The sequence below is a fragment of the Macaca mulatta genome, chromosome 2, assembly GCF_049350105.2.
Source record: "Macaca mulatta isolate MMU2019108-1 chromosome 2, T2T-MMU8v2.0, whole genome shotgun sequence".
Classification (NCBI taxonomy): domain Eukaryota; kingdom Metazoa; phylum Chordata; class Mammalia; order Primates; family Cercopithecidae; genus Macaca; species Macaca mulatta.
The window spans coordinates 103,787,320-103,857,883 of record NC_133407.1 but is presented as its reverse complement, the minus strand read 5'-3'; the positions used below and the strand labels follow the sequence as shown (position 1 = coordinate 103,857,883).

General features: G+C 43.7%; 4 protein-coding genes and 1 non-coding gene across 21 annotated transcripts in view; 2 read left to right on the top strand and 3 right to left on the bottom strand.

The window, feature by feature from the left end:
- ZNF620 (zinc finger protein 620) overlaps positions 1–7,721 on the bottom strand; it is an 11,621-nt gene extending 3,900 nt beyond the window's left edge. The window contains exons 1-4 of one of the 6 annotated variants that reach the window (XM_077992211.1): positions 7,624–7,721; positions 7,382–7,454; positions 2,154–2,280; positions 1,208–1,321 (exon numbers count right to left, since the gene is read on the bottom strand). In XM_077992211.1, coding sequence (XP_077848337.1) covers positions 1,208–1,321; positions 2,154–2,280; positions 7,382–7,405 — 265 coding nt within the window. In that variant the 5' untranslated portion in view covers positions 7,406–7,454; positions 7,624–7,721. The remainder of the gene's footprint in view (positions 1–1,207; positions 1,322–2,153; positions 2,281–7,381; positions 7,455–7,623) is intronic. The other 5 variants (XM_015131296.3, XM_077992213.1, XM_015131297.3 and 2 more) reach the window with 5 other exon arrangements.
- A 3,930-nt stretch (positions 7,722–11,651) lies between these two features.
- Positions 11,652–11,762, top strand: LOC114676470 (U5 spliceosomal RNA). Its single transcript, XR_003727542.2, has one exon. It is a non-coding gene; the product is annotated as a U5 spliceosomal RNA (small nuclear RNA).
- A 15,637-nt stretch (positions 11,763–27,399) lies between these two features.
- Positions 27,400–41,348, bottom strand: ZNF619 (zinc finger protein 619). Of its 11 annotated transcripts, XM_028843983.2 has the most exons (6): positions 41,137–41,348; positions 40,483–40,568; positions 36,435–36,588; positions 35,787–35,906; positions 35,435–35,551; positions 27,400–31,005 (listed from the first exon to the last, which is right to left on the bottom strand). In XM_028843983.2, the coding sequence occupies exons 2-6, from the start codon at positions 40,504–40,506 to the stop codon at positions 29,573–29,575; spliced, it is 1,848 nt and encodes a 615-aa protein (XP_028699816.2). In that variant the 5' UTR covers positions 40,507–40,568; positions 41,137–41,348; the 3' UTR covers positions 27,400–29,572. The 11 variants fall into 11 exon arrangements, with proteins under 11 accessions (XP_028699816.2, XP_014986772.2, XP_014986775.2 ...); XM_015131286.3 differs by lacking the exon at positions 35,787–35,906; XM_015131289.3 differs by lacking the exon at positions 35,787–35,906 and having other exon boundaries at positions 35,435–35,548.
- Positions 41,349–54,638: 13,290 nt separating this feature from the next.
- On the bottom strand, positions 54,639–59,285 carry RPL14 (ribosomal protein L14). 2 transcript variants are annotated; one of them, XM_015131300.3, is made up of 6 exons: positions 59,149–59,285; positions 58,638–58,739; positions 57,913–58,007; positions 55,398–55,497; positions 55,251–55,304; positions 54,639–54,980 (listed from the first exon to the last, which is right to left on the bottom strand). In XM_015131300.3, exons 1-6 carry the CDS (start codon positions 59,149–59,151, stop codon positions 54,687–54,689), a joined length of 648 nt encoding a protein of 215 aa, XP_014986786.3. In that variant the 5' UTR covers positions 59,152–59,285; the 3' UTR covers positions 54,639–54,686. The 2 variants fall into 2 exon arrangements, with proteins under 2 accessions (XP_014986786.3, XP_014986785.3); XM_015131299.3 differs by having other exon boundaries at positions 59,260–59,285.
- A 3,869-nt stretch (positions 59,286–63,154) lies between these two features.
- On the top strand, positions 63,155–70,137 carry LOC100423098 (uncharacterized). Its single transcript, XM_002802811.4, has 3 exons — positions 63,155–63,531; positions 64,837–64,914; positions 69,828–70,137. The coding sequence occupies exons 1-3, from the start codon at positions 63,170–63,172 to the stop codon at positions 69,880–69,882; spliced, it is 495 nt and encodes a 164-aa protein (XP_002802857.2). The 5' UTR covers positions 63,155–63,169; the 3' UTR covers positions 69,883–70,137.
- The last annotated feature ends 427 nt before the right edge of the window (positions 70,138–70,564 follow it).

Below are 70,564 nucleotides of genomic sequence, written 5' to 3'. Positions count from 1 at the left end.
CAGCTTGTGCCCTCGGTCTCTTGCCTTGGCACCTGGGTGGCTTGCCGCCCACAGGCTGGAGTGCAGTGGTGTGATCTCAGCTCACTGCAACCTCCACCCCCCAGATTCAACCGATTCTCCTGCCTCAGCCTCCTAAGTAGCTAGGATTATAGGCACGTGCTACCACATCCATGCTAACATTTTGTATTTTTAGTAGAGATGGAGTTTCACCATGTTGGCCAGGCTGGTCTTGAACTCCTGACCTCAGGTGATCCACCCACCTCAGCCTCCCAAAGTGCTGGGATTACAGGCATAAGCCACCAGGCCTGGCTATATATATACACACATATATACACACACACACACACACACAGACACATATATATACACACACAGACACACATATATATATATACATATATATATATATATTTTTTTTTAATTAGAGACGGGGTTTCACCATGTTGGTCAAGCAGGTCTTGAACTCCTGGCCTCAAGTGATCCACCTGCCTCGACCTCCCAAAGTGCTGAGATTACATGTATGAGCCATTATGCCCAGCCTATTGTTAATTCTTATATCAATAGCCATCAAAGTGAGGAATTTATTCACCTTTAATTTACAATAAATTTTGCTTCAGAAATTTTTTTAAGTATCTGTGGGGGAAAGATGAAATAAGAATCAAAGGATATTGGTGACTGTTGAGGCTGGATGAAGGATACATGGAGTACATTATGCTGGTGTTTGCATATATTTGAAAATTTCCATTATAAAAATAAACTTTTTATTATTTAAGTCAGTACTTAAACAATATAGCCTGTGATATGCAGATGGCCAGCAATGTTGCCAGAAGCCTATTTTCCTCCAAAGGTGGCTGACATTCTCATCTTTGCAAAAACAAACTGGCAGAAAAATAAAATGGTTTCATATGACAGAGAAGAAATGAGCTGGTTTAAGTGCTGCCCAATCAGACAGTCTCCCTTGGCAGGTTGTGAGGAGAAGAGGCAAAGATGAATATGCAAAGAAATCTTACAGTCATTCCTGTCTTAAAAGAGATTGGCACTTCCCCAGTTGAGGTAGGTTACCACCACGAACTAAGAGAATCTCATGTAATCATTCCACAGGAACAAAAACAGTCTTCCAAGAGAAGGAACACTTCTTGTGCAATGAAATGTGAAAACAAGAAAGCAAGCCAAGCCAAAAAGACATCTAGTGGGTTCTCATGCTCACCTGGACAGATACCTCTGAGAGCCTCCCTGCCCATAGGTTCCCAGGGATCGAGGCCCCATGGCAGTTCCCCTTGCTCCAGCTGGGAGACCAGAACAGGCGTGGTGAATGGAAATGCTGCCCAGGGAGAAAGAAACAGGAAAAGGTAAGGGGAATCAGGAACCAGGGTCCTCTTGCAGCCCCCCCTTTATCTTTATCTGCTGAGCCAGGTAGTGAGAGACGAGGTGAGTCAGGGAGAAACTTAATCTATGCTGCTGGAGGACAGCAATTTCCCACAAAGCGGCACAGAGTCCCAGAATAATCCCACGCTGACATAAGGGAATCTCAAGTTTTCTTCAGAGAACTTGGAAGACACAAGGGGCTTTGCTGTGCTCCCAAGAGCTCCTTTCCCCCATGTTTTGGGTACAGTCCCTCCTAGGGTTGGAGAGACAGCTGATTTCAAAACCTGGGAACACAGGCTCTCTCCACCCAGAAACCTCCAGGTAGCTCAGCCTTCAGGGCAACAGGGAGTTATGAGAAACCCCACGAAGTTCTCGGGCCAGAAGTGGTGGCTCACGCATGTAATCCCAGCACTTTGGGAGGCTAAGGCAGGAGGATCACTTGAAGCTGGGAGTTCGAGACCAGCCTGGCCAACATGGAGAAACCCCATCTCTACTAAAAATACAATAATTAGCCTGGTGTGGTGGCGCCCACCTGTAATCCCAGCTACTTGGGAGGCTGAGGCAGGAGAACCACTTGAACCTGGGAGGTGGAGGTTGCAGTGAGCCGAGATCACGCCACTGTACTCCAGCCTGGGCGACAGAGACTGTTGTCTCAAAAAAAAAAAAAAAAAAAAAAAGAAAGAAAAAAGAAAAAAAGAAAAAAAAGAAACCCTACAAAATTCTAAGGAATAAAGAAGCCAGGATGCTCAAAGGGCAGAGGCCAAAAACAAGAAGAAGAGATGTCTTACCCAGGGAAGCCACATTTGCATAATTCTCCAGCATCACCTCCCTGTACAGGGCCCTCTGCACAGAGTCCAGGCTGGCCCATTCATTCTGGGTGAAGTACACAGCCACATCCTCAAAGGTCACTGGTTCCTAAAACAACAGGTTCCTGCTCAAACCCTGCATGAGGGCAGAGGACCAGGCTAAGTAGTGGGGCAGAGACCTACTGGGTCTAGTGGTATTGCCAAGGACAGTTACCCAGCACTCCACCAGAGGCCAGCCCTCAGCCATCTTTGCCCGCACCAACAGGAGAGTCCAAGGGTCTCTGCACCCCTTTGTGGTCATCCCCAGCAAACAGTTCTATTTTCATCTGCTGATCTCTGCTTGCCTCCACTGTGCCCTGCTCTGTGTGCCCATCTGTTCCTCTGGACTCCTTTCCCCAGTGTGGGTTTTGTGTGCACATGCACAGGGGACATCTATATAAACACAGTGAATAACACTTTTGTACTGATCTCCACTCTCTCCCTAACCCTACTAAAGTGATAGTAACATAATAGCCCAAGAGAAGAGTCAAAGCTGGCCGGGCACAGTGGCTCATGCCTGTAATCCTAGCACTTTGGGAGGCTGAGGCGGGTGGATGGCTTGAGACCAGCCTGGCCATGTGGCCAATAGGGTGAAACCCTGTCTCTACAAAAGATAAAAAATTTGCCAGGTGTGGTGGTGCATGCCTGTAGTCCCAGCTACCTGGGAGGCTGAGATGGGAGGATCACCTGAGCTTGGGGAGGTCGATGCTGCAGTGAGCTGTGTTTGCACCACTGTATGCCAGCCTGGGTGACAGAGTGAGACCCTGTCTCAAAAAAAAAAAAAAAAAAAAAGAGAGAAGAGTCAAAGCCAGCTAGAGGCATAAACAGAATTTTAGAAGGCAGAGAAAGAATGAATGATAACTAGACTAGAAAAGCAGACAAAGACGAAACTCAACTTCCGGCAGAAGGGGAAGCAAACAAAAAGGGGCCCAATTCAAACCACAGAACTAAGGATGAGCTAAGGATTTTGTAAATGTGCACTGTTGTTTATAACTTGGTAAAATATTCTATCTCCTTAAAAGCAACACAGAGAAGGAAGGACCAACAAAGTATTTAGGACAATGAATGAAAAATATCTACACATAGGCATGTAACTGAGAAGTCTCAGAAAAATGAGAATACACAACAGATTCTACAGGCTTTCAGAGAAGGAAAAACAATACACACATGAAGACTGGGAAGTCGTGATGGCAACAGACTAAACAGCAAAAGTAAAAGGGTAATGTTTTTGAAAATGCAGGCCAGGTGCAGTGGCTCACACCTGTAATCCCAGCCCCTTGGGAGGCCAAGGCGGGAAGACTGCTTCAGCTCAGAAGTTTGAGACCAGTCTGGGCAACATGGTGAAACCCTGTCTCTACAAAATATACAAAAATTAGCCATGCAAGGTGATGCTCCCAGCTACTCGGGAGACTGAGGTGGGAGGATCACCTGAGCCTAGGGGAGGTCGAGGCTGCAGTGAGCCGTGATTGTGCTACTGTACTCTGGCCTGGGTGACAGTGGGACTGTCTCAAAAAAAAAATGCTAAGGGAAAACTTCCAGTTCTTATCTAGGTGGAATCATGGGGGCTGGATTTTCCCTCCTGCCTGAAACAAAATAACTGGACAAATTATATAAAAATAATTTTCAAGATATCATGCAAAAAACGACAACAGTCCCTGAGAAACAGGGAAAAAAAAAAGAGGTGAGCCCTGTAATTCCCTAAGCTACTACCCTGAGGAGTTTCCAGGCTGCAACACAGGAAGAGGGAACTGAGGCAGAACCTGGCATATTTCCTTGTAGAGTCTGAAGAGACCAAGGCAGCTTGAGTTTATAGGACAGAATGCTAGCGAGGAGAGGGCTGCATAGAGATGGAATCTCAATTATCAGAGTATTCAACAAAATACAGATCAGTACATGGATGTGGGAAAACTAACCAAGGCCAGAGAAAGGATCATTTGGAAAGACTGAAAAGAACAATGCCTGATATTTACATACCATTAATCCTATGGAAAATGGAAAAAAAAAAAAAAAAAAGAGCCAGGCACGGTGGCTCATGCATGTAATCCCAGCACTTTGAGAAGCTGAGGTGGGCAGATCACTTGAGGTCAGGAGTTCGAAACCAGCCTGGCCCATGTGATGAAACCCCATCTCTACTAAAAATACAAAAAATTTGCCGGGCATGGTGGTGTGTGCCTATAATCCCAGCTACGTGGGAGGCTGGGGCACAAGAATTGCTTGAACCCAGGAAGCAGAAATTGCAATAAGCCTAGATCGCACCATTGCACTCCAGCCTGGGTGACAGAGTGACTCTGTCTCAAACAAAAGAAAAAAAAAGAAAATAGAAAAAGAGGATAAAGGGAAACGAAGAACAGTTGGGACCATTAGAAAACAAGTAGAAAGATGCTGGCCCAACTCTAGCCATATCAATAATGGTATCAAATGTAAATAATCTAAACATCCCAAAAGGCAAACATTGTCATACTGGATTTTTAAAAAAATAAGAACCTACTATCTGCCACCTTTAATAAATGTACATTAAATATAAAGACAGGCATAAATTAAAATCAAAATAATAGACATACCAATAACAGATATACCAAAATAATAGATATATCAAAATAATAGATATACCAAAATAAAAGCTATACCATGACAACATTAGTCAAAGAAAAGTGTAAGGCCAGGCATGGTGGCTCATGCCTGTAATCCCAGCATTTTGGGAGGTGGAGGCGGGAGGATGGCTTGCATCTAGGAGTTTGAGACGAGCCTGGGCAACCTTGTCTCTAGGAAAAAGAAGTTAGCTAAGCACAGTGGTCCATACCTATAGTCTCAACTCCTTGGGAAGATCACTTAAGCCTGGGAGGTCGAGGCTGCAGTGAGCTGTGATTGCACCACTGCACTCAGCCTGGGAGACAGAGTAAGACTGTCTCAAAAGGGGAAAAAAAAAAAAAGCTGTAGTGGCCAAATTCATATAAGACAATGTAGATAGGTAGACAGTCCATAGTCTGCGCCATAAAAGAGAGCTCAATAAAAATCAAAATGATTCAAGTCATACAAAGTATGTTTTCTGACTGTAATGCAATTAAATCTGATATAACAGAAAGACTCCTGGAAAATCCCCAAATATTTGGAAAGTCAGTAACACACTTCTATAAGAGAATGTACAAAGTACTCTGAACTGAATAAAAATGAAAACACCATGTACTAGAATTTGCGGGATAATGCCAAAGCAGTACTTGGGAGGAAATTTATAGCACTAAATGCCTATTTTACAAAACAAAAAAGAAGAAAGATCTCAAATCTGTGACTTCAGCTTCCCCCTTAAAACTAAAAAAAGAATAGCAAATTTAACACAAAATAAGTGTAAAAAATACATTAAAGATCAAAGTGAAAACTAATGACATAAAACAGAAAAATAATGAAACCAGAAGCTAGTTCTTAAAGAAAAATTAATAAAATTTATAAACCGCTAGCCAGAGTGCCCAGAAAAAAAGAGAGAATACACAAATCACTAATATTAGTAATAAAAGAAGTGACACCACTGCAGATAATAAAAGATATGGACATATTATGAACAACTTTATGTGAGTAATTTCTACAACTTAGATAAAATGGATAAGTTCCTTGAAAGGCACAAGTTACCAAAACTCATTTAAGCTGCACATAGTGATGCATGCCTGTAGTCCCAGGTACCTGGGAGGCTGAGTGGGGAGGATCACTTCAGCCTAATTTGAGGTCAGCCTGGGCAACATAGAGAAAAACGTGTCAAAAAATAAAAATAAATAAACAAACAAATAAAAAGAGACAGATAACCAGAGTAGTCCCTATATCTACCAAAGGACTCAAAAATCTTACCAGAAAGAAAATTCCATGCCTATATACCTTCACTGGTGAATTCTACCAAACATTTAAAGAAGAAATGCAATCAACTCTACATAAATTATTCCAAAATATTAAAGAGGAGGGAGTATTTCTCATTCTATGGAACAAAGATATCACAAGAAAACTGCAAATCAATACCTCATAAACATAGACACAGAAATTTTAACAAATTAAATTCAATATATAGTACTAATAGAAGAATAATACATCATGACGAAGTCGGTTTTATCCCAATGCAGAGCTGGTTTAATATTTGAAAGAAAAATAATGTAATGTAATTCACCACATTAACGAACTAAGAGAGGCTGGGCACCGTGGCTCACACCTGTAATCCCAGCACTTTGGGAAGCCGAGGCTGGGGAATCACGAGGTCAAGCGATTGAGACCATCCTGGCCAACATGGTGAAACCTGGTCTCTACCAAAAATACAAAAATCAGCTGGGTGTGGTGGCACGTGCTTGTAGTCCCTGCTACTCAGGAGGCTGAGGCAGGAGAATCGCTTGAACCCCAGAGGTGGAGGTTGCAGTGAGCCAAGATCGCGCCACTGCACTCCAGCCTATCGATAGAGTGAGACTCCGTCTCTAAATTAATTAATTAATTAATTAATTAAGAGAAAAACCATATGATCATCTAAATAGACACAGAAAAAGCATTTGTCAAAATCCAACATCCATTCCTATAAAAACTCTCACCAAAGTAGGAATAGAAGAGAATGCCTGATAAAGGGCATTTACAAAACAAAACAAAAAAGCAAGAAACCTACAGTGAACATCAGTCTTCAGTGTGAAAGACTGAATGCTTTCACCTTAAAAGCATAAATAAGACAAAGATATCTGCTCTCACCACTTCTGTTCAATATTGAAATAATGTTTCTAGCCAGTACAGTGAGGCAAGACAAAATGAAATAAAAGGCATCCAGACTGGAAAGAAAGGAGTAAAACTATCTTTACTTATAGATGACCTATGTAGAAAATACAATGGAATCTACAAAACAGTTACTAGAATTGCTATACTGGAGAAGCAAATACTTCTCCAAGCCTGCGGATTGGGGTGAAAGGGGTCTTTATTGGATGTAATAAATGCAGATTTCCACATTTCAGAATTTTCAGTTTTAAGCTGGCTTCAACTGCCAAATCCCAACCAATCCCCCCACACTTAAATTGGGCATTCTTACCTCTCCATCCCTCTCATAGTGACAGATGTACAATGGAAGCCACTAGCCTACACAACTCAAGATCTGAATGCAGAAGTGACACCTGTTCTCTCTTGACATCAAAAGGGTGAGAGGGAGGGAGAGGATGCTCACTCACCTGGCGCCAAGCGGTCTGGAGCATGGCTGGCGTCCCAGCTTCACACACTGCCTCGGGGTTAGGAGAAGTGAAACTGAAGAGAAAATAAAGAAGCACGGGTGAGACTGATGCTGCCTCGCACCCCGCAAATGCCCTCTATGCGACTTGGGCTCCTCTCCGTTCCGCTACCCCCTCCCTCACCCCAAACAGCAAAGGGGTTGGAAAACCAGGCAGAACAAGCCCCAGGGAAACCAATCAGTCACCCGGACCGCGAACCTCTTCTGCTCTGACCGCGAACCCCGCGCGGCGCAGGCGCAGATAAAGCGTGGAAATACCACCTGCAGCCGACACCGAGAGAAGCGTGGGACCCTCCGCCGGAAGTGCGTTTTCCATGCCCCTCCTCTCTAGGAACCTGGGAAGTTGCCAGTCTCTGTGGTTCCCTGCCCCAGCCGCCATCGCCAGTGTCCCTACTGCCTGAGACAACTCGGGCCCGAGCGGGCAGCCCCAGACGGGGATCCTGCAGCGCCCACACCTGGTAGCTCCTTCGGGGCATGACGTCCGGCCAGCTCAGGCCACAGAATGGTTACTATCCTGGGTATTATTCATGGTTGTCTGGTATTTGCCACTGTGGGTGTCCTTCCAGATAATGAAGGGACCATCGCTCCCTCCACATGCGCCAAAACTGCCTGGATTGTGTGGGTGCGCTGCAGTGGGAAAAGTGGGCGTGGGGAAAGTCGAGCCCATCACTCAGAAGGCCGAATGTGTATGGACTACGTCGGTCCAGAAACCCAGCTGCACCGCTTACTAATTGTATGACCTGCAGCAAGTTTCCTTGCCCCGGTTTCCTTGTCTGTTAAATGGGTATTATGATGGTGGTACCAACCTCTTGAGGCTGTTCAGGGTTGATTCATTAAATTAGTTAATTGATAGGCAAATTATTTACAGCTGTGCCTGGCACACAGTAAGTGCTGGTGAGTTTGTATTGTTCTGTTTTCCAGTCGTGTCTTTTGAAGACACAAAATAGGTGCTGCTGGGACTCCAATATGTGGCGTGCTTTAGGGAAATAGATTTTTTTTTTTTAAGACAATTTGAGAAGTTTAGCGAAAGAGCTATTAACATTTGGCCTTAGAGCCCTTCCCTGCCCTGTACTGGGATGTGTGTCCTGGCCCACCTGGAGACAGATTTTAGTTATTCCTTCCACGGGAATTAGATGTATCCACCACCTCCAAAACAAGTCCTGCCATGGAGAGTACATTATGTATCTACTAGCTGCATAATAAACCACTGTAATACTTTGTGGCTGAAAACAATAAACATTGTTATCTTTCACAGTTTCTGTGGACCCAGAATTCAAGAGCAGCTTGGCTGGGTGGTACTGGGTGAGGGTCTCTGCTGAGGTTGCAGTCAGGTGTCATGTGGGGCTGAAGTTATCTGAAGCTTGACTGAGTTAGGAGGATCCACCTCCAAGGTAGTTTATTCACATGGCTGGCAAGTGGGTGCTGGTTGTTGGCAGGAAGCCTCAGTTCCTTCCCATGTGAGGGTTTTCACAACATGGCAGGTAGCTTTCTCCCAAAGTGAGGAATCCAAGAGGCCAAGGCCAAAGCTTTTATGACCTAGTATTGGAAATCATGCACTATGATTTCCTCAATACATTCTCCTCAGAGATTAGTCATGATTCAGTGTGGGATGAGATACAGAAGGGTTTGAATGCCAGGATATGAGAATCATTGGGAGCCACTGTGGGGCCACCTAGCACAGAGATTTTAACTGTCACAGAAACAGTTCATTTTATAAAATCTATAGTATTTTCACTGTAAAGTTTATGTACAGCAATTGTTTTAAATAGATTTCCAGAAACAATGGCATGACAAGGACATACATTTGAATACTGCCCCTTTGCTAAACCTATTAAAATGAACATTTACCATGAATGAACATGCATATGTGGGTGCACATAAACATACATACATATACACCACAAATTCTAAACAGTATTAGCCAGTGGAAAAAAAGCTGATAAACTGGACTTAATCAAAGTTAAATCTTCTGCTTTTCAGAAGATACTTTTAAGAGAATGAAAAGACAAGCCACAGACTGGGAGAAAACAATGAAAATATTTGATAAAAGACTTGTTTCCAAGATATATAAAGGACTCTCAAAAGTCACTCATAAGAAAATAAACCAATTTTTAAAAATAGGCAAAAGATTTGAACAGATCCTTCACCAAAGAAGATATATGGAAAGCAATTAAATATTTGAAAAGATGCTCAACATTGTTAGTCATTCGAGAAATGCAAATTAAAACCACAATGAAACAGTATTACACACTTATTAGAACAGCTAAAAGTAGGGAAGACATCAAGTGTAGGCAAAGATGTATCAGAAGTGGAACCCATACAGTACTGATGGAAATGTACAATGGCATGGTCTCTTTGGAAAAACTTTGTAGGTTCTTTAAAAATTAAATATACACCTACCTTATTATCTAGCCATTTCACTCTTGTTATTTACCCGAGAAATTAAAATGTATGTCCTTACATTACAAAGACTTGCATACAAATTTTCATAACAGCTTTATTTATAATAGCCAAAAACTGGAAACAATTCAAATGGCCATCATTTGAGTTAAATTGTGGCATATCCATACAGTGGAATACTACTCAGTAATAACAAGGAATGAACTACTGATATATATGCAACAACATGGGTGAATCTCAAAATAATTCTGTTGTGTGAAAGATATCACACCAAAAAAAAAAAAACAAAACAAAACAAAAAAACTTTAAAAACAGTAGATGCTGTGTGATAGCATTTATATAAAATTCTAGAAAAGGAAAACTGTAGTAAAAGAAAACAGATTGGTGGTTTCTTGGGGCTGGGGGCAGGAGAGGAGCAGGCTGGAATAGAGAGATTATAAAAGGGCATAAGGAAACTTTTTGGGGTATGATTATGTTATCTTGATTGTGTTATTTTTTTGAGAGGCATATACATATGGCAAAACTTACCAAATTATACACTTGATGCATGGCTTATTGTATGTCAGTGATACCTCAATTTAAAAAAAATACATACTAGAAAGACAACATAATCTTAAAATGGGTTGTGTCCTTAAATCTAACCCTAGTTCTAATCCTGGTAGGACAAACCTGAAGGAAAAAGCCATTCATCAGGGAGGAGAATCCGCAGGCTGAAAGTGCAGGCCAATCACTTGAGGCCAGGAGTTGGAGACCGGCCTGGCCAACATGGCAAAACCCCGTTTCTACTAAAAATACAAAAATTAGCCGGGTGTGGTGACATGTGCCTGTAATCCCAGCTACTCGGGAAGCTGAGGCAGGAGAATTGCTTGAACCTGGGAAGCAGAGGTTGCAGTGAGCCGAGATTGCACCACTGCACTTCAGCCTGGCGACAGCCCAAGTCTGCATCTCAAAAAAAAGAAGGTGGGTGTTCTGATTAAAAGTTTGTCCACTTCCTACGTGAGTTCAGTTTCTCCCCATTTGGATTTTCTGGTGCTGTGAAAGTTCTGACCTATATTTAAAGACTTTTCCACATTCTTTACAATTGTATGATATCTTCCCAGGGTAAATTATCTGATATTGGTGAAAGACTGACCTTAGTTTGAAACGTCGGCTTCACTCACCACATTGATTAAATCTGTTCTATATGAACTCTCAGATTTGTAACAAGATGCATGCTGTCACTAATGATGTTACCTAATCTCTTACACTTCTCTTCTTAACAGGCTGAAAATAAGAAAAGCCAAAATACTAATACCAGCACTTTGGGAGGCCGAGATGGGCGGATCACGAGGTCAGGAGATCGAGACCATCCTGGCTAACACGGTGAAACCCCGTCTCTACTAAAAATACATTTAAAAAAATGAGCCGAGCATGGTGGCGGGCACCTGTAGTCCCAGCTACACGGGAGGCTGAGGCAGGAGAATGGTGTGAACCCGGGAAGCGGAGCTTGCAGTGAGTGGAGGTCGTGCCACTGCACTCCAGCCTGGGTGACAAAGTAAGACTCCGTCTCAAAAAAAAAAAAAAAAAATACATGTTTCTGGATTTTTTTTATCTTGTTCAGTTAATTTATTTCAAATGAAGAAAGCCAGTTTCCATCCAATTACAATCATGAATTCCTCAGAGTTTATTTTTAGGTTAATATTTAGAAACATTACATTTTCTCATGGAAACAATGAACAATAATGATTATGTTTGCTTCCAGGCTAGCTCACAGAAGCCTATATTCCTCTAATTGTAATGAAAACACATCTTTGTATTGAAAACAGTAGAAAATTATACTCTGGTTTCTCTTCAGATCGTATAAATCTTTTGCCTTTTACTAAAGATTTCCATGGAGAGGAACAGCTCTGAATCTTAATATACCATCTCATGCCAGTTAGAATGGTGATCATTAAAAAGTCAGGAAACAACAGATGCTGGAGAGGTCATGGAAAAATAGGAATGCTTTACACTGTTGGTGGGAGTGTAATTTACTTCAACCATTGTGGAAGACAGTGTGGCGATTCTTCAAGTATCTAGAAGTAGAAATATCATTTGACTCAGCAATCCCATTACTGGGCATATACCCAAAGGATTATAAATCATTCTATGATAAAAACACCTGCACACGTATGTTTATTGCAGCACGATTCACAACAGCAAAGACTTGGAACCAACCCAAATGCCCATCAATGATAGGATTAAGAAAATGTGGCACATATACACAATGGAATATTGTGCAGCCATAAAAAAGGATGATTTCATGTCCTTTACTGGGACATGGATGAAGCTGGAAACCATCATTCTCAGCAAACTAACACAAGATCAGAAAACCAAACACTGCATGTTCTCATTCATAAGTGGGAGCTGAACAATGAGAACACATGGACACAGGGAGAGGAACATCACACACTGGGGCCTGCGGGAGGTGGGGGGCTAGGGGAGGGATAACATTAGGAGAAATACCTAATGTAGGCGACGGGTTGATGGGTGCAGCAAACCACCATGGCATGCATATACCCATGTAGCAAAACTGTACGTTCTGCACATGTAGCCCAGAACTTAAAATATAATAAAAAAAAATAGTAGAAAGTTTAATTATCCCATTAAGTAAAAAAAGGTGTGTAGGGGGTGCTCTGTAATATTTGTCTGTGTAAGAGTAACCACTTTCATCCTTCACAGCAGTCATATAAAAGAAGAAAAACGTTTTGCATGACAAATTATTAAAACAAAGGACTGGGCATGGTGGTTCATGCCTATAATCCCAGTGCTTTGCAAGGCAGAGGCTGGAGGATCACTTGAGACAAGGAGTTCGAGACCAGCCTGGCCAACATCGTAAGTCTATTTTATTTTATTTCACTTATTTTATTTCATTTATTTTATTTTATTTTATTTTATTATTTTATTTTATTTTATTTTGAGACAGAGTCTCACTCTCTCGTCCAGGCTGGAGTGCAGTGGCACGATCTCAGCTAACTGCAACCTCCGCCTCCTGGGTTCAAGCAATTCTTCTGCCTCAGCCTCCCTAGTAGCTGGGATTATAGGCACCTGCCACCACGCCCGGCTAATTTTTGTACTTTTAGTAGAGACAGGGTTTTACCATGTTGGCCAGGCTGGTCTCAAACTCCTGACCTCAAGTGGTGTGCCCGCCTCAGCCTCCCCGAGTGCTGGGATTACAGGTGTGAGCCACCGCATCCGTGACCCTATCTCTTAAAACAAGCAAACAGACAAAAACAACAACAAACGAAGAGGAAAAGCAGGAAGTGAAGCTCACAGGTTCTCTCACTCACCAGAACAGACACCTCTCAGGGCCTCTCTGCCGAGCAGCACCCAGGGATCTGGGCCGCACGGTATTCCCCCTTGCTCCAGCAGAGATATCAGAACTTGTTTAGGGAATAAAATGTTTCTCAAGGAGGAAAAAAAAGGAATAGGAAAATGTGGGGAGTCAACCATTGTTGATTCTGGAACTCTTTTCAGCCCATCTTTTGCCTTTAGCAAGTGGAGGAAGAATTGGAACACCCAGGAGAACAAGCGAGGCGGGATCTCAGGGAAAGGGGAGCACACGACAGAAGGAGCCCAACTCTCTTACTCAGGAAGGAGCATAACACATCTGGCCCTGTGAGGGGGTGGGCTGAAATAGTGGTAGTATCCCACCCACATGGTAGGAGGCTAAGATCTCAGGAAAACAGGGATGGTGTAGGGACAGAGGGCTCAATTAGGGCATCAAAAAAATTTTCATTTCACATTTTGTCCAAAGCAGAACCTCTACTAGGGAACTGGGGACATCTGTTTCAATACTACAGAGAACCTAGGGTTCTCCCTGGCCAGCAGTCCCTGAGGCGGGTGAGTTGGGAAACTCAGTTGATGGGATTCTGAAAATGAGCTTATGAGAGATACCTCAGCCTATAAGAGGAAAGAAGCCAGGAAGCTCCAAAGTACAAAGGCTGAGTCCTAGAGAGAGCCTCACCCAGAGGCTATATCTCCAATACCATCTCTGTACAGGGTCTTTTGAGCAGGCATCAGGCTGGCCCATTGCTTGTAGGTGAAATAGAAGGTCTTATCCTTGATGGTCACTGGTTCCTGAAACAAAAGATTCCTACTCAAGCCCTGGGGAACAGGGGAAGGGGGCAGATGTGCTGTAGATAATTAGATGGCCAGATGAAGACCAACATAGAAAATCAATAGTATACCCCAGAATTCAGTTGGAAAATGGACAAGACCTATAGCACACACATGCATGTGTGCATACATGCGCCTGTGCCCCTTCATAAAAGAACTGAATAAATGATAAGAGAGAACATGTTCATAAGTGGAAGGCATTATTTTTCTAAAACTGTCATTTCTCATTTAATCTATAAGTCATTGCAATCCCAAAGGAAATCATTTTTTATTCTAAAGTTCTAAAGAATCTGGATTGTGAAGCTTATATGGAGGGACAGATGGAAAGACTAGTAAGAATATTTTTGGGGGAAAAAGGAAATTTGCTCTACCCAGATATCAATCCATACTATAACATTACAGTAATCATTTCCTGGCTGTACTCCTGCAATAACCTCCTAACTCAAATCTCATTCATTTTTCTCTTACATACCCAATAATGTGTGGGTGTGTAATAAAGTAGATTTTGCAAACAGTCTGAATGATCTGATAAAAAGTTCATGAAACAGTCAAAAACTCTTTAATGGCTATCATTCTTCTTAGGGTGAAATCAAACTCTTTCCCATGACCTCTAAGATCCTACTGATCTGGCCCCTACGTCCCTCTACAACTTCAGCCCATGTAACTCTCTCCCTGGGCTCTGTCTAGTCCAGCACCCTGGCTTCCTTTTTTTTTCTTCAAACAAGTCAAACTCTTTCCTACCTCAAGGCCTTTGTATTTGTTCTTCTATCAGCCTAAAATTCTCTCCCCTTGTTCTTCCCTTTCTTTAGATCTCATTGAGGACATCGCCTGTTCAGTAAGTTGTAAAAACTCTGCGTGAAGAAGGCCTTGCCCAGTTATACAATATCAAAGCCACACAAAAAGTGGCCCACCTCTTTCTCTCTCTGACCTCATCTCTAACTACCAGGTCTGGCTCCTTTTCCTTCTGAAATACTTGCCTTCTTTCTGTTGCTTAAAAACTCAAACACTTTAAGATTGTTCACACTTTAGGACCTTGCTGTTCCCTCTGCCTGGTTTGGTCCCTCAATTCATTCTGTTCAAATATCACCTCCTTCAAGAGGTCCTCTCTGACCTTCTTCCACTCCAGGCACTATAGTCACTTTCCATCCCCTCACTTACCCTTCCATTTTGGCATGTATCATTCCCTGACAATGCAGTATACATTCACGGGTGTGTTGTGTGTGTCTCCCATTAGAGTTTACAGCTCCATGAAGGTACTGTCTTGGTCACCATTGGCACAAAGCAGAAACCCCATAAATATCTGTTAAATGAATGAATCTACAAAGTAAGAGCTCAGTAAGTTATGTAACTATTATTATTTCTCATTGTATCTGCAAAGCTTATTCCATGGCCTGGCATACAAAGGCTGCTCAGTATATACTTGCAGAATAACCAGGCCCCCAGGCGTAAGCTGTTCTACACACACTATTTGCAGAGCAAATGTATTTCTCCAAAGGACTTTTCCTACTTACCCTGGTGGACTTCATCTATAGAACGTGTGAATTTCCAGTTTCCAGAAAATTTTACTGGCAGTTGCCTCCCTCCACTTTACCAATTAAATGGATCTTCTCAAAATCATGTGCTGTCTCTAACCAAGACATGTCTTAGTCTGGACAATCTCATTTAGCCTCAAATCACTTCCCCCCCAAAACACACAGTTTCTTGTGTATAGACACACATATACACTTGCTACAGCCACCCTGCAATGGGTAAACCAGGTCAGGCCCCTGAGACCTGTACTGATTTCTCCGACAGCTGACTTAAGGCAGACTGTTAGGAAGCCCAACTCAGCTGGGACCATATTCTCTGCAGAAAGGGCTGCATTCCCCTGGTTTCCTGCACTGCTCTCTGATTTTGGAAAAGGAAGAGTCTCGGGAACTAAGTGAGGAGAAGAGAGCCACAAATAAGCCTGACCTTCTCTTGCAGCTCAATATGTGCACTACTCCCCCGTATCATCCTGCTTAAAAACCTTTAGAACTATGTCTTGTCCTCCCACTCCAGGGTTACCTGGCCCCACCTTCAGCTGCAGAGTTATAACTGCTCCTTCAGTTTATTGCTTCATCCAATTGCGGGCAAGACACAAGGTTTCTCAAAACATGCCACTACACTCCATAGTCCAGAACTGAATCTCAGCTACAGGAGAATCCTGGTCTCAGAGGAACTGCTTGGATTTGTAAAAGAAAATAAAATTTCAGGACCTTCTAAATTTATTATGTCAAGCGGAAAGTTAAGCCCTGGAGAGTCGCATATTATGTATGCTATTCTTCTTCTTATTGTTTAACTCTCTTCCTCATTGTTCTTATTCTGTAAATGACTAGGAGAAACCAGAGACCAGATCTTCCCCCTTCCAATCACTGATCTTCGTTATAGATTAACTGTCTCCTTTATTATCCTGTACCTAACTCAGACCAGATGGTGCCCAAGGCCCCATGACAGTTATATCTTCAGGGTGGAATGTTAAATATACTTTTCCTGGAAAAAAAGACCACCCAACTAATCAAATAATCGTAACTATGCATTAAACCTTACATAGAAATATGTTGAAATTCTATTACACTTCCCTGAACTTTGTCTATATAAACGATCTTAAACGTCTACCCTTTGGAAGACTGACTTCCATTCTTTGGAATCCGTGCTTCCTGGGCAACCCGTCCTTAACTTTGCACTTGAATAAAAACTATCTTTAAACCAGATTCTGACTTTTTGATTATTTTAGGTTGACAGGTTGGAGTAGAAAATAGTTTTTACTAAATGTGTTCAAAGACCCTGACCATGACCAAGAGAGGCCGCCTCTGGAAAGAAATCGGGCAGAGGACTGCTGAACCAATAAGGGTTTACAGGACAAAATGAAAGTGCAGGCTTGCCTACGGGTCAAAGCTGGAAAGAGTGCCCAGAAACAACAAGAAAAAGGCTCAAGTGCCCCGTGGGTAACGCTGGGCGCAGACCCGCTAGGATCACTGAGAAGACGGCCAGCCAATGTCATCAGCCACAACTAGGAAGGAGGCCACAAAGCCCGGCGCAGAAAGCCCTCCAGACGGAGAAGAACGAAATGGGCTCACGGGGTCTCCTCGCCCCGCCTGGGATCACCGAGGGCCACGTTTCGCTTCCAGGCTGCGGCTCTCTGGTCAGAGCGCCACCTTGCAGGTACACTCTCCCACGGGACCGCAGGGGCTCCACCTGGCGGCAGCGAGCCGGAAGTACGGCGGGAGCCTGGTTCTCTCTAGGAAGCCAAAGGGTTCGCGTCTCGGTGGTGCGTTGGTCCAGAACCCTCACGTGACAAGTCAGCACAGGCTGCTCTTCTTGCTGGTCAGTGTTGGAGATGCGCCCTGGTCCAGGCCCCTCCTTGCTCATTAGTGTTGATGATGCCGTGCTGCCTAGCGAATCTTGATGCAACCCTGCCTCCACAAGCCTCGTAGCTGGCTACAGATGGGGCCACAGTGGGGCCCAGGAGGGTGCACATATTTTGGGATTCGTCCTGCAATCCTGGTTGTCCACATGCAACTGGGATAGAAAAGCCAGACTTGCGGCCGGACGTGGTGGCTTCTGCTTGTAATCCTAGCATTTTGGGAGGCCGAGGCGGGCGAATCCCTTGAGCTCAGGAGTTCGAGACCAGCCTGGGCAACATGGTGAAACCCGTCTCTACAAAAATTACAAAAACTTAGGGGCCGGGCGCGGTGGCTCACGCCTGTAATCCCAGCACTTTGGGAGGCCGACGTGGGTGGATCACGAGATCAGGAGATCGAGACCATCCTGGCTAACACAGTGAAACCCTGTCTCTACTAAAAAATACAAAAAATTAGCCGGAAGTGGTGGCAGGTGCCTGTAGTCCCAGCTACTCGGGAGGCTGAGGCAGGAGAATGGTGTGAACCCGGGAGGCAGAGTTTGCACTCCAGCCTGGGCGACAGAGACTCCGTCTCAAAAAAAAAAAAAAAAAAAAAAAAAAAAAAAAAAAATTAGCCAAGCGTGGTGGCGTGCCTATAGTCCCAGCTACTTGGGGGACTGAGACAGGAGGATCGCTTGAGCCCAGGAGGTTAAGGTGGCTGCAGTGAGCCAAGATTTCCCCACGCCACTCCAGCCTTGGGGACAAAGTGAGACCCTGTAAAGAAAAAAGAAAAGAAAAGAAAAGAAAAAGGAGGAGAGGAGGATTTGACTTCCAGGGCATGGCATCATATAGGGAAATATTAATAGCTGTTTGTATCTCTTCATAAGCCTTCACCATTCCTAGGACCTTGTCCAGGGGGGGCTGGACTGGTAAAGATGAATCTAACCATCTCCAGTCTGTTCTCTATCGCTATTCCCTCTAAAGGCCTTGTTAACACAGCAAGCTTTGACATACTGAGTGTTAACCTCCCCCGAGGGGAAGCCTACAAACTAGATAAATAGCCCAATTTCATACTCTCAAGTGCAGAGGTGTATTGGCCAAGCTTATTATAATTTGGACTGAACTGTAAGAGGCAGAGTTCTTCCCTACAGCTTGTTAATTGCTGTTAAGACATAGAGAACAGGCCGGGCGTGGTGGCTCACACCTGTAATTCTAACACTTTGGGAGGCTGAGGTGGGGGTATCACGAGGTCAGGAGTTCGAGACCAGCCTGGCCAAATTGGCAAAACCCTGTCTCTACTAAAAATACAAAAATTAGTTGGGCATGGTGGCACATGCCTGTAATCCCAGCTACTCGGGAGGCTGAGGAAGGAGAATCGCTTGAACCTGGGAGGTGGAGGTTGCAGTGAGCTGAGATCATGTCACTGCACTCCAGCCAGTGATGGGAGCAAGGCTCCCTCTCGGAAAAAAAATAAAAAAAAAAAAAGATATAGAGAATAGGAAGTTTATGGAATGAGATGTGTCTGAAGGTGGTTCTAAGAAATCTTAGCTTGGGAAGATGACAGCTAGGGGCAGAGGCATTCAAGGAAAACCAGGGAACCCTACCGGAGACCTATTCTGGTAGAATAGGATATTCCAGAGACCTATTAGGAGGAATGGCAGTAGTGACCGAATTAAAGGAGAAATCATGCAGTCACACAGTTTTTGTTAACACCAAGACAGCTTCCATATTGGAGTGAATATGAAAATACAAAAAAAAAAAAAAAAAAAAAAAAAAGAAAAGAAAAGAAAAGAAAAGAAAGAAAGAAAGAAGGAAAGCCAGCCAGCCAGGCACGGTGGCTCGCGCTTGTAATCCCAGTACTTTGGGAGGCCAAGGTGGGCGGATCATGAGGTCAGGAGATCGAGACTATCCTGGCTAACAAGGTGAAACCCCGTCTCTACTAAAACTACAAAAAATTAGCCGGGCGTGGTGGCGGGTGCCTGTAGTCCCAGCTACTCGGGAGGCTGAGGCAGGAGAGTGGCGTGAACCCAGGAGGCGGAGCTTGCAGTGAGCTGAGATTGCGCCACTGCACTCCAGCCTGGGCAATAAAGCAAGACTCCGTCTAAAAGAAGAAAGGGAAGGGGAGGGAAGGGGAGGGGAGGGGAGGGGAGGGGAGGAGAGGGGAGGGGAGGGGAGCCAGGGAGAACTATAACCATAACTGAATCAAATGGATCAAATGGAGAGCTATAGCCTGAGAGCCAGCCTTGCTACTGTTGAGTTGGTTGCACACACATATCCCAAACAGAAAGACCCAACTCACTCAACTATGTGGCTGTTTACCCCAAAGACAGAGCCCCAAGGAAATCAGAGGAGACTATATCCCCATTTCCCTAACCCCACCAGCTATTCCACCCACTGACCAGTCACAAACCATCATCAGAGGAAGATGTGAATGCAGTCTGAGAGATCACTGAGAGCCAAAAAACGTTAATGGAGTATAACCAACACCAAGGCAGAATGAACTGTCAAAGATAAATTTATGAAAGCTTCCAAGCAGAAGAGAAAAAAAAAAAAAAAAAAAACCCTGAAGCTTCTCAGTTATCTTAGTTGTCAGGAGACATAGAGCAATAGAAATGAGGGAAAAGGTTGTGATCTAATTAGCAGCAGGCACCTTTTGGGTGTCTGATCAGCCCAGTTAACCACTGCCTCCCACAGGATAGGGCCCTGGAAGCCTCATTTACATTACATGACCTAGCCCCCCTGGGCCATAGGAGTAAACCAGAAGTGAACATCTAACCCAAACTGAGCAAATCCTATTGTCTCTCCCAAGAATTAGTAATTAAGTCTGAGAGAGTCTAACTCAATTTGGGCTGGTTTCTGGAATGGAGTTATACACTTGGGCCCTCTGGCAATTTCTGCCCTATGCCTAGGATTAGAGAAAGCAGGAAAGCAAAGAGCAAAAAAGGGATCAGAAGTGAGGAAAGAGCTGAGACTGAACCTGCGTGCGCTGCCCGTTGTTCCTGATTGCTTGGATTTTCCACGCTTCAGAACTTCTAGTTGCATTCTTGCCTTTAGGTGCCAGGGTACATGCAGAAATCCCCATAATAAATTAAGTGTATTTAAGTTAATTCAAGTAGGTTTCTGCTATTTTTAAACAGAATCCTAAATAACACACTTAGCTAAGTCACTGTTTTTTGTTTGTTTGTTTGTTTGTTTTGAGACGGAGTCTCGCTCTGTCGCCCAAGCTGGAGTGCAGTGGCCGGATCTCAGCTCACTGCAAGCTCCGCCTCCTGGGTTCACGCCATTCTCCTGCCTCAGCCTCCCGAGTAGCTGGGACTACAGGCGCCCGCCACCTCGCCCGGCTAGTTTTTTGTATTTTTTTTAGTAGAGACGGGGTTTCACCATGTTAGCCAGGATGGTCTCGATCTCCTGATCTCGTGATCCGCCCGTCTCGGCCTCCCAAAGTACTGGGATTACAGGCTTGAGCCACCGCGCCCGGCGCTAAGTCACTGTTAAAGGCCAAAGTCTGAAAACGACACAACTTAGTTAACAGACATCCGTCTTTCCTGAAGAAAGTGGACATTCCTTATGCAAATCTTGAACTAGCAAGTAGACAGGTGTATGAGCTGTTTTTGTTCAAATTCTCACATAAATAGTTGGATTTCTTCCCACACCAACAACCAATTCTTCAGCTCTCTGGACACCAGCTAGGTGTCTAACAATTCAACTCTGGCACTAACTACCCAGAGTTAGCATCAAACCATACAGGTTAAAGGCTCAGTCCCACAAGACTGTCCTCACTTTAGATGCCAATCACGGGGCCACTGTACTTCTGTTCCCATAACCCTCTTCTCATGTTTAATAATGTGCTAGAATGGCTCACAGAAATCAGGAAGGCACTTTACTTCCTCTTACTGATTTATTGTAAAGGAAACAACTCATGAACAGCCAAATGGAAGAGACGCAAAGGGCAATGTATGGAGGGAGGGGCATGGACCTTCCATGCACCACCCTCCAAGCACCTGCATGTGTTCACAAACCTGGAAGCTCTCTGAACTCCCTTGTTTAGGGTTCATATGGAGGTTTCATTACATAGGGATAATTGATTACATTATTAGCCATTGATAATTAGCTCAGCCTTCAGCCCCTCTCCCCTTCCCAGAGGTTGGAGGTTGGGGTTGAATGTTCCAGCCCTCTAATTATTCCTTGATCTTTCTGCCATCAGACCCCATCCCTAAGCTATCTCAGGGACCTCAGCTACCAGTCATCTCATTAGCATACAAAAGACACATTACTCTGGAAGTTGTAAGGGTCTCAGAAGCTCACGTGCCAAGAACTAAGACTGCATATTATAAAAAAAAATTAAAAAAAAAAAAAAAAAAGATGCTCTTATCACTAGGAAATTACAAGGATTTTAGCAGCTTTATGCCAGAAACTGGGGAAAAGGACAAATATGTCTTTCTTATTGTATTACAGTATCACAGGGGGAAAAGTCAGTATGTTTAGATACAACCATTTCAGTTTCCGAAGAAATAGAAGGCCAGGTGCAGTGGCTCATGCCTGTAATCCCAGCACTTTGGGAGGCCGAGGCAGACGGATCACCTGAGGTCAGGAGTTCAAGACCAGCCTGGCAAACGTGGTGAAACCCCGTCTCTAGTAAAAATACAAAAATTACCCAGACGTGGTGGCTCATGCCTGTAATCCCAGCCACTCAGGAGACTGAGGCAGGAGAATTGCTTGAACCCATGAGGCAGAGGTTGCAGTGAGCCAAGATCGCGCCATTGCACTCCAGCCTGGGTAACAGAGTGAAATTCCATCTCAAAAAGAAAAAAAAAAAAAAGAAGAAGAAATAGAAACTCCTTGGAAGAACACTATGTTGGAATCTAAGTGATAATGAGTTTATTTTTACACATCTATTCCCACTGTGAAACTCTATCAGAAGTTTCACAGTGATGGCCCCTATCAGAAAACACCTGAGTATCTATTAAGTACCAGAAAACTGGGCATCATTAATACCTGAATTAAAAAGAATGACACATTATTCATCTATTTTCAGCACCTACTATAAGTACTGTAGAAGCTTTGTAATAACGTTTGTGTAACAATGCAGTGGTGGGGGGGGGAACCCCTCTAAATATCTGTTCAACGAATAAAGAAAAAAATAAATGAGAAAATAAACTTCACCAGTCAAATCCATAAATCTCTTGGCTATGAAAACTAGGGCAGATCCATTTATTTTTCCCTACACTCCTTGCTTTCTTCTCCTCTTACAATTTCCTATCCTCCAAACCATACTTAGAAGCTCCTCTTTTGTGAAGCCTGGCTAGTTGAGAAGTCTCTCATTCCCTCTTCCTTGCTATAATCCTCCCAGAACCCCTAAGGCCCTTTCTGTTTAATGGTGCTTTGGAGAAGTAAATAGAACTAAAATTTTGTATATGTGTCTGTGTCCATTTTGACTGCTTTACTTAGCAGTAATTCTGGGTTCTTTGCATATTCTGCAAGATCTGACTCTAGCTGGGAAATCAAATTTGGTTTTTGATTTTTCTTCTCCTAAACTCTATTGCACAAACCTTATCAAGGAATGAAAATAAAGTCCCCAACATCTCACCAACCATTTAATTTCTCCCTATGCCAAGGTAACTTTTTGGGGTGGTGGAAATTTTCTAACTCTTGCTTATACATTTGCATTCATTTATCAAAAGTCATCAAACTGTATACCTTAAAAAGGGTGAATTTTACTTTATGTAAAGCATATCTCAATAAACCTGACCAAAACCAAAAACAAAATCTCTCTATGCCCTCTCTTGCATACATAATTTTATGGTGTTAACATTTTTCTCTTTACTCAAACTCCTTAAGAGGCCTGGAGAGTCATGTCAGCAGGCCAGTCAAATATATATGTGTATATATATACACACACACAAAAATATATATCTATATATCTCTCTATATATACATATACACACAGAGTATATCTATATATCTATATCTATATATAGATTTTTTTTTTTTCAGATATGTCGCCCAGGCTGGAGTGCAGTGACGTGATCTTGGCTCACTGCAACCTCCACTTCCCGGGTTCAAGTGATTCTCCTGCCTCAGCCTCCCAAGTACCTGGGATTACAGGCACCCACCACCATGCCCGCCTAATTTTTGCATTTTTAGTAGAGATGGGGTTTTACCATATTGGACAGGCTGGTCTCAAACTGCTGAACCCAGGTGATCCACCCGCCTTGGCCTCCCAAAGTGCTGGGATTACAGGCGTGAGTCACTGCGCCCAGCCTATATATCTATATCTATATCTATATCTACTTATCTATCTATATATAGAGAGAGTGGCTTGGTCTCACAACTCAACTCTAGCATAGCACCACATGATGCTTAGCAGACTTATCTTTTTTTAAATTAAATTTTTAAAAATTATTTTTAGTAGAAACACAGTTTTGCTATGTTGCCCAGGCTGGTCTTGAACTCCTGATTTCAAGTAACACTCCTACCTTGGCCTCCCAAAGTATTGGGATTACAGGTGTGAGCCACCACACCTGGCTACAAACTTCCTTAAACATTCCTTTCTGGTAACTCCAAGTTCTTAGGCCACACTTTGTTTTTCTAAACAATTACAAATTAAAGAATCTCTGGCCCTGCACAGTGGCTGATGTGTGTAATCTTAGCACATGCCTGTATTCCCAGCACTTTGGGAGGCTGGAGTGGGTGGATCACTTGAGGTCGGGAGTTCAAGACCAGCCCAGCCAATGTGGTGAAACCCCATCTCAATTCAATTGTGCCACTGCATTCCAGCCTGGGCAACAAAGTGAGACTCTGTCTCAAAAAAAAAGAATCTCTGAACCCACCTATGACCTGTATTCCCCTGCTTCAAGATATCTTGCCTTTTGGGACCAAACCAATGTATAACCTGCATGTATTGATTGATGGTTTTTTGTGTAACTTCTGCTTCCCTGAAATGTATAAAACAGAATTACATTCTGACTGCCTCAGGACTACTTATTCAAGGTTTCCTGGGTTTGTGTTTTCTGCAGGCCACGGTCACTCACATTGGCTCAGGTTAAACATCTCTGAAATATTTTTCATGATTTGTTTTTTTTTACATTAACACAAAATAAAAGCCGTTTTCTTAGTACCGTATTCCCACTTCATTTAAAAAAAAAAAAAAAAACCTTTGTGGCAGGGTGCAGTGGCTCATGCCTGTAATCCCACCACTTTGGGAGGCTGAGGTGGGCAGATCACCTGAAGTCAGGAGTTTGAGTCCAGCCTGACCAACATGGGAGAAACCCTATCTCTACTAAAAATACAAAATTAGCTGGGCGTGGTGGCGTATGCCTGTAGTCCCAGCTACTCGGGAGGCTGAGGCAGGAGAATTGCTTGAACCTGGGAGGCGAAAGTTGTGGTGAGCTGAGATCACATCACTGCACTCCAGCCTGGGCACTTTGTTTCAAAAAAAAAATAAATCAATAAATAAACCTTTGCATGTCGTTATACTGCCCTGAAGCAGTGATTCTGAGAAGGGTTAGTCTCTAGGCAGTAGGCCAAACCAGTGAGATCATGTCTGGTAAGATCAGTGTCAGTCTGTTTTCTGTTGCTGTAACAGAGTATCACAGATTGGGTAATTTATAAAGAAAAGAAGTTTATTTAGCTCATGGTTCCGAGGGCTGGGAACTGTGGAGGAGCCATATCTGGCCTTCTTACTGTGTCATAACATGACAGAAAGCAAGAGGGCAAGAGCATACATGTCAGCTCAGGTCTCCCTTCCTCTTCTAATAAAGCCATCAGTACCATCATGGGGGCCCCAAGCTGATGACTAAGTCTAGTTCTAATCATCTCTTAATACTGTTACAATGGGGATTAAGTTTCTTTCTTTCTTTGTTTTTTTTTTTTTTTGAGATACAGTCTTACTCTGTCACCCAGGTTGGAGTGCAGTGGCATGATATCAGCTCACTGCAACCCCTGCCTCCTGGGTTTAAGTGATTCTCCTGCATCAGCCTCCTGAGTAGCTGGGATTACAGGTGCCTGCTAGCACACCCGGCTAATTTTTGTATTTTTAGTAGAGATGGAGTTTCACCACGTTGGCCAGGCTGGTCTCAAACTCCTAACCTCCCAAAGTGTTGGGAATACAGGCGTGAGCCACCATGTTAGGTGAGGATTAAGTTTCAACATGCGTTTTGGTGGGGACATTTAAACCCTAGCATTCTGCCCCTGCCAACTACCCCAAACTCGTGACCTTCTCACAAATAAAATATATTCATTCCATCCTACTGGCCCCAAAAGTCTTAATTCACTTAGCTATCAACTCAAACAGTCCAGAGTGTCATCTGAATCAGATATGGGCATAACTCAAGGGATAATTCCTCCTCAAGTGACTTCTCTCCAGCTGTAAACCTGTGAAGTCAAAACAAGTTACCTACTTCCAAAATACAATGGTGAAATGGGCATAAGATAGATATTCCCATTCCAGTGGGGGAAACAGGCAAGAAAAAAGGGGTAACTGGTCCCAAGTAAGTCTAAAACCCAAACAAAAAACAAAACAAAACAAAACAAAAAACATTAAATCTTAAAACTTCAGAATGCTCTTTCAGTCCATGTGCAATCTTCTGGACACACTCAGAAGTTTGGGCCTCCAAAGCCTCAGGCAGCCCCACCCCTATGTCTTTGCTGGGCTGGGTCCACATTTCAACTCTCTGAGGTTTGGGTCTCATGACCACAGCTCTCCCAGGCTGGTATTGCACATTGGTAGCTCTATAGTTTGGGGGTGTGGGTGGCAGTCTTCTAGGCTGTGAGTTTTCCAAATCTTTCCACTCTACTTCCCTTTCAAGTATAAGTTGTCTTTAAATCATCTCTTCCCTCTTATTTTCCTGTAAGTAGTTCAAACTAGCCATGCAATAGCCTATATGCTTTTGTTGCTTAGACATTTCTTCCATCAGATATTCTATTTCATCACTCTTAAATTCTGCCTTCCATAAAGCCTGACACAGACACAGCTCAGCCAAGTTCTTTGCTACTTTATAACAAGGATGGCCTTTGCTCCAGTTTCCAATACCATTTTATTCAGTTCCATCTGAGACCTCATCAGAATGGCCTTTACTGCCCATATTTATATCAACATTCTTTTTTTTTTTTTTTTGAGACGGAGTCTCACTCTGTCGCCCAGGCTGGAGTGCAGTGGCGCGATCTCAGCTCACTGCAAGCTCCGTCTCCCGGGTTCACGCCATTCTCCTGCCTCAGCCTCCCGAGTAGCTGGGACTACAGGCGCCCGCCGCCTCGCCCAGCTAGTTTTTTGTATTTTTTAGTAGAAACGGGGTTTCACCGGGATAGCCAGGATGGTCTCGATCTCCCAAAGTGCTGGGATTACAGGCTTGAGCCACCGCGCCCGGCCTATATCAACATTCTTGTCATGATCACCTGAGTACAGCTGACCCTGGAACAACTCAGGGGTTACGGGCATCAACTTCCACGCTACGTATAACTTTTAACTCCCCAAAAATGTAACTACTAATAGTCTACTGTTGACCAGAAGCCTTACTGAAATATAGTCGTTAACACATATTTTTTATGTTATACATGTTAGATACTATATTCTTATAATAAAGCTAGAGAAAATATTAAGAAAATCATGAGAAATTATATTTAGCAAATATAATCCACTATATTATATGGATCATCATAAAGGTCTTTATCCTTGTCATTTCATGTTAAGCAGGCTGAGAAGGGGAGGGGACGGGGACTGGTCTTGCCATCTCAGGGGTGGCAGAGGCAGAAGAAAGTCCATAAGTGGACCCACATAGTTGAAACCCAAGTTGTTCAAGGACCAACTGTAATCTCTAAGAAGTTTCAGACTTTCCGTAGTCTTCTCTTCTAAGCCTTGGCCAAAATCACCCTTAATGCTCCATTAGATAATACAGGCTTTGTCTGACCTGATCTTTCAAATTTTTCAAGCCTCCACCCATTACTCAGTTCCAAAGCCACTTCTACATTTTTATGTAAATGTCAGAGCAGCAAACCTACTTATGACTACCAGTATTCTGTCTTGTTACATTTTGTGTGACTCTAACTGAATACCATATACTGGGTAATTTATACAGAATAGAGGTTTATTTAGTTCACAGTTCTGAAGGCTGAGAAGTCCAATATAAAGGTGCAGGCATCTGGTGAGGGCTTACTTGCTGCATCATGACATGGTAGGAGGCATCAAAAGGCAAGACAGAGCAAGCATGTGTCCCAGTTCACATTGCTCTTCCTCTCCTCATAAAGCCACCAGTCCCATCGTGGAGGCTCCACCCTGATGAACTTATCTAATTCTAATCAGTCTTAAAGGCCCCCACCCAGTACTGTTACAATGGGGATTAAGTTTCAACATGAATTTTGCTGGGGATATTCAAACCATAGCAATCTCTCTCCAGCTGTAAACCTGTGAAGTCAAAACAAGTCATCTACTTCCAAAATACAATGGTGAAATGGGCATAAGATAGACATTCCCATTCCAATGGGGGAAACAGGCAAGAAAAAAGGGGTAACTGGTCCCAAGTAAATCTAAAACCCAACCAAAAAACAAAACAAAACAAAAAAACATTGAAACTTAAAACTTAAACCATAGAAAAAATTTCTTGGTGTCACCAAAACAGTTCTTTATAAAATTAACTTAAAACTGCCACCAATAAAATTCAGATTTAATCATAGGGAAATCTGGAGTAGGTGTGAGAACATATCCAAGGGCCTGCATAGTAACTCATCAGGAATGGACTCACTTCTGAGGAACTACAGCAAGTCATGGTCAGGTTTCTCTTCTCTTTGCCTCTGGTGCTCACCAGTGTGATGCCAACAAGTTCAGTCCATGTGTAGCTTTAGAGATTACTATACTCAGGCATCTACTCTAAAGGGTACAAGTCCAAGTCACTTTTCGTACCTACATATATAAGCGGGTACTGAAATTCAACAGATATGAAAAAGAATAGAGGCTGGAACTGGTGGCTCAGGCCTGTAATCCCAGCACTTTGGGAGGCTGAAGTGGGAGGATCACTTGAGTCCAGGAGTTTGAGACCAGCCTGGGCAACATGGCAAAACCCTGTCTCAACAAAAAATACAAAAATAAGCTGGGTGTGGTGGTGTATGCCCCCGGGGCTCAAGCAATCCTCCTACATCAGCCCTCTGAGAAGCTGGGAGGCTGCACTACCTCCTAGATTGCTTGAGCCCCAAAGGTCAACACTGCAGTGATCCATGATCACACCACTGCACTCCAGCCTGGGTGACAGAGCAAGACCCTGTCTAAAAAAAAAAAGGAAAATGTAAAAAGAAAATAGAGAAGGAACCCAAACTGAAAAGCCATGTCCTCTTCCAATAAAGCTCAAAGACATAATTTTACATTATTGCTATCAATGCCAACTCATCACTTCATTTTCTTCCTGCGTAAACAGGACCCTCATAATTTTTTATGCTATCAAGGTAATAAAAAATTCCAAGTTTTAAATTCTTTCAGTGAGCCTTGCCACTGGTCCACCAAATAGCCCTCCTTAAATCCTGAAAGCAGGCTGGATGCAGTGGCTCATGCCTGTAATCCTAGCACTTTGGGAGACCGAGGTGGGTGAATCACCTGAAGTCAGGATTTTGAGACCAGCCTGGCCAACATGGTGAAACCCTGTCTCTACTAAAAATACAAAATTAGCTGGGCATGGTGGTACATGCCTGTGGTCCCAGCTACTCAGGAGGCTGAGGCATGAGAATCGCTTGAATCCTGGAGGCAGAGGTTGCAGTGAGCCAAGATCGCATCATTGCACTCCAGCCTGGGCGACCAGAGTGAAACTCTGGCTCAAAAAACAAACAAACAAACAAACAAACAAAAAAACTCCTGAAAGCAATCATTGGAAACTTTATCTGATTATCTTCTCCCATAGGCTTTGCATTTCTCCTAGCCTCTAATTATAATGCCCCATGTCATCATAATCATAATGCCATATGCCCTAAACCCCAAAATGTTCTGCAAATTCTTCCAACTCCAGTAGCTCCAGAAGATGCAGACTGATAATACAGCCCAAATGTGAACATGATAAGGAATTAAGTGCTGCCATTTCCTACCTGGGGGATAAAATAAACTAATCAAACATGGTCCTTAAGTGTGAGAACTTAAAATGAAGTTAGGAAAACAGTAACAATTTATACAACACAAGACCAGAGGAATATCAATAGACACAATCAGGAGACCAGTGGAATCCCTAACTTGATGTGCAACTGATGTTGAGAACATAAGGGGGCTTACAGGGAGTGAGACAAAGGATTTGGGCTATGAGGGGATGACTTCCCAGAAGAAGCGAGATCCTGAAAGAAATGTACTATTTGGACAGGTGAAGGACTGGCCTTTTCAGATGAGGGAAGCAGCAGGAAGAAAGGCAAAGAGGGAGGAAGTACCACTGCATGTGAAGAAGATAAGGGAGGCCCTGGTGGGGCTGGGGTAGAGCAGGCATGTTGGGGAGGCAGAGGAGAGAGGACAGCAGAGGAGCAGTAGGGCTTAACTGCAGATAGCCCTGTTCCATTGATGAGTTTCTTTCTAGTATGCCACTTCTGATGCTGAATGAAACTTGCATTCCATCTGAAGGCTTTCCCGCACTCCTTACACTCATAAGGTTTCTCCCCAGTGTGAACTCGCTGATGCTGAACCAGAGTGATCTTCTGACTGAATGTCTTCCCACATTCCTGGCATTCATAGGGTTTCTCCCCAGTGTGGATTCTCTGATGCACTATGAAGTGGGAGCTACAACTGAAAGTTTTCCAACATTCATTACATTTGTAGAGTTGTTCCCCAGTGTGGAACCTCTTGTGCTGAAGAAATACTGAACTGTGGTGGAAGGCCTTGCCACACTCTTTACATTCATAAGGTTTCTCCCCAGTGTGGATTCTCTGATGCTGAATCAGAATTGAATTAGAACTCAAACTCTTCTCACACTCCTTACATTCATAGGGCTTCTCCCCAGTGTGAATTCGTTCATGGATGATGCAGTCATAGCTACACCTGAAGACTTTCCCACATTCCTTACATTTAAAGGGCTTCTCCCCAGTATGGATTCTCTGATGCTCAATCAGTTTTGAATTATAGCTGAAGGTTTTCCCACAGTCAGTGCATTCATAGGGCCTCTGTCCACCATGGAGCTTCTGATGCTGAAAAAGGTGGGAATTTTGACCAAAGGCTTGTCCACATTCCTCACATGAGTATGGTTTCTCTCCAGTGTGGATATTCTGATGCCATGACAGTTTTGAGTTGTATCTGAAGGTTTTCCCACATTCTTTGCATGTGTAAGGCCTCTCATTAGTGTGAATTCTCTGATGCTGGTGAAAGTCTGAATGTGGGTTGTAGTAACTGCCACACTCACCACATTTATAAAACACCTGTTCTTTGGCAAAGTCTTGCTTTGTAATGAGATGTGTGCTGACACTACTTTCTTCCAATTTCCTGGCTATCTCCTCCCTTTCAATGGTGGAAGATTTATAATCCTGGACTGTCAAATCTGTGCAATCCCCTATATTTGTTTTCTTCCCTGTATCATGTTGTGACTTCTCTAACCTGTCCTTGAAGTCAGGGTGCTGGGGAATGTTCACCAGCAGTCCCTCCACTATCAGTCTGTGGGACTCTGATTCTTTAGAAATGTTTAGCTGTGCAGTTTGTTCCTCATTCTTAGTCTTGGTTTTACCACCTAGCATGATAAAAAGAAAACACAGGAGTCCCTTATTTATGCCAGAAGGGAAAGGGATTAATCAGTATCAGCCTGCTCTAGACACATGAATTTTTTTTTTTTTTTTTTTTTTGAGATAGAGTTTCACTCTTGTTGCCCAGGCTGGAGTGCAATGGCATGATCTTGGCTCACCACAACCTCTGCCTCCCAGTTTCAAGCGATTATCCTACCTCAGCCTCCCAAGTAGCTGGGATTACAGGCATGTGCTACCATGCCCATCTAATTTTTTGTATTTTTCGTAGAGATAGAATTTCTCCATGTTGGTCAGGCTGGTCTTGAATTCCTGATCTCAGGTGATCCACCCACCTCAACCTCCCAAAGTGCTGGGATTACAGGTGTGAGCCACCACGCCCACTAGACACATGAATTTTTTGAGAGAGACATAGCCACCTGATGGTACCTCAAAGGGAAAGTAAACAAACTGAAGGTTAAGAAGGTAAGCAATCCCATATGGATGACAAAAAACAAAAACTGTGGATAGCAGAAGCTATTGATTGAGGCAAATGGTTAAAGAAAAATGGGAATGGGGTGAAGTTGCAGGAAGGGGAAGCAATAAAGAAAAGTAGAGGAAGCCGGCCGGGCGCGGTGGCTCAAGCCTGTAATCCCAGCACTTTGGGAGGCCGAGACGGGCGGATCACGAGGTCAGGAGATCGAGACCATCCTGGCTAACACGGTGAAACCCCGTCTCTACTAAAAAATACAAAAAACTAGCCGGGCGAGGTGGCGGGCGCCTGTAGTCCCAGCTACTCGGGAGGCTGAGGCAGGAGAATGGTGTAAACCCGGGAGGCGGAGCTTGCAGTGAGCCGAGATCGCGCCACTGCACTCCAGCCTGGGTGACAGAGCCAGACTCCGTCTCAAAAAAAAAAAAAAAAAAAAAAGAAAAGTAGAGGAAGCCAAAAGTGAGAAAAGCAATCTCTAAACCAGAGAAGAGAAAGATGGGTAGGCAGCTGTAGTACCACATAGTATGCAGAGGGCTGGGAGGTACTGTCTACAACAGTGGATCTCAAAGTCCAATAAAACCTGTCAAAATACTTTAAAATATTCTGTAATTTTTAAAGAAATGTTCTCTAGTTCTCTATCACAAGCATGGCTGGACAGAAAGCAGTTTGTAACACTGCTGTTTACAAAGGGGTCATGAGAAGACCACAATTTTAAAACCCAAGTGCTGTCCTTTGGGAGACTGACCTTTGAAAGGAAAAAAGACAGGTTCAGCCAAGAACCTGCCCATAATGGAGATGGCAACTGGATTGGAGGCATGGGGATCATGCTTTCACTGGTAGCACCACAACATAGAAATCTTTTTTGCCTTGTCAAGCACCAAAGATCTGACAAATGAAACTTTCATCTTAGTGTTTTTCAAGCCTTGTTGACCATGACTCACATTTTGGATCCTAAAACAATACAGACATGCTTGCACACACACACACACACACACACACAGCTGAAACCAAAACAAAACAACGTCCTTATTAAGAGTGATGTATTCACGCCAGGCACAGTGGCTCACGCCTGTAATCCCAGCACTTTGGGAGGCCGAGGCAGGTGGATCACCTGAGGTCAGGAGTTCGAGATCAGCCCGGCCAACATGGTAAAACCCTGTCTCTACTAAAAATACAAAAAAGTAGCTGGGTGTGGTGGCGGGCACCTGTAATTCCAGCTACTCATGAGACTGAAGCATGAGAATCGCTTGAACCCGGGAGGCAGAGATTGCAGTGAGCCAACATCGTGCCACTGCACTCCAGCCTGGGGGAGAGAATGAGACTGTCTCTCCAAAAAAAAAAAAAGATGCATTCACAATAGACTTTATACTACTTTAGTCTTTATTTACACCTAATACAGGGTAGTCTAAGTTTTAAAAGCTGGTAACAACTCATTGATGAGTTGCAACCCAGAGTTAAAGAATACGGTTCTAGATTTTCAAGAACAGTGGTCTCAAATGGTGGTCCCTGGACCAGTATCATCTGGGAACTTGTTAGATATGCACATTAATGGGGCTGGGTTTAGTGGTGTGTGCCAGTAGTCCCACCTAATTAGGAGGCAGAGGTGAAAGAATTACTTGAGCCCAGGAATTTGAGACCAGCCTAGGCAAAATAACAAGACCCTATCTTGAAAAAAAAGAAAAAGAAATGCAAATTCTCAGCCCTACACCAGTCTACTGAATTCGAATCTCTGGAGGTGGCATCTGGCAATCTGTGTTTTAACAAGCCCTGCAAGTAATTCTGATACATACCAGAATTTGAAATTTACTAATCTATAAACTACAAAAGACAGATTGAGGCTGCTCTTTTCATTGTTTAAGGCTGCACTTTCCCAAAAGGTGGCCACTAGCCACATGTGGCTATTTAAGTGTAAATTAATTAAAATGGAATAAAATTAAAAACTCAGTTCCTCAGTTGCACTAGGCACACTTCGGGTGTTCATGTGGTTCATCTGGCAGGCTAAATAGACAATGCGCACCTGTGGCAAGGGGCAACGCTAACAACTGCAGGCAGGATACTGGGAAAGCCGCTAGAGGATCTGAAACGCTGAAGTCAATTTAAGGCATTGATTAAGGCAAAGTGGGGGGATTAGAAAGGAGCATTTGCCTTACAGAGGCTCTGAAGAGCATAAAAGATTGAAAGAATATGATAACAGAGCCCATAGAATGAGGAAGGCTATATACCAAATCTCTGATTGGTCTTTACATTTATCTCAATTCAGTATCTTTCAAAAAAGAAAGCCATTAATTCCCAATACATAAACAAGCTTTCTTTCAAAAGCTAATATAAAATTCAGTGTTTAGGAATTTAGAAAAATTCCATTGACATATATAGTTTTATACACACACACAAAATGTTCTTATAAAAACAAGTTCTAGCCAGGTGTGGTGGCTCACACCTGTAATCCCAGCACTTGGGGAGGCTGAGGTGGGAGAAGCACTGAGGTCAGGAGTTCAAGACCAACCTGGGCAACATGGTGAAACCCTGTCTCTATTAAAATTAGAAAAATTACCCGGGCGTGGTGGCAGGTGCCTGTAATCCCAGCTACTTGGGAGGCTGAGGCAGGAGAATTGCTTGAACCTTCGAGGCAGAGGTTGCAGTGAGCCAAAATTGTGCACTGCACTTCAGCTTTCAGAGCAACTCTGTCTCAAAAAATAAATAAATAGGCCAAGTGCGGTGGCTCACGCCTGTAATCCCAGCACTTTGGGAGGCCAAGGCAGGCGGATCACCTGAGGTCAGTAGTTCGAGACCAGCCTGACCAACATGGAGAAACCACGTCTTTACTAAAAACACAAAATTAGCTGGGTGTGGTGACGCATGCCTATAATCCCAGCTACTTGGAAGGCTGAGGCAGGAGAATTGCTTGAACCTGGGAGGCGGAGGTTGTGGTGAGTGAAGATCACGCCATTGCACTCCAGCCTGGGCAACAAGAGTGAAACTCTATCTCAAAAAATAAACAAACAAACAAATAAATAAATTTTTTAAAAACCAAGTTCTTGGCCAGGCGTGGTGCCTCACACTGTAATCCCAGCACTTTGGGAGGCCGGGCAGGGGTGGCGGGCGTGGATCCTGAGGTCAGGAGTTCAACACCAACCTGGCCTACACAGTGAAACCCCATCTCTTCTAAAAAATTAGCCAGGCGTGGTGGCGCACGCATGTAGTCCCATCTACTCAGGAGGCTGAGGCAGGAGAAACACTTGAACCCAGGAGGCGAAAGTTGTGGTGAGCCATGATCGTGCCACTGCACTCCAGCCTGGACAACAGAGCAAGACTCTATCTCAAAAAAAAACAAAAAAACAAAAAAACAAAAAACAAAAACCAAGTTCTTACTATATTGTGTTTATATTCCTGAGCTGACCAACCAACAGAAGCCTGTTTGAAATCTTTTTTTTTTTTTTTTTTTTAAGAGATAGGGTCTCACTCTGTCACCCAGGCTGGAGTGGAATGGTGTGATCCTAGCTCACTGCAACCTCAAACTCCTGGCTCAAGGGATCCTCCAGCCCCAGCGTCCTGAGTAGCTGGCACTACAGGCACATGCCACCATGCCCAGCTAATTTATTTATTTATTGTAGTGACAGGGTATTGCTATGTTGCTCAGGCTGGTCTTGAACTCTTGGCCTCAAGCATCCTCCCACCTTGGCCTCCCAAAGTGCTGGGATATAGGTGTAAGCCACCACACCCAGCCTGAAATCCTTTAGCTTTACAAAGAAAAATGGCAGAAATAAAATGGTGGGAGTGGTCTTTTCCAGTTTGGAGATGAAGTTCTGGTAAGCAACACTTCTTTGAATAAGAGTGACTATTTTAATGCCCACAACCATCATATGACAAGGAAAAACTCTTTTTCATGCTAAATTGTTAAAAGAAAGGAGGAGGCAAAGCTGGAAAGGAGGATGGTAGGCTTTCCTGCTCACCTGTGCACATGCCTCTCAGGGCCTCTCCCCCAGCAAGTGTCCAGGGATCTGGGCCCCATGCTGCTTCTCCTTGCTCCAGCTGGAATATCAGATCTGGTTTGGAGAATGGAAATGCTGCTAGAGGAGAAAGAAAAACAGGAAGCTGAGGAGAATCACCACTGACCTCCCTCTGACTACTCTCTGCTTTGCCAGGTGAAAATAGAAGAGAATGGCCCAGGAGACTAAGTGAAGTCAGGGAGGAGTGAATCTGCAGAATCTAATGAAGGGCTTGAAGCTTACTCTGGCCTCTAAGAGGACAGAAAGCTCCTACAGTCACTGGGGGGTGTATACACAAGGACCCTAGGGGACTCACACATAGGCAATAGGGCCAAGATCACCTCCAGGGAACTGGAAGATGGAAGGAATGAAGGCAGTGCACCAGGAACCTTCTCAGTTCTCTCTGTGCTCAGAGGAAAGCCCCCTGCAGTTGGGTCTCCATTAGGAATCAGGGAAGAGAAAAGTCCTGTTAAACATCAAAGTGGGCCGGGCGCGGTGGCTCACGCCTGTAATCCCAGCACTTTGGGAGGCCGAGATGGGCGGATCACGAGGTCAGGAGATCGAGACCATCCTGGCTAACACGGTGAAACCCCGTCTCTACTAAAAATACAAAAATTAGCCGGGCGTGGTTGCGGGCGCCTGTAGTCCCAGCTACTCGGGAGGCTGAGGCAGGAGAATGGCGTAAACCTGGGAGGCGGAGCTTGCAGTGAGTGGAGATGGCGCCACTGCACTCCAGCCTGGGCGACAGAGCGAGACTCCGTCTCAAAAAAAAAAAAAAAAAAAAAAAAAAAAACATCAAAGTGAACCCAGCTCTTTCTCCATCCAGCTACTCCTGGCACTGGGGATTAGGGAGCTCAGCCCATAAGGCATCAATTCTGATGGTATTAAGACATCCTAGATCTGCTAAGGAGGAATTTAAGAGCCCCCAAGGGCAGAAGCTGAGTTTCAGAGAGGAAGGACTTACACAAGGAAGTCACATTTGCATAATTCTCCAGCATCACCTCCCTGTACAGGGCCCGCTGCATAGGGTGCAGGCTGGCCCATTCATTCTGGGTGAAGTACACAGCCACATCCTCAAAGGTCACTGGCTCCTGAAACAACAGGTTCCTGCTCAAACCCTGCACAAGAACAGAGGGAGAGGCCTGAATTCTAGGAAAGGGATACATTTACTGGAATTCATGGCACTGAGCCCCATGGAAGGTTTGTACTGGCAAGGAGAGCCACACAGGACCCCAGCAGGGGCAGCCCCAGACCAGCATTCCAACTTTCCATGTGCATACCTCTGGGGCCCTAATATTACCATCCTAAGCACAGAGCCCAGCACCTGCTGTTTTCTGCCTGGTGATCATGTCAACCTATGTCTGGTTCCACAGGCCAGGTATATTTTTCTGGCATGCTTTCTAAATCGACCACAGCAGGTAATCGTCTTTCACAGTGCCTCCATCCATCCTGAAGCACCTATCAGGGTCCTCCACTCAGCTTCTTTTTGGTCTTCCTCCTCTAGATTTTCTGCTACAGACAGAGGAGTGATTTCATGGGGATAAAGTTCCTTTCATCCTGGATATTTCTCCCCTTTCTATCATCTTGCCTTATCAGAGGCTATTAATAGTTCTCCCTTGAAAGTGATGTGCAATGTTACTTCTTTGTCTCCTAACATTCTTCACTCCAGGACAGGATGGCAATCTCCCATCCTTCTGCAGAGATCTGCCCACTGATCACCTAAGCTCTGTCTGACCTGCCAATGCTGTCCGCTTCACTATGTGTCTCTCTATTTCTGCTTCCCACTAAAACCACTTCCAGCTTCTCAGGGAAGAAGGAAACCATCACAGGTTGTTTAGAGCTTTGTGTCAGCTACTTTTAAATCAATTTGCTCAATCATTATAGCACATCTGTGAAATAAGAATTATTATGTCCATTTTCAGATGATGGGAATCAGCAATATTAAACACTTTGAAATAGACTAAAAGGAGTCCTCTTTGAGTATTTATAACAAGGTTGTATAAGGAAGCAAAAAGTTCAAAATGAACTGACCACTTTTATATGAATTAGTCCCACTATAACATCTCTCTCTGACTCACACTGTAGTCTTTCTCAGTTCATCATGTCAACAACCTTCTCTTTGTACTTAAGTCTCTTCTGAGTGAAGAAATATAACATGTAAGTACTAGAAGATTTGAACTGGTCGCGTGGCTCACGCTTGTAATTCCAGCACTTTGGGAGGCCGAGGCGGGCATATTGTAAGGTCAGGAGATCGAGACCCTCCTGGCTAACACAGTGAAACCCCGTCTCTACTAAAAATACACAAAAAATTAGCCGGGCGTGGTGGCGGGTGCCTGTAGTCCCAACTACTCGGGAGGCTGAGGCAGGAGAAAGCCCTGAACTCAGGGGGCGGAGCTTGCAGTGAGCCAAGATCGCACCACTCACTCCAGCCTGGGCGACAGACAGAGCAAGACTCCGTCTCAACAAAAAAAAAAAAAAAAAAAAGAAGTACTAGAAGATTTGTATTCATCATTGTAAAGATTGGTTTGGTCAAAAATCATCATGGATGCTATATCTAGGAGGAAATTTTGATGAGAAGCAGAATATTCGCACGACCTTAAATGTCTCCTCATCGATTGCTTATTAGTTACAAGATGAAAACAGTAACTATACAGTAATCAGATTACCCCTTAGCGAGAAAGTTCAAATGTGGCTGGCATGACTGAGAAAATTTAATTGATTTTAATTTAAATAGGCACATGTAGCTAGGGGGTACCTTCCTGGACAGTGCAGAATAAATACATCTGTTAATACTCTTGTCTTACTTCCTTCAGAGTCAACAGCTGGGAATATGGATCTCCCTTTTTCTTCACATTATGTTCTACCTCTCCATACCTCTGAAACATCACTCTAATTATCAGCACATTCTTTGGTTCCTTGTTTTCGGAAACACTTAGCTTCTCCAGATCTTCTCTATCTGTGATCATTCTTCTTCTGTCCTTTACTTGCACTTACTCTTTCTCCATTAAGTGGGGCTATTGACTCCCTTCTATAGGAAGTGGGTTACAGGGGCAGCACAACATAGTGGCAAATGGCACAGATGTTAAAGCTGTGGCTCTTAACATGGGGGCAATTTTGTCCCCCAGGGAGTATGTGGCAATGCCTGGAGACATTTTTAGTTGTCAAAACTGCAGTGTGGTGGTAATGGTAGGGCTACTGGCATCTAGTAGATAGTGGGCCAGGGCTATTTCTGAACATCCTATAATGAACAGGACATCCTCCAAACAAAGAATTATCTGGCCCAAATGTAAATGATGCCAAGGTTGAAAAACCTTGCTCTAAGCTGGACTCCCTAGGTTCAAATAGTATCTCTAATACTCATTAGCTGTTAACCTTGGATGAGACAGTTAAACTTTCTGTGCCTCAGTTGCCCCATTTGTAAAACCGGGATAATAATAGTAATTATCTGATATGACTCTTACAAGGATGGCATAAGTTATTATCTGTAAGGCACTAAGATATCACCTGGCACATGATATCATATAAATCTCAGCACTTACTACAACCACAGATGCGATTGGGGGAACTTCCTAGAAGATTCTAAATGACAAATGTTCCTCTTAGAGATTGTAGCAAAGACTGACAGGTGTGTGTGTGTAGCCCCTTTCTTTCTTAGTATTGGAATCCTAATTTTACTTGAGGTTGCACTCAGCCCTGGCAACCCAGTGGGGCCAATGAAATGCAAGTATAAATATTGTTGGGGACTTATGGGAAGGTTCCTAAAAGAGAGAGGTTCACCTTTTTTTTTTTTTTTTTTTTTTTTTTTTTTTGGCAGCTCCTCTTCTAGCTGGAATGCACACATGATGGCCAGCGATCAAGCAGCCACCTTGGACAATAAAGTGGCCTACAGCAGGTGAGACACTACTAGGATGGTAGAACAGAAAGACAGAGTCTGAGAGCAGGATAATAGAGGAGCTGCCACACTAGCCCTGGATTGACTCTCGACACTTTTGTATGAGAGGGAAGCCTTTACCTTGTTTAATCCACTGTCATTTGGGGTCCTCTTTGTGGAATCTAATCCTAAGTGATTACTGCACTTCAGGCAAAGCACCAGGAGAGCACAGCATACCCCCACAGAACACTTCCTGACTTGTAGGAATGGATTTTCTCTGAAGTGCTCCAACAGAAGTGGATGGTCCAATATCCACCAAAAGAAGGACACACACATTGTTTTTAAGTCCTTGGGATGGAGCTTTCTTGTTACAAGATACATCCATTACATGATAAACTCAGTTTTCTCATTACATGATCTAGGACACTGGGGAAAAATCCAGTAAAACTATCATCTACCACCAAGAAAATTGGAAGGAAAAGTGCTCCCAATGCTACATGAATTTGGAGCCAGGAAAGGATATAGACTCTCACAGAGGTTAGCCTGATGTCTTTGCATTGAGCTAAAGGCACTGGCTTCAGCTCCAAACTCATCATTCCTCCAAAAATACACTTCCCTCATCAATCTATATTTCCCAAATGCTTCCAGTTCTGGCTTCACTGTACCTTAACTGAGTAGTCTGAAGGGTAAACTACTCCCTTGGAAGTGTCTATTTAACCTCAGAAATGGCTTTTCTTTGTGTACTGTTACGCAGACTAGCACTCCTCAAATTTCAATCTGCCCTTTAATTTTCCAGATCTTGTAAAAATGTAGATTCTGATTCAGGAGATCTGGGGAGGAGGCCTGACATTTTACCTAACAAGCGACCTCTGTGATGCAAAAGCTGCTCATCTCCAGGCCACACTTTCAGTTCTCATGAATGCAGATTCCCATTTTCTAGGATAATTCTTTCCTTTTTTTCCAACCCACCTAACCCTCCAAAGTTCACCTACTCTAGTTCTTCAACTCCCCTGGCATACTGTTTTTACATAGTCTGTCGATGTAAAACTAAGCATGGGACTGGTCAAGTCAGGCTACTGGGCCTGTACTGACCTTCCATATCTGTTCTGAGTACGGAAAGCTGAAAGAAAGCTCTGCTCACCTGGAACCACACTGTCTGGAGCATGGCTGATGACTCCTGGCTTCATGCACTGCCCTCTAGGTTTGGAAAAGTAAGAACCTGCTGAGCTAAGAGAGAACCACAATGAGACTGATCCTGTCTGTCTCCTACACTTGCCGCCTCTTCCCCTGTCTCCTGCCACTAGCACTGCAGATATTCTTGGCACACTAGCTGTTCTCATTCACCCTCTCCACTGATTCATGGGATGCTGCAAATGCTCCCTCTGCATATTCTCCTATAGATCTGCTCGGTGACACTGGAGACTCTAGAAAGAATATCGGTAAAGCAAGAATCAAGAACTGCAGTGGATGCGTGGCTGTTTAAAAAAAAAGAAAGAAAACTTCTTGGCCCCACTATGAATACATTACTAAGTAGTTTGTATTGACTGAATGCTTCTAGTGATCGTGGCAAAAACCCAAAACAAGTCTCTGGAGAGAAAGTAGGATATAACGGAGACCCCTAAACAAACCACAGGCTGCAGGACAAAATGCAAGTGGTGACCTAGCCCCGGGTGACAAGGGTAAGACGCTCAATGTCCAGCGGGTGATGCTGACCGAAGACCTAACCGGGATCTGAACACTCCACCCCGGGAACAGGAGACCCTATAGTCACGGCTCCCATCCTTCCCATGAATACCGCGACCCGAGGACATCAGGCCAGCTCTTCGGAGCAGGAAGGTCGAGTGCGTCTCTGAGGACTGGGGACTGGGCCCAGGCTCGGGCGGCCGCGCGGGCCCCTCGGCGATCTCTGCAAGGGCCCAACGCCCGACCTCCAGAACAGGCAGCCGAGTCGGGGAAGCCCAGGAAACTCAACCCAAGCGCTCGCAAGGCGGCCAAAACGGAAGCACTAGCTAGCCGGCCGTCGGTCCCTACAGCCTCTCTAGGAAGCCGGGAGGCTGGCCCTTCTCTATGGTTCCCCCGAAACCAAACTCCCACCCTTTGCTTCCCTTCTCCACAACCGCTCTGCGCCTGATTGGTTTGTTTTTTAATTTTAATTTTTTTTTTTTTTTTGCTTTTGTTTTTGAAACAGGGTTCTTGCTGTGTTGTGCAGGCTGTTCTCGAACTCCTGAGCTCAAGCTGTCCGCCCGCCTCGGCCTCCCAAAGTTCTAGGAATGCAGGCGTGAGCCACCGCGCCCGGCCGCGCCTGGTTTATTATTATTTTCTCTTATGTCTTAGTACCCCAACTACATGATAAATTCCTCCATATTTAACAATTAATTCGTAACTTAATTCCTAACTCCTTACCTAATTTACTTAATTCCTAACTTAACATTCTAATGAATGTATAGCCCCTGTCTCCCACTTAATGACTGTGACCTAAGACCATGGGGTATGGGGTCTCATTGTCTGCGTTCCTGGCTCCACTCTGTATGGACTTGCTCAAGTTATACTTAAATTGTTGCCTCAATTTATCAATTGAGAATGGTAAAAGTTTGTAATTTATAAATTCAGTGGATTAACTGAGTCAATTCATGCGACAGTTCTGTAAACCAAAGATAAAATTCTAAGTCCCCCAACCAACTGAATGGACCACTCCTCTCCGCCAAAACTTTCCAAAGAAAACCTGGCCATCTAGTTCAGGCCATGATGGGAAGCAGGGGATCGGACTTGCCTCATTCTGCTCTTGGAATTCAGGCACTACGAACCAGCATGAACATAAAAACAGAGATCTGGAGACTGATTCCAACTCCCCCCCCCACCCCCCCCCCCGAGACGCAGTCTTGCTCTGTCGCCCAGGCTGGAGTACAGTGGTGCGATCTTGGCTCACTGGAACCTCCGCCTCCCGGGTTCAAGCAGTTCTCCTGCCACAACCCCTGAGTAGCTGGGATTACAGACGCCTGCCAACACGCCCGGCTAATGTTTATATTCTTAGTAGAGAGGGGGTTACACCATGTTGGCCAGGCTGGTCTTGAACTCGACCTCGTGATCCGCCCGCCTCAGCCTCCCAAAGTGCTGGGATTACAGGCGTGAGCCACCGCGCCCAGCCCAAAACAAATTCTTTATAGCAATAAGACACCAAATTCTAACCTGACTAGTATAGTCTCACGTGACAGATAACAGGTCCTGAAATAAACTGAAGTATTTTACCCTAAAATGTATTTATTTGACATATTTTGAAATGGCCCTGTAAAGCAGTCTCTTGTGGCGAAAATCCACATCCTTTTGTAAAGAATCCCCTTCACTTTCGAGGTCTTTTCCTTGATCCAGGAGATAATTAACTAAGAGAGTTTGGCACCTTTTGAAGTCTGATAAGAAACATTTACAATCGTTTCTCTCTGAAGCCTGCTACCCCGAGGTTTCATCTGCATAATAAGAACATTGGTCTCCAAAACCTCTTATCTTAACCCAGAACGTTGGTCTCCAAAACCTCTTATCTTAAACCAGACATTCCCTTCAATTGATTCCAGGTCTTTAGGTAATAACTCTTTCAACTAATTGCCAGTTAGAAATCTTCAAAAAAAACAAAAAACAAAAAACAAAAAAAAAGAAAAGAAGAGGAAAAGGAAAGGAAAGAAAAGGAAAGAAAAAAGAAATCTTTGAATCCACCCTATGGAAGGTACCCCCACACTCCCCACTTCGAGTTGTCCCTCCTTTCCGGATGGAGCTAATGTACATCTTACATTTATTGATTGATATCTTTTATCTTCCTAAAACATATAAAACCAAGCTGTAGCCCGACCACCTTGAGCACAAGATCTCAGGACCCGCTGGGGCTGTGTCGTGGGTCACTGGTCCTCACATTAACTCAGAATAAATCTCTTTAACTATTTTACAGAGTTTGACTCTTTTTATGGACAGAGTGCAGTTCTGTACCAAACTAAGTCAAAATAAGTGCTGTATTATTGCTGACATTATTCTTCTTCTTGTGTATCTCACCACTCTCCTGTAAGACACTCCCATATCTCTTTCTGCAGTCCAGATGTAATAATACTCATGGCAATAGTGCTTCCTATTGGCCAGGCAGTGTGCATTTGAAACTGCCTGTTGATTTCTAATTATTCCACAAGAGCCTAAAATCCAAAATGTTCCAAACTAATCTCATCATCCCTCATCCCCCAGTTCCTCCTCCAGGGTTCCCCCACCTCAGTGAATGCACCAGTTTGCAGCCAACCAAGAAACTCATCACACTACTGAACTCCAGCCTGGGCAACAGAGTGACACCATGTCTATAGTAGGTATATATACAGTTTCATATTATTTAGGAAAGCATAACTTAGGGCCAAAATGTTCTATAAAGGTGTGAAAATTTCACCTATTAAAGTCATTGTGGACCCAACACTATTTTATGAGTATATTTGACAACTTTTCTGTCTTTTGTGTGGTTATTAGTCCATTCAGGTTTTTAATGCCTTTAACCAATTATGGTACTTTATTCTTCCATAGAAAATAATTTGTCATAGGCTGTCAAATTTACTGATACAAAATCATCTTACTTTTTTTATGTCCACATCTGAAGGGATTTGTCTCTTTTCTTGTATCAATTACTGTTTACCTATACTTTTTTTAATTGAATTTTTCACAGAACCAACTTTTAGTTTTATTGTCTTCTTTTTCTCATATTTCACTGCTCTTTTTCTGTATCATTGTTTGATTTTTTTTTTTTTTTTTTTTTTTTTTTTTTTTTTGAGACGAGTCTCGCTCTGTCGCCCAGGCTGGAGTGCAGTGGCCGGATCTCAGCTCACTGCAAACTCCGCCTCCCGGGTTTACACCATTCTCCTGCCTCAGCCTCCTGAGTAGCTGGGACTACAGGTGCCCGCCACCTTGCCCGGCTAGTTTTTTGTATTTTTTAGTAGAGACGGGGTTTCACCGTGTTAGCCAGGATGGTCTCGATCTCCTGACCTCGTGATCCGCCTGTCTCGGCCTCCAAAGTGCTGGGATTACAGGCTTGAGCCACCGCGCCCGGCCCATTGTTTGATTTTTAATATCATTTTTCTTTATTTTTCATGAACACTTCTAATACCCATATCATTGTGTTTCATTTTATCATTATTGATTTATTTCTTAAAATTTGGGAGACGTATATTCTTTTTCTAGCTTTTTTTGAATAGCATGCCTAATTTTTTATAGCTTTTTTGTTCTCTCATACTTGTATTTATGTCTATAAGCTTTCTTCTGAGTCTGTTTTAATCATATCTCACGTTTGATTATTCTTATTTTTCTCTTTTTTTTTTTTTTTTTTTTTTTGAGACATAATATCCCTCTGTCACCCAGGCTGGAGTAGAGTGGTGCGATCTTGGCTCACTGCAACCTCCCCCTCCCAGGGAAGGCATGAGCCATCATGCCCAACCAGAATGGATATTATCAAAAAGACAACAGATGGCTGGGTGCGGTGGTTCAAGCCTGTAATCCCAGCACTTTGGGAGGCCGAGGCAGGTGGATTGCTTGAGCTCAGGAGTTGAGACCAGCCTGGCCAACATGGCAAAAACCCATCTCTACTAAAATACAAAAATCAGACAACGGGTGTGGTGGTGGGCACCCATAATCCCAGCTACTCGGGAGGCTGAGGCAGGAGAATCACTTGAACCAGGGAGGTGGAGGTTGGAGTGAGCTGAGATCATGCCACCACATTCCAGTCTGGGCGACAGAGCGAGACTTCGTCTCAAAAAAAAAAGACAACAGATAACATGTAGGTTGTGGAGAAAATGGAACCCTTGTACACTGTTGATGGGAATGTAAGTTTGTCCAACCATCATGGAAAACAGTATGGAAGTTTCTTTAAAAAAATTAAAAATAAAAATACCATATGATTCAGCTGATTCAGCAATCCTGTTACATGGATATATTTCCAAAGAAAATAAAATCAGTATGTCAAAGAGATATCTGTACTTCTGTGTTCATTGCAGCATTATTCAGAACAGCTGAGACATGGAACAACCTGTGTGTCCATCAATGGATGAATGGTAAAGAAAATGTGTATACACACACACACACACACACACACACAATGAATTCCTCCTTTAAAAGAAAAAAATCCTGTCATTGTGACAACATGGATGAACCTGGAGGATATTAAGCTTAGTCAATAAGGCATAGAAAGACAAATACTGTATGATCTCACTTATATGTAGAACCTAAAATAGTTGGCCGGGCGCAGTGGCTCACACCTGTAATCTCAGCACTTTGGGAGGCCAAGGCAGGCAGATCACTAGGTCAAGAGATCGAGACCATCCTGGCCAACGTGGTGAAAACCCGTCTCTACTAAAAATAACAAATAAAAAAAATAATTAGCTGGGCGCAGCGGTGCATGCCTGTAATCCCAGCTAGTCGGGAGGCTGAGGCAGGAGAATCACTTGAACCCAGGAGGCAGAGGTTGTAGTGAGCCAAGGTTGCGCCACTGCACTCCAGCTTGGGCAACAAAGCGAGACTCTCTCTCTCAAAAAAGTTAACTTTATAGAAACAGAGTGAAATGGTGGTTGCCAGCAGCTGAGATGGGTAAATGGGGACATTCTGGTCAAAGGGTACAGAGTTTCAGTTGGACAGGATGAAGAAATCAGAAAAAAATGCAAAAATAAAAATAAATAAAAAATATGTAGCAGACACAGGAAACAATTATCATTATTTGTAGATCACAGAATTATTGTTATAGAAAAGACCACAGACTCAGAATTTAACGATAAGACTTCATCATTATAAAATGTCCACTGGAGGAAAGGATGAATTTTCACTAACCAGGGGCTGGGTAAATTATACTTCTATTCCTTGGCACATCACAGTTACAGGATTTGTTTTATAAAAATATAAAAACAGGGAGTCATTTTCTAAGAATTGCCTTGGGGCCTTGTGACATGAAGGAATGGGAGATAAGACAGTGTGGTACTCATCCGGGAGGGCAGTGTTCCAAACAGTTATTTGAAAGGAGTGGCAATAATACAGATTTGAAAAGAGTTGCATGCTTATCCATTAAAATGTCTAAGAATATATCATTTTATTGAGATTTTCTATACCTACTGACATGTAATATGATTTTTTAATGGATAAGTTGTTTTCATCATCATCCTCATAGAAAATCCAAGACATCCAGCCGGGCATGGTAGCTCACACCTGTAATCCTAGCACCTTGGGAGGCCAAGGCAGGTCTGTATGCATTCAGAAGTTCGAAATCAGCCTGGGCAACATAGTGAGACTCTGTCTCTACAAAACATAAAACTCATGCCTGTAATCCTAGCACTTTGGGAGGCCAAGGCAGGTGGATTACCTGAGGTCAGGAGTTCGAGAACAACCTGGCCAACATGGTGAAACCCTATCTCTACTAAAGATGCAAAAAAATTAGCAGGCATGGTGGTGGCGGCGGGGGTGGCGCCTGTACTCCCAGCTACTCGGGAGGCTGAGGCAGAAGAATCGCTTGAACCTGGGAGGTGGAGGTTGCAATGAGCCAAGATCGCACCATTGCACTCCAGCCTGGGCAACAAAAGCAAAACTCCATCTCAAAAATAAATTAATAAATACATAAAATAAAAATAAAAATAAATTAGCCGGGCATAGTGGCACATATCTGTAGTCCCAGCTACTTGGGAGGCTGAGGCAGGAGGATCACTTGAGCCTGGGAGGTCAAGGATGCAGTGAGCCATGATCATACCACTGCACTCAGCCTGGGTGACAGAGCAAGACACTGTCTGCTCTGTGGGGGGGGGAAGAAAAGGAAAAAAAGAAAATAAAAAAAAATCAACTAAAAATTATATTAGAACAAAAAGAGAGTTCAGCAATGTGGACACACACAAGATGTTAAATACAAAAATCCTCAGCCCCTTTACATCCATCAACGTCCAGTTAGAAAAGATACTAGGATCCAGGCACGGTGGCTTATGACTTTAATCCCAGACTTTGGGAGGCTCAGGTGGGTGGATCACTTGAGGTCGGGAGTTCAAGGCCAACCTGGTCAACACAGTGAAACCCAATCTCTACTAAAAATACAAAAATTAGCTGGGCATGGTGGTGGGCACCTGTAATCCCAGCTACTCGGGAGACTGAGGGACGAGAATTGCTTGAACCTGGGAGGTGGAGGTTGCAGTGAGCCAAGATCTCGCCACTGCACTCCAGCCTGGGCAATGGAGTGAGACTTGGTCTCAAAAAAATAAAAATAAAAAATAAAAATAAAATACTAGGAACTGATACTAGTTCAAAATCACTAGGAATATGGCCTGCATGGAGGCTCATACCTGTAATTTCAGCATTTTGGGAGGTTCAGGCAGGTGCATCATGTGAGGTCAGGAGTTCAAGACCAGCCTGGCCAACATAGTGAAACCCCATCTCTACTAAAAATGCAAAAATTAGCCAGTGTGGTGGTGCACGCCTGTAATCCCAGCTACTTGGGAGGCTGGGGTGGGAGAATCACTTGAACCCAGGAGGCAGATGTTGCAATGGGCCGAGATCATACCACTACACTCCAGCCTGGGGAACAGGGTGAGACTCATCTCAAAAACAAAGGCCAGACGTGGTGGCTCACACCTGTAATCCCAGCACTTTGGGAGGCCGAGGTGGGCGGATTACTAGGTCAGGAGATCAAGACCATCCTGGCTAATATGGTGAAACCCCATCTCTACTAAAAATACACACACACACACACAAATTAGCCAGGCGTGGTGGAGGGTGCCTGTAGTCCCAGCTACTCAGGAGGCTGAGGCAGGAGAATGGTGTGAACCCAGGAGGCGGAGCCTACAGTGAGCCGAGATCACGCCACTGCACTCCAGCCTGGGCAACTAAACGAGACTCCATCTCAAACAAACAATCGCCAGGAATAAGCCAATATATAGTTTGTTTGTTTGTTTGTTTGTTTATTTTGAAAAGAATGACGGCCCAAGTAACTGGAAATATACCATGCTCCTGAATGGAAAAGTTGGTATGAAGATGGTGAGTTTGTTCTATCGAACACATCTATAAATTCAAAGCAATCTCAAAAATCACAATATGATTTAACTTACTTGACAAGCTAATTCTAAATTTTATTTGAAAATGTGGGAGAAAACTAAAGGAAAACATTTAAAGTAACTCTATGAGTGGACTTAATGGCTATCTAATGGCTATCCAAATAGAATAAATACAGAACTCAGGCATTTAGTGCACTATTGGACCAGGAAAATGCAAGTTAAAGTAAGATACTACTTTTCACACATTGGCAAAAATTTAAGAGATAACAGTAGGAGTTTAAGACTGCCAGGCAGGAATGTCTTTGTTTACTGCTGATGGAAATCTAAATTGGTAGAGCAAGTCTAAATTGGTACAGCCTACTGAAAGAGTGGTAAAAACACTCATATTCTTCAATCCAGCAAGTGCACTGATTGGCGATGTGCGCCAGATAAACACCATTGAGTACAGAAGGAGGTACATACAAGGACATTCATGGAAGCACTGTTTAAATAGAAAAAGAGGGCCTGTTGGGGTGGCTCATGCCTGTAATCCCAGCACTTTGGGAGACAGAGAGGGATGGATCATGAGGTCAGGAGATGGAGACCATCCTGGTTAACATGGTGAAAACTTGTCTCTACTAAAAATACAAACATTAGCCAGGTGTGGTGATGTGCTCCTGTAATCCCAGCTACTCAGGAGGTTGAGGCAGGAGAATTGCTTGAACCGGGGAGGCAGAGGTTGCAGTGAGCCGAGATCGCACCACTGCACTCCAGCCTGGGCAACAGAGCAAGACCTCGTGTCAAAAAAAAACAAAAAACAAAAAATAAAAAACAAAAAACCAGAAAAAGAAATTGGCATCATCCTAAATGTCTATCAATAGAGTCAAACGTGAACATTCATGTTGTGGATTATTATGCAGAAGATACAAAAGAATGAGGTAGATTAATAAGCAAAACATTTCTAGATCTGTGAGATTACTTCTGGAAGAGATTGGCATTTGAATGGGTAGACTGAGTAAAGATGACCTTCACCAATGCAGGTGGGCATCATCCTATCCACGGAAGGTTCAAATAGAACAAAATGGGGGAGGAAGTGTGAATTTGCTTTTTTTTTTTTTTTTTTTTTTGAGATGGAGTTTCACTCTTGTTGCCCAGGCTGGAGTGCAACTGTGCAATCTCGGCTCACCGCAACCTCCGCTTCCCGAGTTCAAGCAATTCTCCTGTCTCAGCCTCCTGAGTAGCTGGGATTACAGGCATGTACCACCACACCCAGCTAATGTTGTATTTTTAGTAGAGACAGGGTTTCTCCATGTTGGTCAGGCTGGTCTTGAACTCCTGACCTCAGGTGATCTGCCTGCCTCGGCCTCCCAAAGTGCTGGGATTACAGGCAAGAGCCACCGAGCCCAGCCGAATTTGCTTTTTTAATCTGGGAAACCCATCCTCTCCTGCCCTCAGTTGTTGATGCTCTTGAATCTTGATCAAGCCTTTGGTCTCAGACCAGGACTTACACCACTGGCACTTCCAGTTCTCAGGCCTCTGGATCCAGCTTGAATTATCCCAATCAGCTTTCCTCGTTCTCCAGCTTGCAGATGGTATTTTGTGGGACTTCTTGGTTTCCATAATCTCTTGAGCCCATTCATCCATCCCACTGGTTGTTTTTCTGAAGAACTCTAATTTAGAGGCTGACTAGATAAGATCTCCAGAACATATTAAGAAAAAAAAACAAGTTGCAGAGTATGAAATTTGCTTAAAACAAGCACATATATTTTTATGTCCTATACTACAAATACATTAAAAAATGTCTGCAAGATGTGTTTATTTTCCTTTATACAGGGTACTGGAATTGGAAGTGGAGATAATGAAAGGACCGTTTACTTTCTTTCTCTTTTTTTTTTTTTTTGTTGAGATGGAGTCTTGCTCTGTCGCCCAGGCTGGAGTGCTGTGGCTGGATCTCAGCTCACTGCAAGCTCCGCCTCCTGGGTTTACGCCATTCTCCTGCCTCAGCCTCCCAAGTAGCTGGGACTACAGGTGCCCGCCACCTTGCCCGGCTAGTTTTTTGTATTTTTTTAGTAGAGATAGGGTTTCACTGTGTTTGCCAGGATGGTCTCGATCTCCTGACCTCGTGATCCGCCCGTCTCGGCCTCCCAAAGTGCTGGGATTACAGGCTTGAGCCACCGCACCCGGCCGACCGTTTACTTTCAACTGTAATATTTTATTTAAATGTAAATGACTTATGGTTTAGTCTAGATTTTTAAAAATCAGCTAACTAGAAGAATGAGGTAGCCTTTAATTTTAGTACTAAGGGATAAACAGTATTTCACCCAACAGATGAGAGGGGAAAAATATGAATTAGAGGACATGCCAATTACTTAGAGATTAGAGGAAGTCAAGACTTTCTGAAAAACAAACTTCCAAATTTTGCCTATACCGCCAGGTTAGTTCAACACAATTCAACCCAAATTAGTAAGTACCTAATGTGTAAAAAGAATTGTGCCAGGTGTTGAGGATAGATCCTGTCCTCACTTTCACAAGCATCTTATTTGACTCATTTGATCCTTGCCATAATATGAGGCAGGTATCAGGATCTTTGCTTTTTAGATGAGACTCACATAAGTAACGTAATGAGTTTGGGCTGAATGACGGAATTTAAACCTGAATATGACTCAAATCAGCATATTTTTTTTTATTTTTATTTTTAATAGAGACTGGGTTTCATTGGCCAGGCTGGTCTCGAACCTGTGATCCACCTCCCTCGGCCTCCCAAAGTGCTGGGATTAAAGGCGTGAGCCACCGTGCCCAGCCCAAAATCAGCATTCTTTTCGTATGCCATCCCCTATCTCCAATGAGGGTGACTGAACAAGTGTGTAGTTCTCCATAATCAAAGTAGACTTTTATGTACCTGGATATTTCGACAATTTTCTGCTCTCCTTCCCCATCCCCCAATCCAATCCATACTATACTACTAAACTTCCTGAAGAGTACTCCCTTGCTCAAGTCTTTTTTTCTTTTGAGACAGTTTCCCTCTGTCGCACAAGCTGGAGTGCAATGGTGTGATGTCAGCTCACTGCAACCTCCACCTCCTGGTTTCAAGTGATACTCCTGCCTGTCTCCCAGGTAGCTGGGATTACAGGCATGCTCCATGCCTGTCTAATTTTTGTATTTTCAGTAGAGACGGGGTTTCACCATGTTGACCAAGCTGGTCTTGGACTCCTGACCTCAGGTGATCTACCTGCCTCAGCCTCCCAAAGTGCTGGGATTACAGGTGTGAGCCACAGTGCCAGGCCTCAAATCTTTTATCATATGGCCCCACCTTATTAATTTTATTTTCTACTCCTTTTCAGGCATCATATGCCTGTTACTTTCCTAGAGATTCCAAGATTGGAATTTCCAATTTCCACTGTTTTATATCGCACTATTTTCTAGGTGCAGCTTGAATACTGCTTCTACCCTGAAGCTTTATCTTCTGAGCACCTCATGGACTGTAGCCAAAGGGCCCTCAAGGCCGCTGGCAGTCTGACAGAAGTGCTCTCCCCTTTCCTCCATAAGCAATTACAACCTGTATGTCTGCAAATCTACATTCCCTCATCCCTTCTTCTCAGTATATGACCTTGCCTTGCTAACTCCAGAAAAACTTCAGAGACCAAGGTGAAAAGTCTTCATTTCCTAACAGCAAACCTACAGATTTACCATCTAAACCCACCTTTTCTTCCTTTTCCTCATGTAAAGAGGGCATCTTTCTTCTAAAGCTAATCCTTCCTCCTCTCCCCTAGGATCCCTCCCTTCCTGTTTTTCGAAGGGCCAAGCTTCTCTACTATTAGCTCCTTTCCCAGAAGTATTTGAACATGCCCATCACTCCAGATTTACAAAAACAAAACCTCCGAACCCCATACATTTCTCCTTCACTTACTGCCCTTTTCCCCTCACTTTGACAATCTCAAGCAAAATTCTTTCCCTGGCTTCTATGTGCCCTGCTAGTTTCCCACCCCTCATGACTCCTTTCCAACCTCTCTACTCATCTCTTGATTGTTGTCATTCTACCCCTGGGCAGTCAGTGACTACTTATATATTCATGAATCCCAAGTTTGTCCTGAAACCTCTCCTCCTTGTGTCATTATCACAGCTCTTACCAGGGGAACCAGTCACTGGACTACATATCACGATTTATTAACTGCTCTGAAGCTTACCACATAGATGAGGAAACTGGGTTTTGGCTATGTGCCTAAACTACATAGCTTTCAAGAGGCAGAGCCAGGATTTTAGCATGATTGTCTGCAGTCTTTGCATATACACCCAGATAGTCTACATATCTAACTCATTTTACCTGGATAAACTTTACCCTGCCTCATGTTCCCTCACAACCAATGAGCCAGAGGTACAAACCAGAAACCCCGTCACATTGTTTCCTCACTTATTTCTGCAGTCCAATGCATGATCAAGACCACGTAAATGGCATTACCACTGCCACTTCCTTGGATTATACTGCCAACCCCGGCATTCCCAGTCTTGATCCCGTAAGTTTCAGTCTTACCAGTTCAATGATCTAAATCTGAGATATCACTCCATTTAAAAAAACCCTCAGTAGCTTCCTGTGTTCCCCTACAGGATCTAACCACTAACCTACTTCCTTGTGGTCCCAAGCCAGTCTACATTATCAATTCGTTTATTTCCTATCTGATGTCATTCTTCCCTTTACGCCACCTTCTCATTTTAGCTGTAGATTCCACTTTCTCTAAACAATTCTCTACCTCCCAGAGTAGAACAGCTAATCCCAAATTGTCCCTATTTTCCTCATCACACCATACCACTTACCTATTATCAAGCAAATCAATGTGCTTTTTCCTTTACCTCAGTGAAGCTTGAAGCTAGCTTTTGGTTAAAAAATGAGCTTCATTTAAAATGTATTCCTGGCCAGAAGCAGTGGCTCACACCTATAATCCCAGCACTTTGGAAGACCAAGGCAGACAGACCACCTGAGGTCAGGATTGCCCCCAAATTACCTAAATTTTGTGGCAGAGAGAACCAGAAGTCCAACCTACTATATACAAGGTATCTTATCGGAAACACTTGGGACCTAGGTCTATACAGGAAATTCACTTATGCTTCATATCCACATACCCTGAAGGTTAACTACTTGTTCCTCAGGGACAATGAAGTGTTGTGTACCTGCATTTTGACCCTGAAGGTTAACTACTTCTTCCTCAGGGACAGTGAATAGTGTTGTGTACCTGCATTTTGACTATAAACCACCATGAGGGTAGGCTAGGGATTTTATAATTGTTATGTCACAGCTCAGTTTCAGAGGTTGGAGCTTCTTGGATTAGAAATATGCTCAACCTGTAATTTTTATACCTGCCCTATTTTCCTACTTTTTGTAAGAAAATTTGCAGGCCGGGTACAGCAGCTCACACCTGTAATCCCAGCACTTTGGGAGGCCAAGGTAGGTGTTACCACCTGAGGTCAGGAGTTCGAGTCCAGCATGGCCAACACAGGCAAACCCCATCTCTACTAAAAACACAAAAACTAGTCAGGCATGATGGCACATGCCTGTAGTCCCAACTACTCAGGCTGAGGCAGAAGAATCGCTTGAGCCCAGGAGGCAAAGGTTGCACTGAGCCAAGATCGTTCCACTGCACTCCTGCCTGGGTGACAAGAGCAAGACTGTCTCAACAACAAAAAAGGCCAAATGCAGTGGCTCATGCCTGTAATCCCAGCACTTTGGGAGGCTGAGACAGGCAGATCACAAGGTCAGGAGTTCAAAACCAGCCTGGCCAACATAGTGAATCCCCATCTCTACAAGAAATACTAAAAAATTTAGCTGGGCGTGGTGGCAGGCGCCTGTAGGCCCAGCTACCTGGGAAGCCAAGGCAGGAGACTCACTTGAACCCAGAAGGTAGAGGTGGCAGAGAGCTGAGATCACGCCACTGCACTCCAGCCTGGGTGACACAGCAAGACTGTCTCAAAAACAAAAAACAAAAAAACTGCTAGACTCTTGAGCATCAAGAAGCTGTCACTTTACCTATTTATGGCAAAAATATTTGTACAAGGAAAAAAAAAATGATCTGAAGCCAAGGTGACCATAAGAAAAAATGTCACTTGTGTCACTTGGTGTTCTAAGTTATCATGATTTCTCATGACATGATCAGTTATGACTTTGCAATGATTTTGCACTATCTATCCAAGTATGGGCAGAGAGTGAGATTAAGCAACTGATTATTTAATGTTTATTGTAATCCTACTATCAATCTGCCTCCTAACTCCAGTCTCAACAAGCTTTAAATCCAAAGGCGTAAATACATTTGCCAACATGTCAAAAAGAACCTTTATTACTTTTTTTGATTGCCACTTATGCTTTCTTGCCAGATGCCTTTGGAGCAGGTGCTTTCTGGGCTGGAGCTTTTTGACCCTTCTGAGCTTTTGGAGCAGGCGCAGCCTTCTGGCCTGTGGCTTTCTGGGCAGGAACCTTCTGGGCTGGAGCCTTTTTACTCGCGGTGGTCATCTTTTTTGCTGGAACTTTAGCAGCAGCAGCAGCAGCAGCAGCAGCAGCAGTACCCTTAGTACCAGGTGCTTTTTTGGGAGAAGCTTTCAGGAGAGCTGCCTTTTGAAGCTTCTTAACTTCATTCTTGATTATTCTGTTCCTCTGAAAATTATCAATGTAAGAAAGCATTTATTGTGTATACATACAATAAACTCCAATTTATGCTGGTTTCAGAAAGGGTATTAAGTGATCTGTTCCCCTGCATCTGAAGAAAAGTAACAATTCCATAAGGACATCATGAAATATAAATGAGGATAAATTCTCCCTTTTTACAGAAAACTCCCAAGAAGCTGGCAGCTTGAAATGGGGTTTGGCTACTGCTCCCTCATTATTCTAAAGCTGTTACACAAAAACACAGATCTTAAATCTTACCATTTTCTTTGCCTTCATAACTTTAAAACGATCAAAATCTGTCATCTTGGCTTTCTGTTAAAAAAAAATATATAAAAATTATCCCTCTCACACTACCCTGAACTCTCCAACAAAAGGACCAGAATTCAAATGACCCCAAGTTATTACCCTTTCTCTGGCTTCAATCTTCTTGGCCCATCGTGTGGCTGCCCATTTTGTATTGATGTCTGCCTTCTGCCACGCTTGTCGGACATACTTCTGGCGGGCACTAGAACGAGCCAAGACCACAGATCAGCTTTGAAGTCACTCATTATCAAGGACACTTTCTTTGTTCCTTGAAAAGCACTCTTCCTGTTACACTTTTTTCTCTACATAAGACACAACGGCTGGCACACTATGTATTTTACTCATTTTTGTGTTCAGTAAGCCAGAAAAGGTTGTAACTTCAAGCATATTTTAATCAAAACTGTAATCCAGTTCCACTTTTTTTTAGAGAGGATCTTGCTTGCCACCCAGGCTGGAATGCAGTGGTACGATCACAGCTCACTGCAGCCTCGACCTTCTTGGCTCAAGGCATTCTCCTGCCTCAGCCTCCCAAGTAGCTGGGACTACAGGTGCATACCAGCATACCCAGTTAATTTTTGTACTTTTTGTAGAGACAGGGTCTTGCTATGTTGCCCAGGCTGCTCTCCAACTCCTGGGCTCAAGCAATCCTCCACCTTGGCCTCCCAAAGTGCTGGATTACAGGTGTGAGCCACTGTACCCAGCCAAGTTCATTTTATGAATTTAAAAACTACCTCTCGGCCAGGCGCAGTGGCTCACATCTGTAATCCCAGCACTTTGGGAGGTCGAGGTGGGTGGATCACCTGAGGTCAGGAGTTCAAGACCAGCCTGGCCAACATAGTGAAACCCCGTCTCTACTAAAAACACAAACATTAGCCGAGCGTGGTTGCAGGTGCCTATAATCCCAGCTACTTGGGAAGCTGAGGTTGCAGTGAGCCGAGACTGCATCACTGCACTCTAGCCTGGGTGACAAGAGACTCTGTGTCAAAAAAAAAGAGAAAGAAAAAGAAAGAAAGACCCACCCGAAAACAAACAATACAAAAACCCCACCTCTGACTATATCTAATTCCACTCGGGCACTGGACGTGTTGAAAACCTTTTTTTTTCTTCTTCTTTTGAGACACGGTCTTGCTCTGTAACCGTGTAAGACTGGAGAATGCACTGGCGTAATGTTGGCTCACCGCGACTTCCACTTCCTAGGTTCTAGCAATTCTACTGTTTCATTCACTCAAATAGCTGGGACTACAGGAGTACACCACCACACCCGACTAATTTTTGGACTTTTAGTGGAGATGGGGTTGGCTAGGCTGTCTCAAATTCCTGGCCTCTCTTCCCGCCTTGGCCTCCCAGAATGCTGAGATTACAGGAAGGAGCCACTGCACCCATCCAAGCCATTCATTCTCATAACAAACAAAGTAATTAATGTTAACTCTTAGGCTCTTTAAAAAAAAATTTTACGGTAAAAATTTGTGGCCAAACATCCTAAAAATAAAATCCAAGGTGCTCCGGAATCCAAGGCAGAATTACAAGAGTACCTAGTGAAAAATCCAAGTTACCAAGTATTTTCTACTGCTTTGAACTTTGACAAGTATCCTCAAGCTTCACTCCTAATTGTGCTGCAAACAATGCGGTATGTCACAGTAGCAGCAGCACGGCTATGTTCACTAGAGGCTATTCAAGTGGCATGAGGGGACCACCAGTACTTCCATTATGTGTTAATACACGTACTGCAATGTCTGTAGCACTCAGCATACAGCAAGTTTTTGACTATTTTTTAAAGTATGCAAAATTACATTATTTAGATCTACTTTATCTGTAGTGGCCACGTGATAGTACATGTTCCACTGCAACCATCACTGTGAGTTGAATTAACTGTACAGCAACACACTAAAGTGTTTTAATTTTCATGTCAAAAAAGAACCGCTATTCACCGTCTCATTTAAATGTAAGCTAGGGATAAAACCTTTCATGTTAAATACTGTGTAACTGACACACACTAAGAGCTCGCCTAATGATAGCTAGTATCAAAAAACGTAAGACTTAGTATTTTTGTTACTTTAAGCTAAAAGTTGGGCAGAGACCAGAAGAAAAGAGGATGGCAAGTCTAAACAAAGGCAAAGCCCTAAACTACCAGGGTAGAAAAGTGACTTTAAGGCATTTATTTTATTTATTTTCAAGACAGGGTCTCACTCTGTCATCCAGGCTGGAGTGCAGTAGCATGATCATGGCTCTCTGCAGCCTCGACCTCACTAAAGTGATCGTGCGAACTCAGCGCCGCCGCGGCCCCCCGACCTGGGATTACAGGCACGTGCCACCATGCCCAACAAATTTTTTTGTATTTTTTGTAGACAGGGGTTTCCGCCATGTTGCCCATGCTGGTCTTGAAACTCTTGGGCTCAAGAGACCCTCCCATTGTGGCCTCCCAAAGTATTAGGATAACAGGCGTGAGCTATCACCCCCAGGACATTTTAAAAGTAAATAATCTCTGTCTACTTCTATAACCTAAATCCCTCTTCAGGATGGCTCGGAATCTTCCATATTGTTTACTCTAAAACAAACTTTTACTAGTATAAACAAATCTGGGGATGGGAGGGAGGAGTGATGATTAGTGGATTGTTACCTGTGTGGAAACTTGAGGATGAAATCAGTGAGCTGCATGCACTTGAAAGGCATGGCCTGTCTCCTCACTTGAGTGCAAGGTCCATCGACCAAAGCCTAGAACACAAACATCAAGAACTTCAGTGCAAAATCTAACAGCAATTAAAATGGTCAGATGGTTCTGTAAAATTACTTATCCGTTCGGGGCCATCAAACCCACACTACTATTTAAATAAAGTGCTCAGAAAAGACAAGGATTGTCCTATCTGGGTCACGTATGTTTACTTCTTTTGCTCAACACAAACATTTCTCCACACCATTAAATGCTCCTTTTTAAACTATTAGTACCCAATAGAAACCAACCACATGTAATTTACAGGCAACTTTAGGACTCTGATCCCTTTTCATTTATAGCCAGTGGTCAACTTCTTAGTTTGCCTGTCTCAAATACACAGCAGTAAATACAAAAGTGCTTTCTATGTGTTGGATCTGTTCTAAACTCACTTTATGTATAGTAACTCATTTAAAACTAACCAACTTTTCAGTCCATAACTGGCTCTACCTTAAGTGGCTAACACTTAAATTCAATACTAAGAGCTAATTTTAGACTGTGCTTACAACCCTTACCATTACCTGTTTCCTCAATGGTAAAATAAAGCTACCACCCACAGCATCGAGACAATTCATTATTGTTAACTGCAAAGCACATGTCCACTGCCATGTTTAGTAAGAAGTTGTGACACTTACCCTGTTCTGATCAATAACATCTACAATCGCGACCAATTTTCCGGCATGAGGTCCAAAGGAGACGTAGGCCACCCGGCCAACCTCCACGAAGCGCCTGAACACCTAAAAGTGGGGGAGAAAGGGCAGTGAAACTTACTTATAAATACTTACTAGATATGTTACCTTCTACAGCTAAAGACGACATGGTTAAATTCAGCGAAAAGGAATGCTGTAGGGGAACACCCGCCCGAGCGCCAGGCGCCAACCTGGATGGACGAAATCGGCAGACGCCTCAGTAGCTAAAGCCCGCTCCCACCGCCACCGCCTGCCAGCTCTCAGCTCCGCAAGGCCCAGGCGGCGGGCGGGACAACGCTCTCGGACCACAAGCCGCCTCAGCCGTCCAGCTCCAGCGGCGGAGGCGCGCAAGCGTGGCCCAAGGCGCGCCAGGCCTTGCCGGGCCCTCCACGCGCTCGCCAGCCGCGAGTCCGAGAAGGGTCAGTTTCCGGTGCACAGCCGGCCCGGGGACCCTCACCATGCGGTTCCCGGGACCCTCTGGGAGCCGTTCGGCGCCTCAGCTTCCCAGCAGAGGTGGAGGTCGAGCTGCATGGTCGCCAGCCCCTGAGCCCGCATCAGTAAGACTCACCATGTTGGCGGCGTTAGGCGAGAAGGAAGGAGGCCCGCCCAACCGTGCGCATGTGTAGAAGAACGCACCGCCCCTTCGGTAACGAGACGCCGACGTGGGCACCGATTGGTTGGTGCGTGAACCCGTGCGTGCGTAGGCGCAGCTCGCTGGAAAAACATGGCGGAGCCGGCTGGAGCCGAATTGCTTTCTGGCAAAGTTGGGCGGCGAGATTGTCTTTGGTGATTTGGATTGGAGAGCTGCAAGAAGATCATCGCTTAGTAATTTAGGGTTAAGAGTACGGAAGCTATGTCTTCCGTTGATCGCATGCCATTTGACTTGCTTTTTATTTCCCCGAGTTTTACTTGTTGGTTATTCATGGCTTAGTACTAAGCCTGTTCGCTCCTCACGTTCTCTCCCTAATCTCAGTAACTTTGTTAACCTTTCATTTTAAAGTAACTCACACTTACAGAAATATTGCTAAACTAGTACAAATAATTCCCATAAGCCCTTCTAGATTCCACAAATGTTACCGTTTTGCACGTGCTATATCATTCTGCCATTTGAGAGGACATTGCCGACATGATGTCCTTTTATCTCTACTTTTTTTTTCTTTTTTTTTTTTTTTTAAGACGGAGTGTCGGTCTGTTGCCCAGGCTGGAGTGCGGTGGCGGGAACTCGGCTCACCGCAACCTCCGCCTTCCAGGTTCAAGCGATTCTCCAGCCTCAGACTCCCAAGTAGCTGGGACTACAGGTGCGCGCCACCATGGTGGGCTAAGTTTTTTGTATTTTCAGTAGAGACGGGGTTTCACTATGTTGGTCAGGCTGGTCTCTTAACTCCTGACCTCGTGATCTGCCCCTCTTGGCCTCCCAAAGTGTTGGGATTACAGGCGTGAGCCCCCGCGCCCAGTGTTACATTCTTTTATAGAGACAGGGTCTCCCTCAGTCGCCCAGGCTGGAGTGCAGTGGTGTGATCACGGTTCCCTGCGGCCTCTAACTTCTGGGTGAAGATGATCCTCTTGTCTTGGCCTTCCAAAGTGCTGGGATTACCAGCGGGAGCCACCATGCCCAGCCTATCTATACATTCTTAAAATGTGTATTTCCTAACAACAAAGAGATTCTCTTATGTCGTCAGTACACTTATCAAAATCAGGAAATTAATATTGCAATAGTACTGTTATCTAACCTGTAGTCCTTATTCAAATTTATAAGTTGTTGCTCCTATGTTCTTTGGAGCAAATGGGGAAAAAAATTTTTTTTCCAGGCTCTTGGTCTAATGGAGGATTACAAATTACATTTATTTATCAGGTCTCTAGTCTTTAACTGATAGTTTTAGATTTAACTCAAATTTGTAACATGGGTTTGTTGGAGTTTTATTCAGATAGTGAATTTTTGGTAGAAATGCTATGTCCTTGGTGCATCACATCAGAATACATTCTCTCTCTCGCTCTCTCTCTCTCTCTATATATATCTATACACACACACATATATATATTTTTTCCTTTCTTTTTTTTGGAGACAGACTCTCCCTCTGTTGCCCGGGCTGGAGGAGTGCAGTGAGGAGATCTCGGCTCACTACCACCTCCGCCTCCCGAGTTCAAGCAGTTCTCTGCCTCATCCTCCCAAGTAGCTGGGATTACAGGTGCCTGCCACCATGCCTGGCTAATTTTTGTGTTTTTAGTAGAGACGGGGTTTCACCATCTTTGCCAGGCTGGTCTTGAACTCCTGACCTTGTGATTCACCCGCTTCAGCCTCCCAAAGTGCTGGGATTACAGACGTGAGCCACCGCGCTCGGCCACACACATATGCTTTTTAAAAAGAGATGGGGTCTGGCTGTGTTGCCCAGGCTGGAATGCAATGGCTATTCACAGGTCTGATTGTAGCCTACTGCAGCCTTGAACTTATGGGCTCAAGCAGTTCTGCCTCAGCCTCTGGAATAGTTGGAACTACAGGAACACACCACCACACATGGGTTCCCAATATTGTGGTGTTATTTTATTTTTTAGATTTTTACCCATGCCAGTGGAGAGAGGTGTTACCTTTTATTACTTGATTAAGGTGATCTTTGCCATGACAGTTCCCAGATGTGTTTCAAGTCTTTCCTCTAAGCTCTATACCAGCATATCTTCCTGAGACTGCTCTAGTAGCCTCCTAAATTCTGTCTTTAATCTGTTTTCTGCTTGGCAGTTAGAGGGATCATTTAAAGAAATAAATCAGATCACATTATTTCCTGTTTTTAACACTTTTAAAATTGCTTTTCACTACATTTGGAATAAAATCTAAACTTCTTACTTTGGCCTTGTATCATATGCTTTAATACCCAGATACACCTTATGCCATCCCTCCTTGTGTTGCAGCCACACTGGTCTTGAATGGGCCAAGCTCTCTCTTCCTCCAGGACCATTATACATGGTGTCTCTCCTGCCAGGAATGCTCTTCCTTCTGTTAATACTCCTTGTGTAGCAGTGCCAACTTATGTCTTGTATTTTTTCCTAGATATTTTTCTGAGAGTTAACCAGGCTACCACATAAAAAAAATAGGTTAAGTCCCCACCCTTCTTTTTCTAGCTCACCTTCTTCCCCTCAGAGTTATCACAGTTGCAATTGTTTGACTTGTTTTTCTGCCCACTTAGGTGTCGTTTTGTTTCAGTTAGAGTAAGTTCCATGAGGGCAGGACCTTTGCCGTCTTTTCTGTTTTATTTTCTGACCTTAGTCTGGTAAGGGGCTCAAAAAATAGGTAGTGAATGAATCAGTCTTTAGGTCTTGGTGTCTTGCTTTATAATTTACAAAGCAAACAATATGAATGAAGAAGAATGTTCATTTTAGCATTTTTTTTTTTTTTTGGTAATATCCCCAAACTCGAAATTACCCAAAGGCCCATAAACAAGAGACTGGATAAATTGTTATAATCTATAGCAATGGAGTCTACAGCAACTACATGGAACAATGCAGATGAATTTCATAAATAACACTAACAAGCTGACATATGCTGTATGCTTTTATTTATATCAAATATATGCTGTATGCTTTTATTTATATCAAATTCAAAACAGTCAAGACTACGGTTCTTATAAGTAATGATCATGTTTACCTTTGGTGCAAGCAGCAGTGGCTGAAGGGGAAAAGGGAGCTTCTGAGCTGCTGGCCATGTTGTTTCTTCATCTGGTATTAACTACAGGAGTGTGTAGTTTTTGTTTTTAATTTTTTTAGAGACAGGGGTCTTGCTATCTTGCCCAGGCTGATCTGATACTCCTGGCCTCAAGCCATTCTCCTGCCTAAGCCTCCTGAGTAGCTAGAATTACAGGCACGAGCCACCCTGCCCGGCTGAAGTGTTTAGCTTGTGAAAATTCAAAGCCCTATCCATATGGTTTATGCATTTTCTCACCAAATGTATGTTAACCTAAAAAAAAAAATTTTTAATGCAGTTTCCTGGCTGCACAACCAGAGAACTTTATTTGCAGGTCTGGGGAGGGGTAAGAATCTGCATATAAAAACAAGCTCTCAAACACACTTTGAACTTCCTTGAACACATTTTGAGAAACACTTTGGGACTCCCCCTACAGTTACAGAATTATTTTCTAAAGTACATTATCTTGTTATGTCACTCTTGTTTAAAGTTGATTTTTGTCCCCTATCTTACAGGGTAAAGTCCAAACTCCCTAGTCTGGCATTCAAGGCGCTCCAAAATCTTACTCCCAAACACCTTCCTAGCTTTTTTCTCCCACCATTCTGCGTCTCCCATTTCTATTTCTCGCAGCATTTTATGCAGCTTGAACCCCCTGCTTTCCTAATATGTGCTCCCCACAAGCATCTCAAGATCCCCATCCCAGGCAGCCCTAGGCAGTTTTTAAGTTTCTACCAAGCTCCACTATACTGGCAAGGCAACTTTCCCCAAGCAAGTCTTGTTTGCTTCGGAAAGTCGCAGGCGCCCAGGAATGAACAGGATAACCGCTAGTGGCTCCAGATGTCAGAAAACAGATGACCAGATCGAGCACGCGCAGATCTCTGGTTGGTCGGCTGTGTGCCTCCGGAAGGGCCGTGCTCGTCCAATCACCGAGAGGGAGGGCACGTTGAGGGTGATGCCAGGAATCAAGATGGCGCCCTCGGTCCGCTCTCAGCCACTTTGGTCTCTACCTGAAGAGCCACGCCCCGTCTGCTACACCCAACCGGTTGGTTCTTCAATCACAGAGAGGAAAGGCAACAGGAGGAAGACGTCAGGCGCAAATATGGCGTTCCGGACGTGCTCTGCGGTTTGCTTGGCCTCTACTCAAGGTGCACCGGATGTCCAATCACCAAGGTGCACAGTCCGCTCTTAGATGTGGAGGCAGGGGCTTAGGAATTCAGACTTAGGAGATGTCAGCTGGTACTGTGTACGAGCTGTCCTGTAAGCCGTCGCCCGTCCCCTGAAGCCGCACTCCTCCCGCTTATTGCAAGGGACGGATGTGAAGGGCTGGGCGGGCGTCGAGCTTCGGGTTCTTGCAGTGGGGCATAGACCTGAGGGCACTGGTCCCGCGGCCCAGATGGGGGATGCGGGGGACAGTTGTAGCACGTCCACTTGTCCCACAGTCTCTGCGGTGTTGACGTGGCCAGAACTGCCTGCCTGTAACCAGATTGATACCTGTATTTCTGTCAGCTTCAGCTAATTAGCTGTGTCTCGTTTTGTTTGTTCAGGCACTGGGAACGGGGGCGTCAGTTTAGCAGACAAAATATTTACCTGAAACCCCAAAGAAAAAGAAATATAAGCCAGTACAAGAATCGAGCCAAAAGCTGTGCAGAACCCTGACTTTCTTTCTTGTTCCTGTAACTAACCTTCCCAAGAAGTGAACTAACCCTAGTTATGACCAAATTGACGTGATAGCCATGTGCATAACTACCTGGCAACGTGGACAGGAGCATTTATATTTAGGAGTGAAAAAATGTTTGTTGTATCTGTTTTTGAAATTTGTAATCTTAGGAACCCTGAAGCTAAGCAAGACTGTTCAAGCCCAGTCAGCCTAAGACCACCAGGGACGAACCAGTAGTCAGCAAAACCAGGTCTATCGACCTTTTTTAATGAGGGAGATTGCACACCAGAGACACCATGGGACATTTTACCAAAGGAAGGAAAAGATAAAGTTACGGAATTTTGAGAAAGTTTAAAGTTTGAATGGAACTTAAATGAAACAGGGTTTTAATAGCCTCAAAGCAAATCAGGTCTGTGAAAAAGGGTCGACATCAGGCCTAGACTGCGGAGTGGACCCATGGTCCTATTTCTTTGAAAACCTCTTTTCTGAAGCTTTGCAACTGGCTTGTAAATTGAAGCTGTGTCTCTGTGTTAAAGTGACTTAGATCCTCCAAGCAAGATGTTTTATTCTTACACAATTTCAAACAGCAAATTTCTGAGGGTCTTTGATTTTAGAGAACAAAGTTTCTTAGTGAGAAAGTGAGAAAGCAGTAGTCACTCAAAGAGGGTTATTATGACACTAAAGATTAAGCATGTCCTTGGCAACAATAGTTTCTTGTTAACTTTGCAGCTGTCTTTATTTGTGTTTGTTTTTCCTGCCTGATGAATAACCACGCAGATTTTTCTTCTCAACTGAGCTTGTATTTACTTATTCCTTAGGAATGCTGATGGTATAGCAAGAAGGTATTCTGAGCATTATATCAATGGGGAGGTTCTAGATCTTTCGCAAAGCAGGAGGTAAGCTCACAAACCACAGGTAATGACACACTCTGGAATAAAAAATGTCCGTGATGAGGAGGAACATTGGCCTATTACAGAAATCTGAGTGAGAAGCAAATGAAGGTCATCTTAGCAACTCAGTGATTGCCCACTTCCAACTTCCTGTTCCCAAAGTGGCTGATAGACTCTGGAATGGGTCAGGACACTTGGGCTGCAGTGCCCAACTCCTCAGTAGTACAAGTTTGTTCAGCACTTCAAATGCCTAGATAGGTTTGTGTGTGTGTGTGTGTGGTCTGTCCCTTGTATTTAACAAACAAGGAGGTAGTGTTGGTTTCTGTACTTTTTTTTTTTTTTTGAGGTAGAGTCTTGCTTTGTCACCCAGGCTGGAGTGCAGTGGTGCAATCAGAGCTCACTGCAGCCTTGACTTACTGGCTTGAGCCATCCTCCCACCTCAGTCTCACAAGTATCTGAGACTACAGGCACGTGCCACCATGCCCAGCTAATTTTTAAATTTTCTGTAGTGATGAGGGTTTCATTATGTTGTCCAAGGTGCTCTCAGACTCCTGGACTCAAGTAATCCTCTCGGCCTCTCATAGTGTTAGGATTACAGACGTGAACCTCTGTACCACGCCCTGTTTCTTTGTTGTTGTTGTTTGTTTGTTTTTACTGTACATATTTCGCATCAGTGGGCTGCAAAGTCAGGAGCTAGAGATCAGTAAGCAAGATGAAGATCTTTGACACTCTTTACCACAACATAAACAATAGGTGGAGTAATTTATGATAATTCAACCCTGGGAACCCAGGGTGAATCACTAGTGAATGCTAAGTGACTAAAACAGTGCCTGGAGTATAACAGGCCCTTCATAAATATTTTGAGTGAATGAATGAAAAGGCAAAGCCTTAGAACATACTAAATGTCTATCAAAAGAGGTCTGCTTAAATAAGCCTGCCTACAGAACTGCCAAAAAGCACCAGGCAAATCACATAGCTAGCTATACTGATTGAGAATGCTTTCCAGGATAAGAATGGAAAGTTCTGTGTGTGTGTTGGAGTCTTAACAACACTAGAAATAGAACCATGGTGCAAAGAGCTTTCTGAGAGGCCTGCTAAGCAGGAGAAAAGCTCCTGTATCACCATGGAAACAACTCTCCCCCAAAGGAATGACTACAAGGACAGGTGCTAGATAATGCAGCATAATGAACATAGTGGTAAACAAGGATGCAGAACAAGTGACAGGGCATTCAGGGAGAAGAGATGCTGACATGGTGCCATCTAGAAGGAATGAACATGTATTAATTCATTTAGCAAATACTGAATGCCTTGTGTGTGCCAGAAACTATTCAAGGAATTGAAGACATAGTAGTGAACAAAACAGGCAAAAGTTCTACTCTCATGGAACTGTCATTTGAGTGGGTAGATACAGAAAATAAGCAAATAGTGTGTCATATGGTGGTAAGTGTCACAGAAAAATAAAAAGGAGGATGGAGAGTACTAGGGTGGAATTGCTTTAAGAGGAAAGAGTAGTTATTTTAAATAGGAAAGTGAGGGAAGGCCTTGAGGAAAAAAGTGACACTTGAATTGAGAACTTCAGGAGATGAGTGAGCACTTGGTGTGGCTGTCTGGGTGATGACAATTCCAGGCAGAGGGAACAGCAAGTTCTCTCTCAGCATGTGTGTGGAAGGGCAGGGAGACCAATGAGGCTGAAGTGGGGTGACTGAGGGAGAGAGAGTATGAGATGAAGGAGCCAGGGCATGTGGAACCTTGGAAGCCACTGGAAGGACTTGCTTTTACTCTCAAGATGGGAGCCAATGGATGCTTTAAATGGAGCAGTGACATGATCTGACATGTTTTTAAAGATTATACAGGCTTTATACAGGTTTTATAAAGATTATACAGGTTTTAAAGATTATAACATTGGGTTAAGAATGCCCTCCTCATCATAGACTGTAGGAGGCAAGGTTGCGGCTGGAGACAAGTTGGATGGGTGTTACATCTTGGCTTTTTTTTTTAAAGGATTAAATGCATTAACATTCATTAAAGGCAGTAGTAATATGTAAAAAGGACAATGCTGGGCCTGAAAACCTGAGTTTTGTGTATCTCTGTACCAGCAGGGACACTGTTTCGGAGGTCACTGTGGTCCTAATAAACAAATATTCGGAACCCAAGTTGTACTAAATATTTACCAAGGGAAGCAGTACTAGGGCTTAAGTTTCTCTTGGCATAGATCCTGGATCAAAAATGTTTCTATTATGAAGAATTTCCACATGTACAAAAATAGAATAGTATGTATAATAAACTCCCATGTACACATTATGCTTTCTCAAAAATTATCCACACAGGGCCAATCTTATTTCATTTCTACTCATTTACCACTCTCTCTTCTGTTTTATTTTAAAAGCCAATTCAAGAAATTTTAGCCATAAATACCTCAATATGTATCTAAAAGATGATTTCTGTAAAAGAAATATAACCCCAATAGTATTATCACACCTGAAAATTAACAAAAATTCCCTAATATGTTCAAGTATTTATTCCAATTTTGGAGGGATTCTTGCACCTTTGTCCATATTTTCTGAGAACCTGTAGTTAATCAAAAGCCTTCCGAGAGACAACATCAGTTTTGGGAAGACCAGTATTTAAATTTTTATCAAATAACTCCAGAATTGTGGCTAAGAACCAGTCACACACACACATTCACATAGAACATTTGCATAGCTAATCCTTGTAGCACTTATAACAAACACTAGGCACCATTCTGAGTGCCTTACACATATTAAATCATTTAATCCTTGCAAAAGCCCAAGATGTAACCTCCAGAATAGAGGTGATATTATTATCCCTACGTTGCAGGTGAGGAAACGGATAGGGAGGCTAAATAACTTGTGCCCCCTCTGATGGCTAGTCAGTGCATCGTTCAGACCCAGAGTCCATCCTCTTAACCGTGCAGAATCCATTGAGGGTGTAAAGTTGTTAGCTGGATCCAATTAGATTGAGGAAAGTAGCGGCGATCCTAGTCAAGGAATAAAATTGCATCTACTCAAACCTAAGAGTTGAAAGAAGTTATGATAAAAATTAAAGGGAGCTTGAAGGACAGCTCAAGGACTTGTGATATACTTAGTTGTCAAATCGTGATCTCAGACTTTTTTTATTTTTAATTTTATTTTTAATTTTCGTGGTTACATAGTAGGTGTATATATTTGTGGGGTACATGAGATATTTTGGTACAGGTATGCAATGCATAATAATCACGTCATGGAAAATTGGGTATCCATCTCCTCAAGCATTTATCCTTTGTGTTACAAACAACCCAATTATACTCTTTTAGGTTTTTTTAAATTTAAATTTAAATTTATTTTTATTTTTATATTTTTTTGAGACCGAGTCTCTCTTTGTTGCCCAGGCTGGAGTGCAGTGGTGCAATCTCGGCTCACTGCAAGCTCCGTCTCCCGGGTTCAAGCCATTCTCCTGCCTCAGCCTCCTGAGTAGCTGGGAGAGGGGACAGTCAGTGTGGCGTAGTAGAGGCACTTGCAACCACACCTGGCTAATTTTTTGTATTTTTAGTAGAGATGGGGCTTCACCATGTTAGCCAGGATGGTCTCAATCTCCTCACCTTGTGATCCGCCTGCCTTGGCCTCCCAAAGTGCTGGGATTACAGGTGTGAGCCACCGTGCCCAGCCTCTTTTAGGTATTTTTAAATGTACAATTAAATTATTACTGATTATAGTCCCCCTGTTGTGCTATCAAATACTAGTCTTATTCATTCTTCCTAAATTTTTTGTGTATGCATTAACCATCCCCACCTCCCCTCACCACACCACTCACTATCTTTCCCAGCCTCTGGTAACCATCCTTCTATTCTCTATCCCTATGATTTCAATTGTTTTGACTTTTAGATCCCACAAGTAAGTGAGAACATGTGATGTTTGTCTTTCTGTACCTGGCTTATTTCACTTAACATGATGATCTCCAGTTCCATCCATGCTATTGCAAATGACAGAATCTCATTCTTTTGATGGCTGAATAGCAGTCCATTGTGTATAAGTACCACATTTTCTTTATCCATTCATCTGTTGGAGATCTCAAACTTAACACACCACACAGAGCTCCTGATCTTCAGCAACCCCTCCCTATTAATCCACTAAACCTTACTGTTTAGTTTTCCCCATCTGTGTCAATGGCAACTCCATCCTTCCAGTTGTTCAGAGCAGACACCCTGAAGTCACCCTCAATCCTTCGCTTTTTTTTTTTTTTGAGACGGAGTCTTACTCTGTTGCCCAGGCTGGAGTGCAGTGGTGCGATCTTGGCTCACTGCAACCTCCGCCTCCCTGGTTCAAGTGATTCTCCTGCCTCAGCCTCCTGAGTAGCTGGGATTACAGATGCCTGCCACCTCGCCTGGCTAATTTTTTTATATTTTTAGTAGAGATGGGGTTTCACCATGTTGGCCAGACTGGTTTTGAACTCCTGACCTCAAGTGATCCTCCCACCTTGGCCTCTCAAAGTGGTAGGATTACCGGTATGAGACACCTCGTCCAGCTGATCTTCCACTTTCACATCCCATATCCATTCAGACAAAAACTCTTGTTGGCTGTACCTTTAAAATTTTATTGAGAACCTGACTACTCTCCTCTGTTACAACAAACCTTGTGCAAGTCACCACTATCTCTTGTTTGGATAACTGCAATAGCCTCTGTGGTAGACACTTCTAAAATGGCCCCTAATGATTTCTGCCCTCTGGTATTCAAACCTTTGCATAATCCCTTCCCCTTCAGAAAGAGCTGGACTTAGTGACTTTCTTCTAAGGCATAGACTATGACAGAAGTTTTGGGATATACTTCTGAGATTAGAGTATAAAAGACTGTGACCTCTATCTCTCTGTCTTTCTGTCTGTTTCTCTGCCTCCCTCTCTTTTCTGTTTGCTTGCTGTGATGAAGCAAGCTGCCCTGTTGTGAGCTCTCTGGTGGAGAGCCCCACATGGCAAGAAAATGAAAAGCCCCCTGGAGAGACAAGAGCTGAGGCCCAGGATACAATATCCTGAAAAAAACTGAATCCTGCTGACAACTGCCCAAGTGAAGCTGGAAGTGCATCTTTCCGCAGTGGAACCTTGAGATGACTGCAGCCCTGGCTGACAACTTGATTGCAGCCTGTGAAGGACCCTGAACTAGAGGACTCGGCGAAATTGTGCCTGGATTCCTGACCTACAGAGGCAGTGAGATAATAAATGCTGTTGTTTGAGGCCACAAAGTTTTGAGGTATTTGTTAATACAGCAACGGATACTTAATACAGCTTCCTACATGGTCTCCCTCCTTCACCCTTCACACTACAGTCTGTTGTCCACACAGCAGTCAGAGATCCTTTTGAAACGTAAGTCAGATCATCATGACACTTACTTCCTTGCTAAGTGGGCTGCAAGGCCTTTCACAGTCTGATCCCCTATCCTCTCTCTTTCCCCATCTCCTATCATTCTTCCCCTTGCAAATTTTCTTCCAGCACGTGGGCCTGCCTGCTGTTCTTCAGTATGGCAAGCAACCTGCTGCCCGGAGCCCACACACTGACTGTCCCCTCTCCTAGGACACTCTTCCCTCAAGGGCTCCCACATCTTGCCTGCTGGCTCCCGCATCTTCTTCAAGTCTGCTCAAATGTCACCTTCTCAGTGAGGCCCATCCTGGC

Bases quoted from the DNA above. Each gene is read 5' to 3' on its own strand.
- RPL14 (XM_015131300.3), bottom strand. The intron at 55,498-57,912 runs GTAACAATCCAC...GGCTCGTTCTAG, and splicing joins ATCCTCAAGTTTCCACACAG to TGCCCGCCAGAAGTATGTCC. The intron at 55,305-55,397 runs GTAATAACTTGG...TTTTTTTAACAG, and splicing joins AGATTGAAGCCAGAGAAAGG to AAAGCCAAGATGACAGATTT.
- ZNF619 (XM_028843983.2), bottom strand. From the start codon at position 40,506: ATGCTCCAGACAGTGTGGTTCCAG. The intron at 36,589-40,482 runs GTGAGCAGAGCT...GTTCTTGTGCAG, and splicing joins TCCAGACAGTGTGGTTCCAG to GGTTTGAGCAGGAACCTGTT. The intron at 31,006-35,434 runs GTGAGCAGGAAA...TTATCATGCTAG, and splicing joins CCTGAGAGGCATGTGCACAG to GTGGTAAAACCAAGACTAAG.
- LOC100423098 (XM_002802811.4), top strand. From the start codon at position 63,170: ATGAACAGGATAACCGCTAGTGGCTCCAGATGTCAGAAAACAGATGAC. The intron at 63,532-64,836 runs GTGCACAGTCCG...CTTATTCCTTAG, and splicing joins CCGGATGTCCAATCACCAAG to GAATGCTGATGGTATAGCAA. The intron at 64,915-69,827 runs GTAAGCTCACAA...GCTGTGATGAAG, and splicing joins GATCTTTCGCAAAGCAGGAG to CAAGCTGCCCTGTTGTGAGC.